General features: G+C 34.0%; 6 protein-coding genes across 6 annotated transcripts; 2 read left to right on the top strand and 4 right to left on the bottom strand.

Annotated features, from left to right (window-relative positions):
• Nucleotides 1-51,511: 51,511 nt before the first annotated feature.
• On the bottom strand, nucleotides 51,512-51,966 carry BDBG_05902 (uncharacterized protein; the record flags this gene model as incomplete). Its single annotated transcript, XM_002623682.1, has 2 exons — nucleotides 51,512-51,799; nucleotides 51,871-51,966. 2 exons carry the CDS (start codon nucleotides 51,964-51,966, stop codon nucleotides 51,512-51,514), a joined length of 384 nt encoding a protein of 127 aa, XP_002623728.1.
• A 2,314-nt stretch (nucleotides 51,967-54,280) lies between these two features.
• BDBG_05901 (mitochondrial 2-oxodicarboxylate carrier protein) lies at nucleotides 54,281-56,846 on the bottom strand. The gene is made up of 5 exons (XM_002623681.2): nucleotides 56,521-56,846; nucleotides 56,445-56,455; nucleotides 56,342-56,371; nucleotides 56,185-56,268; nucleotides 54,281-56,115 (listed from the first exon to the last, which is right to left on the bottom strand). The coding sequence occupies exons 1-5, from the start codon at nucleotides 56,590-56,592 to the stop codon at nucleotides 55,404-55,406; spliced, it is 909 nt and encodes a 302-aa protein (XP_002623727.1). The 5' UTR covers nucleotides 56,593-56,846; the 3' UTR covers nucleotides 54,281-55,403.
• Nucleotides 56,847-57,328: 482 nt separating this feature from the next.
• BDBG_05900 (DNA replication ATP-dependent helicase Dna2) lies at nucleotides 57,329-62,519 on the top strand (the record flags this gene model as incomplete). The annotated part of the gene is made up of 5 exons (XM_031722354.1): nucleotides 57,329-58,855; nucleotides 58,916-59,011; nucleotides 59,066-59,560; nucleotides 59,622-59,883; nucleotides 59,938-62,519. The coding sequence occupies 5 exons, from the start codon at nucleotides 57,329-57,331 to the stop codon at nucleotides 62,517-62,519; spliced, it is 4,962 nt and encodes a 1,653-aa protein (XP_031579225.1).
• Nucleotides 59,130-64,620, bottom strand: BDBG_05899 (uncharacterized protein). Its single transcript, XM_002623679.2, has 7 exons — nucleotides 64,408-64,620; nucleotides 64,170-64,314; nucleotides 64,010-64,072; nucleotides 63,839-63,940; nucleotides 63,631-63,777; nucleotides 63,223-63,556; nucleotides 59,130-63,052 (listed from the first exon to the last, which is right to left on the bottom strand). Exons 1-7 carry the CDS (start codon nucleotides 64,549-64,551, stop codon nucleotides 62,827-62,829), a joined length of 1,161 nt encoding a protein of 386 aa, XP_002623725.1. The 5' UTR covers nucleotides 64,552-64,620; the 3' UTR covers nucleotides 59,130-62,826.
• Nucleotides 64,621-64,724: 104 nt separating this feature from the next.
• BDBG_05898 (WD repeat-containing protein) lies at nucleotides 64,725-67,856 on the top strand. Its single transcript, XM_002623678.2, has 4 exons — nucleotides 64,725-65,043; nucleotides 65,111-65,575; nucleotides 65,654-65,966; nucleotides 66,085-67,856. Exons 2-4 carry the CDS (start codon nucleotides 65,460-65,462, stop codon nucleotides 66,793-66,795), a joined length of 1,140 nt encoding a protein of 379 aa, XP_002623724.1. The 5' UTR covers nucleotides 64,725-65,043; nucleotides 65,111-65,459; the 3' UTR covers nucleotides 66,796-67,856.
• BDBG_05897 (C6 transcription factor Prf) lies at nucleotides 67,019-71,266 on the bottom strand. Its single transcript, XM_002623677.2, has 6 exons — nucleotides 70,436-71,266; nucleotides 70,036-70,342; nucleotides 69,448-69,967; nucleotides 68,885-69,376; nucleotides 68,583-68,831; nucleotides 67,019-68,471 (listed from the first exon to the last, which is right to left on the bottom strand). The coding sequence occupies exons 1-6, from the start codon at nucleotides 70,782-70,784 to the stop codon at nucleotides 67,752-67,754; spliced, it is 2,637 nt and encodes an 878-aa protein (XP_002623723.2). The 5' UTR covers nucleotides 70,785-71,266; the 3' UTR covers nucleotides 67,019-67,751.
• Nucleotides 71,267-72,089: the final 823 nt, after the last annotated feature.

The following is a 72,089-nucleotide window of genomic DNA, read 5'->3' as shown; positions in this document are numbered from 1 at the left end:
TTAGAGTTTAACCATACTTCTAGTTATTTGACATTCAAACTGGGTTTAATCTCTTTATTCAGAAGAGTTAGACTTAGTTCTTTCTTATTAAATCTGAAAAAAAAGTGAATTAACTCAGTTTTATTCATATCAAATTGAATTAGATTGATATCTGCTCTAACAAAGATTTTCTTTACTGCTTTCTCAATCACTTCTAAATTCTCTTTGATTGTCTTTGAACTGTAGAGTAGATCAATATCATCTACATAACTTGAAGATCTCACTATTTTCATCTCTCTATTCTTGAATAAATATGCAGTGTATATTGCAAATAAAACAGATGAGATTGAAGATTCTTGTGATACTTCTATTTTTATCTCAGTTTTATCTTGTTTTCTTCCATCAAAGAATAGTTGTATAATTCTTTTAGACATGAAACAATTAACTCATTTTATTAGAGAAAGTGACAGTTTTAACATCTTCAAAGTTTGAATCATCTTAGACTTTGAAACATGATCAAATGCATCTTTTATGTCAATAAAAACTGCAGTTGAGACCAGGCCTTCATGCTTTGCTACTTGAATATCATGAATAACTGAGAGAACAGTGTCAATTGCAGAACATTGTTTTCTATCTCTCATTTATTCATTAAATAGAAGAGAATCACTAATAGAGCTTATAAAAGATAATCTAGTAGCTATTATCTTTTCTAGAACTTTTCTCAAACAGTTCAACAGAGATATTACTTTATATGACTTAAGAACTGAAGCTTTTCTATTAGGTTTTACAAGGATTACTTCAGTAGCTTCTCTCCAGCATTCAGAATGATAACCATTTCTTAAGAGATTAAAAAAGAGCTCAAAATATTCATTCTTCAAGTAGAAATATATGTTTTGAATAATTAAATGATTAATTGAATCAGGCCCTGCAGCAGTTTTAATTGAACTTGAGAATATTGCTGACTCTAGTTCATCACATGTAAGCTCAGATCATTCCCAGTTACTTTTATCAATATATTCATGAAACAACATATTCTTCTCTTCTAAATGTGATGAGTTTTGAAAGAGAATTCTTATAAAAGCTTGACATTTTTCCTCAAAAGAGTTTGCTGTATACAATTCATTCTGAAATTCATATTCTAAGATTGAAAGCTTTACTACACTTCTTGTTTTAGTATAGTTGAAGGCTTTAAAAACTTCTTTTTCTTGTGCTTCTTCAAGAAATTTGTTTCAGTAATCTGTTTTGACTTTTTTAATATCTGAAAAATATTCATTTTGAATAGCTTTGAACTCTTCATCAGATATTAAGTTATTCTTTCAATCTCTCTTAGCAGTGGCTAATTGCTTTCTTTTAGAAGTGATATTCTCATTCCATCAAGATTTGAAATACTCAGAAGACTTTTTCTTTGGAATATTTTCTTCAATACTTGATAGAAGAATAGATGTAATCAGCTTTACTCTATTCTCAAGCATTTCATTTGAGATATCTTGACTTTGATTTCAATAGAGCTCACTCTGTCTTTCAGATTTCAGCTGTTTTACTCTTTCTTCAACTGCTTTTCAATCAGCTTTTTCAAAGTTATACTGATTAGAGAGAAGAGGATTTTCACTTCTTTAGTCTCAGAGTGATAGATAGTTAATAAATAGTGTATAATCTTGAGAACTTAATAGATTCTTATTCAGAGAGTGCTCACAAATTAACAGTCTCAATCTAATATTATAGATCTCAGCAATTCATGTATTTAATAGAATAAACTCTGTAGAAAGACTTCAGTGACTTATTCAGTATTTATCTTATTACAAGATTTTAATATTATATCTTTACTTAAGTAGTTAATAATAATTAGAATATTCTTATAACTCTTACTCTCAGAGAGATTAACAGTGAAATCAATAACTATATCTTATCAGATTCTATTAGAGATGTTAAGTGATTTTAGTAGATCTTTTCTACAGTTCTTTCATAAGATAATAGAAGAACAACAGTTACAGTTTCAGACAAAATGTCTGATACTGTTTAATATCTCAGATCAGTAGAACTATCAAGAGATTATTTAATACAGTTGTTTATAATCTGAATAACTGATTATATAAGAATCATACATCTCTTGCATTATTCAGATATATAAGAGTTCAGAGTGAGAGACTCAGTGTTATTTACAAAATTATGAAATGTTATTATCATTAATTAAGTATTCTGAGATATCAGTTCTTATACATAGTTCTGAGAGAAATTAAGATACGTCTTAATATACTGCTTCAGTGAGCACTTGAAGAAGTTCATTAGTTGAAGCTGTTATATATCATAATTTATTTAATATAGGTTCAGAAGATATTCTAATCAGTAAAGTATGTATAGTACTATAAGTAATCTCATTATAATGAACTAGTATCTTCAAATTCAAGAGCTGATATTCTTAATTCATTCAGTGAGTGTCTGTTATATTGAATAGTATATCTTACTCTTATTATAAGAGAGTATCTGTCATTGAGTTCTGACTGTCAGAATGATAGTGTATTGTAAAATAAAAATAACTTAAGAACTCAGATTATTATATCTAGACTGACCGTGTGACCGTGTCTGAGACCAGGATCAAACTTTACAGTTGTTATGTTGTCTAAAAGCATTACTTCTGATCATGGTTTATGTTCATCACATTGATCTCAAATCATGTTATTTCAAATATTAAAGATCTCAGATTCACTTTTCAAATAAAAATCTAGTTCTAGATAAAGAATATGTTTAAATTCTTAGTCATATTTTCATTCTGATCTCATTATTGAGAATGATATTAAATGAGATTATGAAATCATTTCTCACTTACATAATATCATAACATAGTGCTCATTTGTTAAAAATTCAATAGAGAGTATTATCAAATATTGTTACTTTTCTGAACACAGATCATAATTCATATAATTTTAATTATAAAAAAAACATAAAATACAAAAAAAAAATAAAAAACAAAAAACAAAACAAACACAAGAAAAAATCACAATAAAAAAAAAAAAAGAAAAGAAAAAGAAAAAAATGAAAAATAAAAATAAAAAAAAATCAAGATTGCAGAGCTACAGTACTCTTAAAATACTCACTTCTCAGAGTCTTTATAATGTTTATTATCAACTGTGTATCTCTCACAGTGAGAGTAACACAGCTATAATAAGTTATTATCTTAACACTATCTAATAAATAATCAGTATATATCTGTATAAATATGAATAATTAGAAAATATACACTTAAAAAGTGTGATCAGGATGAACTCTGCTGTCACTTGAATAGCATCAAGAACAGAACACTGAAATCAATGATTTCTCTTATTGATTTCACAGACAAGGCATGTGAAGATGATCTTGAGAAATATAAGATTCTTCAACTTCTGATAAAAACAGATCTCACAGAGAGACTCTATTTTCATAATATCAGAGACTGAGTATTATTAAAAAGTGTTACTTTCATGCAATGCACATGCACTTACTGCAGTGATTCACTCTCTGCATATATGACTGAGAGTTGTGACTTTCTCACACTGCATGACTCTCTCTGAGATGCTGCTGTCAGTTTACAACTTATACAGTCTCTCAGTTCAGCACACACTGTGTGTATACAGCTCTGCATGCTGAGACTGTGTTGATCATTATAGTTTGATGTGATACTCACTTTTTATGAGTCATGTTTCATTTGAGAAAGGGAAGAGAAAGACATGACTATTATTTTATTAAAGAGAGAATGAATAATTAGTATTATTGAATTAATTTAATTTATCTGTATTTAAAATTTGATTAGTCTATACTCTTTAATTTGAGAGTTTCTATGAGTGTTTTAATAGTTTTCATACCAGCTTGAACTTAGTGATGAGTTGAAGAAGAAGAGAAAAGAGAGAAGAAAGAAATGAGAATAACTTATCTTTATAATATGAAAACAGAGAATCACTGTAATCATTCTTTCTAGTAATAAAGATCTGTTTTCTGCATGTATCTCTTATATGATAAATGCATATAAAGAATATCAATAGTGTATATATTGAATGAAGATAATGTTGCTATGCAATACTGTAGTCATTTCTGTACATCTCTGAAAGCTGTTAATAGTTTCTTTATCTCTTTATGTTTAGTAAGTTAATAATATATTCTGATGCACTCTCTCTTTCATTATTATCATTATCACTATTATTATCATCATCATTATCATCATCATTATTATCATTATCATTATCATTATTATCATATCATTGCCTGTCTTCATTCTCTCTTCAATACTCATTAAAATCAATCATGTTATTCCTCTTCAAATATTCTGCAGTTCTGCGGACTATCAAGGTGTGTGAGTGCTGTCACAGATTGAAGAGAGAGAAGAAGAAGGCATTCAAGTACAGAGAGACAGATTGTAAGACATATTATAATACCTTGAAGAGGCTCTGTAAGAGAGTAGAATGATAACAATTTTAAGTAATACTTCTGATAGATTTAGACTAAACTAAGTATAGAAATAATGCAGATGACACTGTCTGTGAGAGATTGAAAAAGAAGATAGTGAAGAGTCTCATATAGTAGCAGTGAGATCAGGAGAAGTTCTGAGAATGATTTGAGATCAAGATGAAGAGAGAGAGAGAGAAGAAGAGTGTTACTGTAAATAAGTAACAGCAGAAGAAGATTGAGAAGGTATTAAAGCAGAAGATAAAGAAGTTAAAACTGATAAGTTTTTTATTAAGAGATAACAATTTTTAATAACACTTCTGTTCTCTAATTGATTAGCAGAAGCTGATAGAGAAGAGAATTGAGACCTTGTTCAGGTCTTGAATGCACTTCATGATTCAGAATATTGAGAAGACAGCTCTGCTCTCTGAGCATGTCAATCTGCTTACTGCTGAGATGGAACCTAAGACAGCAGATCAGAAAATATGGGATTTTGAGGCACAGATTGACCTGGCTGAGAGAGAGCAGTGAGAACCCTTCTCTGAGAAGGCAGCAGAGAGAGATTTTGAGATGATTATCATCTCAGATGAGAAGAAGAAGAAGAAGAATGAGAATGAGAAGTGAATTATAAAGAATGATAAGAAGAATGAGAAAGAGAAGAAAGATAATAAATAGAAAAAGTTTTTTTTTTTTTATATTAGTTAGTTATAAGTTTATAACTATTAGTTAATAATTAAAATTAATTTTGAGTTTTCAAAAATTATTGTACAAGTTGTAATCAATTATCAATATCAGGAATAATATATATATATATATTCAACTATCATGTCACTATAATATATAAGTATCAACATTTTTTCAACATTGATATTTATAATATTAATATATTTTTAATAATATTATCTGATAACATAATTTAGTAATACTCTCTTTCATAATATTAATATATTTCAAGAAATATAACAGAGATTAATCAAGATTGTTTATTTACTTTTATACATTGATGATATTCAATCTGAGTTAGTACTAAAATTATAACTAAGCTAAGAAAGAAGATTATTTTCTCTTATATTAATTCTTCTTACACATATCAGTGATCAGTTATTGAAAATAAATTATCATCTTTTTTAAATTATTATCATATCTTCTGAATTCACTTCTTTTACTTCTTTTACTTCTATTGAAGATTCACAAACTCTTCAAGAAATCACTGTGAATTACAAAGTCTATGTTATTTACAATTCAATACAGAATGCTCTCTTTCAATTATAATAAATAATCACTTCATTCTTCACATCTGATTTCAGGTCATGAAATTTATGAAAAACTCAACACAAACACTGAGATGAACTATGAAATAATTATCAACAGATTGTATTATAGATTACTGAAGAGTCATCTCTCTGCTACAATCACTGCAACTTCATTCAGAAATATTTATTATAAACTGATCATGACTCTGAAGAAATTTTCTAACATCTGAAGTCATCAGAATATAGATAATAAAAGAAAAATAATCAGAAAATTACTACTGAGCTGATAAGTTACTCTATCAGATAATGATTTTTGATAATACTAACTTTCTAATTTGAAGAAAATCATGTGAAAATGACTATGTATCAGTACTCTGATTTCACAACTCTCATCTGATAACTTTCATGAACAATTACTTTGTATGTGTATATCTCTGAATCTTTCTCTTTAATCAATTGAAAACCCTGAATTCTGAACACTTCTTTAAATACTTAATTTAAATCTTTATATTTCATATTGATTCTGTCTTCAGTTCAATCTCAAGATATACTACAAAGTCAATATACAATATCTAGAATCAGAGTTGAAGAATTATTGAAGAGTGTCTCTCACAGTGAATGTATAAACTAGTACAAACAATCTTACATTTATAAGAGTTATATGTTATTACATTGATGAGAACTGAACTTATTAAGAGATATTAATTGAATTTAAATCATTGATCAGTAGTCATACTGAGAATTATATAGTAGAGATATTAATAACTGTGATTAAAAATAACTATTGAGATATTAGTTTCAGTCTTCTTACAATTACAATGGACAATGCTGTAAATAACTACACTATGATGAACAGCTTGAAGTAAAAATTGGCTTTGTATTTCTGAAATGATAAACAAGATCATATTCTCTGCATTGCTTATATGATTCAACTTATGATACAAACACTGATAAAGAATCTTAACATTGAGATGAAAAATAATGAGATGACTGATTCTTGAGATGAGAATGAGATGAAAGTAATTACTCAAGTAACTTTTACATTCACTTTATAAAAGATAATGTTTTTTGATAACACTTTTTAATATTGCTTTTTGATAATGCTTTTTGATAATACTACTGTTAATTTTGAATAGATTGACTAATAATTTAAATATCACAGATTTGAAACATTGCTAATGCAATTTGTACCTTCTCTAAATAACAACAACAATTTCATGATATTCAATAAATAAACAAATCAGTCACATCACTGAATATGATACAGAATGTTAGAACACAGTGAAGTTCAATATATAAGATAACTGTTTGAGCTCTTCAATTGTGTCAGATGATTGATCATTGAGTGTAACACTCTGATCAGAAAAAGATTCAGACATTGAAACTTTCTGATATAAAGTGAACTCAGTTGAAATATGTGATTGATTTACTGTTTCAGTTTTATAAGACAACAAAGACAGTCTCAATCACTTGTACATCAATGCTGCAGTCAGCCTGATGAGTGTATAACAGTTTATTTACTTATCTTGAGAAGCAGTTGAATCACTTAAAAAGAAATTCAGTCTGAGATAATGCTATAGCACAGGCTATTATTACTGTAAGAAATAAACTGGCATATTACTACAGCAAAACTGAACAATCTTTTACAGAGTACTATGCTGTAGCAGCTCTACTAGATCTCTTTCATCAAGTTAATATCTACACTTCTCAAGATTGAACAGAGGAGAAATGAGACTTATATGTCAAATTAGCCTGAGACTACTACAATGCCAACTATCAGAGATTTGAACAAGCAGATGTTTGAGATATGAAGACAGTGAAATACAATTCCCTAGTAAGTAATAATCTTTGATAATGCTTCATATTCTATAGAACTATAATACTAACTTTGAAACAGAACTTACATACATTGATTGCAACTGAAAATCAGGTAAAACTACATGCTTATAAAACTGAATTTGATCACTATCTTCAAGATGATCTGATGAATTTATGCATCAAATTAATTCTAGAGTTATGAAAAATTGTTGAGAGTATATATTCAACTGTTGCACTGATGATGCATGATATTCTAGTAATTTCATTGACAGAGGTGAGAATGAAGTGAAAGTTCAACTCAAGTTGAGATATTTATCACTATCACTGAGAACAATTACAAGGAGAAACAATCAAGAAACTCATGATTGTAAAACATGAAATTATCAAACAGTTTAATACCTCTGATCACAGTATATTAGAGAAGTGTAGTTTTCATGAGAAAGTGAAGAATAAACTTGCACAAGAATGTATTTAGTTGTTTCATGAGTGTTATCAATAATCATTATCAAATTCTGATTATATAAGCAATCACTGAATGAACTGAATGAGACTGATTTTGATCTTCAGTCTCAGTCTCATTCTGATTTTGAAAGAATGATCATCTTTCACAGTTTATTCTGAGAAATTACTCTCATTTCACTGTTCTTGAAATAAATCTGATCATTTTTCATGTCATTTCTCTCAGAAATGATTCATTTTCAGATTTTTTTAAGGCTTGATCCTGGTGAGACTCACGTCAAGAAATGTATGAAATCAGATCAAATGAGACCAAATGTGAAATTCATGGTTCTGCCGGCCAGTCTAATTATATCTGTTATTTAATAAGATTTCAGATAATTGTGAAATGCTTGAGATTCTTATAATCTGTGATTATCTCAAATTTAGAGACACTTCAGAGTTCAGAGTCTCATTCTTTTAGATAGTATACTATTATGAGAAGCTTCTTATCATAGATCTCATAGTTATATTCAGCAGAACTCAGTTTCTTAGATATAAAGATGCATGATTATAAGACATCTTTATTATTATATTATAATATAGCTCTCTCTGTAATATAGTCAAAGAAGTCAGCTTCAATAACTGTTTTATAATCAGAGTTAAATATTATTAACAGAGAGATATGAATGAACATCTTATTCATTTATATGAATGCAGCTTCAGTGTTCACTGATCACTGAAATACTGAGTTCTTCTTAATAAGTTCTGTAAGTGATCTCATAATATCTGAGAAGTTTTATATAAATTGTTGATAGAAGTTAGTAAATCTGATGAAGCTTTATATATCTTTCACAGTACATGAAGCTTCTCATTCAAGAATGACAGAGATCTTCTCAGAATTCATTTAAATCTTCTTATCAGTTTCTATGATAAAACCTAGATATTTTGTACTCTTGACTTTAAAATTACATTTATTAATATCTATTAATAGTTCTGCTTCTTATAATTATTATAATACTCTTCATACATATTCTTGATATTTTTTTCTGAACTTATTAGTGAAGATGAGAATGTCATTGAGATATACAGATGCTAGTTTATCAAGAAAATCTTGAAGTACTCAGTTAATATACTTTTGAAATATACTGAGAGTGTTAGTCAGTTCAAAGAGTGTAACTACTTATTCAAAGAGATTATAATATATTTAGAATACTGTAAGCTATTCAGTGATACAGATCTTATAAAATGCAGTAATAATATTTAGCTTTATAAGTTATTAAACTTGTTCAATACAAGCTAGAGTTTCATTAATAAGAGATAAAGAATAGCAGTTATTCTTAATTAATCTATTCAATTCTTAATAGTTTATACAGAATTGAAGTTCTTCATCTGATTTCTTTCTAAAGAGAATAGAGACTGCAGTAGAAGAGTTACTAATATATATAAATTTTTATTTAACCGATTAGTGAGTATCTTCTGAAGAAGAAGAAGTTTATCTCAGAATATATTATAAAGAAGCCTTATAATGATTCAGAAGTTCTTATTACCTTTCTTTTTTAACTTAATACTGCGATCAGTTCTGAGCCTGTAAAGAGAGTAGATTTGTAATATTATCTATTAAAAGATATCTAGATATTCATAATATTATTGAGAAAGTTTTGTATAAGAATCTATTATTATAATGTGAGATAACTTTTCTAGAGGTTTTTTAATATCAGTCAGACTAACAGAGTAGATTATTATATAATCTCACTGCTGACTCTGTCAGTGACTTTGTCAGAAGTTCTCTCAGAGTATTTTATAAGCATTAACAGAGATCTGTGTCAGATTCATAGTCTTATAAATATCATCTTTATAAATTCTATTATTATTAGAGAATATCAAGCTTCTGTTTTAAGTATTCAATAAGATATCTTGTTCAGATAGTCAGACAAGTTCTAGTATAAGATTATAATCAAGATTATCAACTTTATATATATAAGTATTTTCATATTAATGTTCTCTGACATCTATATTCAGTTTCACTATATAATGAGTGTAAACATCTTTCAGATTATCAAATTCTGCAAGAAGTTAGAGTTTTAATAAGAGAATACACTGAAGATTGTAATATCTTATAACTGAAGATTTAATCATTATATAGTAGTATAGATTACTATCTATCATAACTTTCATATTATACATATTATTTATCACAGTAGATATAAGAATTATATTCATTATCATTTTCTCTTTAAATTATTATTATCTGATCTCTTCAAGCTTCTGCTTGTGAATTTGAACAGAAGCTAATCTTTTCTCTATTTTATTAAAGTATTCTTATAGTTATTTTCTGAATCTTTCTCTAGTGTAACATAATTGATATAGACAGATACTGATTCATTCTTTGAGTAAGAAGATATATAGACTGATTAGTAGTTAAAAGCAATGTGTTCTGATCAGTTACAGTTGATACATATCTTATATTGACATTCATTAGCAACTTCTCTAGAAGTAATTCTAAGAACTCAGAAACTTGTTCAGATAACAGAGACTTTTATTTATATATAGATATTTAAGTTCACTCAATTCATAGTATCTACATTGTTATTCTTTTACACAGATGTATAAGTGACTAAGATGTAGCATCTTCTGTTACTATTCTATATACTCTTAAGTTTAATAAGATAATTATTCAATGTTCAGAGTTATATATAGAAGTCTTTATAAGTCTGATCTTCATCTATACTTATAGAAGTCTGTAGAAGTTTGAAAGTTAGTGTGTTTTTAAGCATGCTAATTTTCATTCAATTCTCTTAAGATTGATCATCTGCTTCTAGAATCTTGATATCAAAGTCAGGAATAAATGTAGTAAGAGAAGTATTTCTCTGTTAAATACTCTGTAATCAATCTAATACTTTCTGCTGTGTAACAGTATCTCTGAACAGAATATCAAGATATCTGATAATATTATCAGATATATATAAACAGTAACACTGATTTACATGCTTTTATTTATGAATGAAACTTCTGTTTCATATGATCTTTCAATCAATCATTAATATATCAATTCTGATTAATTAATAGACTGATGATATCTTCATCTATACTTAGTTTCACAAGTATTTCCAATCTTTATGATGAATAGAGAGTGAGATTAGAAGTATTAAAATATATAGAAGTATCTAGACATTTCTTTAACACTTATATTATATTTATATCTGATTCAGTCAGTATTGAAATTATCTGTACAGAGATTTCTTATTAAGATAATCATTGAATTTCCTTATATTGATGTTATTAAGTTACATGTATATTAGCTATCTATTGCTGTTGTAATTTTAACATTGCTCAGAGTCACTGTAGCACTGCATCTATACTTGTATTTAAGAGTTCTCTAATATTATTAGTAGATATACTATTTATCACATGTGTGATATCCGCATTTAAGAGTTCTTCAGAATCAGAAGTGTAATCATATGAATATCTTATATATCTAAGATGTCAGAACTCTTGAGTCTTTTACTGACATTCTCTTATTCTCTTCATAAGATCTTGTTCTCTTTATGAGATCTTGTTACAGAGTCAGAGTGACTGATGAGTAAGCTTCTATTTAAAGACTTAATATTCACTTAACTAGTAGTTTATTTCTCTATTTCTTACACATTGTTACACATTTAAATATCTTCTCAATGAGTAATTATTTCTAATGAGAAGATAATGAACTTTTTTCTAGTATAAGAGACCTAGACTGAATAGATCAGTATAATATATATAGATCTTATATAATAAAGAGGAAAATATTAGAGAAGGAAAAGAAAGAGAAAGTGCAGAAATCAGTGATCAGAGTGAATATTTATACATGTATGCAGTGACATACGCAGTGAAGCTTCAGAATAGAAGAATAGAAATTCTGTGAGTTTTTCAGCTGAGAATCAGCAATTAAGAACAATCAAGAATCAGAGCTTTCAGTGAAATCTATAAAGTGTAAAGAAATAGTCTGTATAATTGATCGAGTGTAGCCTGTTATATCTAATATCTGCTTATTCAAATCTCTGATAGTTAGCATTGTAGTAGTCTCAGATAAATTTAATATATAAGTCTCATTTCTTCTCTATTCAATCTTAAGAAGTGTAAATATTAATTTAATGGAAGAAATCTAGTAGAGCTGCTATAGTATAGTACTCTATAAAAGATTATTCAGTTTTACTATAGTAATATATTAGTTTATTTCTTATAGTAATAATAGCCTGCACTATAGTATTATTTCAGACTGAATTTCTTTTTAAGTGATTTAACTGCTTCTTAAGATGAGTAAATAAACTATTATATACTTATCAGACTGACTGCAGCATTAATGTATAAGTGATTGAAACTGTCTTAGTTATCTTATAAAACTAAAACAGTAAATTAATTATATATTTCAACTGAGTTTACTTTATTTTAGAAAGTTTTAATATCTGAATCTTTTTCTGATCAGAGTATTGTACTCAATAATTAAATATCTAATACAATTAAAGAGTCTGAATAATTATCTTATATATTGAACTTCACTATATTTTAATATTCTGTATTATATTCAGTGATGTGACTGATTTATTTATTTATTAAATATTATGAAATTATTATTATTATTTAGAGAAGATATAAATCATATTAACAATGTTTCAAATCTATGATATTTAAATTATTAGTTAATCTATTCAAAATTAACAGTAGTATTATTAAAAAGTATTATTAAAAAGTATTATTAAAAAGTATTATTAAAAAAATATTATCTTTTACAGAGTGAATATAAAAGTTATTTAAGTAATCACTTTTATCTCATTCTCATTCTAAGAATTAGTCATTTTATTATTCTTTATCTTGATATTAAAATTCTTTATCAGTGTTTATATTATAAGTTAAATCATATGAGTAATACAAAGAATATGCTTCAGTGACTGAATAATTATTGCAGCTACTCAGTAGCACCTTGTCATGAAAAACCAAGGCGTGTGAAATTGTGTAAGAATAAGTGCTCGCAGGCGATTATTCAGGTGTTTGCAGCTTGGCGTGATATGTACTATTAACTACTAGAAGTATTCATGATAGAAAGATAAAATGTAGAAATTAAATATGTAATAGCATTCAAGCTAAGTTATGAATAGTATTCATGAACTTCAGTCTATATAGTTGTATGTAGTCAAGAGTCACTAACTCTATTGATTACATGAGAGATAGAAATAGAGATAAAGAATCTGTAAGAAGTAAGATTTCTTACATATTCTTTCCTCTCTAAGACTTCATCTGTGAAGTCTTTCACTGAGTGATTTCATAGAATCAGACTCAGTACTGCAGTGATACTCACTAAAAACTCTTCATATCTATAAAAAAACCTCAGTGAGGAAAAATCTCTTGTTACTATGAAGAAAAAAGAGTCTGTCACTCAGTTTCTTATTCTGTGAGATTCTTTATAATCTGCAGATCTTTCTCTGACTGTTATATAGATTTATCTTGTATCTTTCATACAGAAGAGTTCTGATTAACTCTCAATTATTTCTGTAAGATTCTTGTATAATTATCACACAGATTCATCTCACATCTTCTAATCTGAAGAGTTTCAGTTGACTCTTAATTATTTTTATAAGATTCTTGTATAATTATTACACAGATTCATCTCACAGATGAATCACTCTCTATGAGATTATTTCTATCAAAGAGAAGTATTTACAAGTTGATCTTTCACTCATTCTTATAAATCATCATTCTTTGATACTGTAGAATTGTGAGAAATTTTTCATTCTTTCACTAACTCTGTAGAGTTGTAGAATCAAGATATTCACAGTCTGTAATCACTCTTTATAGTTATATAGAAAGATTCAGATCTGCAATTCACAATCATTCTTTGTTTACTAAAGTGATCTGACTATTTCATAAGATTATTCACAGTGTAAATAAATCTCTCTAAAGTAGTATAAATATCTCAGATCTGTCTGTGAAATCTTATCTTCTTTTTTCTTTTTCTATAACAGCTCTCATTCTTATAAACTGTGAGTATTCTTATTCATCTGTGAAGTGTTTTCACTCAGATAACAGAGAGAGAGTATTTCTGACAATATCTGTATATTAATTCAAGAACTTCTCAAGAATAAAAATTTTTCAATTTCAATATTTTTATAAATAATGTCTGATCACTGCTGAGCTTCTTATGAGTGTTCTTATAACTCTTCTAATTGCTTTTTACTGGCTGATGAAGCAGAGACATCACTGCTTATAATGATATCTTCATTCTTCTTAGCCTTGTCACTGCATCTGATCTTCAGGTCAGCAGTTAACTCTATATCTTTCTCAGATCAGTCTCTGACTTTAAGTAGTACAGTTCTGCTCTTTGCTATAAGTCTTTTTATAAGTAATTTCTTACAGATTATAGCTGACAGTTCTTATAAAGCTTCTGATGTTGTCAGTGTCTTCTACAGCTTTGTAAGTCTACAATCATCTTCTCTCTATCTGCATAATCTCTGATCAGATATATGCAAATATGTCTAGATTCTCTATCAACAGTTCTCATATCGTAGTACATTTCTGTAATTCTATTATCAATGAGAGATGAGTTTCTGAATACCTGCAAAATCTGAGTAATCAAGACAATGTGAATGTTATGAATTTATAATAAGAGTTAATCTGAACAGATGAGCTCTCTCTCTGTATCTTAATTGTTTTCAGACTGAATACTTCAGTATAACTAAGAAAGTGAACACAGCTTTATAAGAAGTATCTGATTACATATATAGATAATCAGCTCTCAAGATTCTGCTTCAACTGTATACACTCTGATATCTGACTTTTCTGAAGTCTGTGCATTTCTGACAGTCTTCATATCAAATGTAATAATTGTCTGTATTACAGATATAATACTCTCTACTTCTTTGAAGAGAGAAATTGATAGTTATAAGAAGATTGAGTGTTACAGATATTAAGAATATAAATATAAGTTTTCTTTATTTTTTCTTTATTAATCTCTAAATTGTGTTCACAGTTCTGTTTTTATTTTCTTTATTTTTTAACTTTAATAAGAATGTGGTTCGGAAGAACGTACGACTGTCGGATAATAACGCAGCCGCTTCCGAACTACTAGCGTACGAATGTAAAGGGGGGGGCCATAGCGGCCACTAATTAATTTAGCATATGATATTACAATATATAAGAAGCCGGCGTACGCCTGTAATCATATGCTGGCTTAAGCAACCTTTGTACCACATCTGATAGCATGTCTAAAAAACTGGTGAGAAGTGCAGGCTTCTTCAGAACATGATAATTCTGCCTATGAAGCAATTTATAGTTATCATACCAGTGTGATTCTAGAATGTCTCAAAAGATAGTGTACAAAGAACAGTGAGTGGAAAAGCATTCAATTAATGCTGCTTTACTTATTAAGAGAAAAGTCCACACTCAGGCAAATGCCACATATGCAAACAGATGAGATGTGAGAAAGGAAATGAGAGTGATGAATGAGATTCAAAGAAGTCTACTCTCTACTCAAAAGAAGAATAAAAGAGAGAGATGATCATCACCAGAGTCATACAATGATAACAGAAATCATATAATGATACAGTGATATAGTGATATAATGATACAGTGATATAGTGATATAACAATACAGTGATAACAATAGACATCATACAATTAATGAGAAAATCACTGAAATGAATACCTTCTCTAGCTAATATAAACAACACTCTTCTCTGCTATCTGAACTGAAAGATATGCAGAACCTCTCAGAGGGTTTACTTGAAGCAGTAAGAAAAGCAGCTGAGATCACTGAACTGAAATCAAAGCTCTGTATGCATACAAGAATTCTAAATGAGATTGAGGCCTTGCATACACAGTGGCAGGCTGAGACAGAAGTTAAACAACAATTAGCATTTGCTGCAGATCAAGCATTTACTATGAAGAGCTTCATTAACACAATTGTCATCATCAATAAGAATAGAGAAAACCAGATCTTAGGCCTGTAGCAGAAGATTGAATATTTACACAGACAGATAACTACACTGAACCTGAAGATCTCATCATAATCATTCACAATCTCTTCAGAAGTGTACACATTATCAGAGATCACTGTGCAGAATGAGAATCTGAGCATGAGATATATCAAGCCAGAAGATCTGCTGAAGTCATCAAGCTTCAATGACAACTGAAAAAATGATGCTGTAATCAGCTGACTAAGTCAGATGCAATCATATTATCAGATTGAATATGAACTCACAGACAGACAGTTAACAGAATTTCAACAAGTCTTAAGATCTGTCACATTTCTATGTGAAAAAGCAAAGTCATTGTGAATAACTGATGAAAAGATAAATCTCACAGATCTAGAGTGATATTCATTCTCATGAATATGAAATAAGTTTTCCAAATGAATCTTGCATAACTTTGAGAAAGTGAATATATGAGATAAGTATTATAAACACTGAGTATAGATAAGTGAGTAATCTTATATTATACTTTACACACTTCAGCTTATACTATCTTATATTGAATGAAGAGCTTTCAACATCTTTCTATTTACAGATCTTCATTCATAATCTTATATCTGAGTTGAGAGCAGAATGAAAATGCTTAACCTTATAATCAGACACAGTGAAAGAAGTATACAATATTCTTATTATACAGAAACAAGTGAGTCAATTGTAATAGAAAATACTGTAATTAAGTATATCTCAGTGAAGAACAGATAATCAGACTTCTACAATACAAGTTACACATCTGAATGTGATGAATCTAGATCTGAATACTATTACTAAAGCACTGAATCCTCTGAAAAAGAAATCCTCTGAGTGAAAATCTTGATATCATAAGTATCAAGCTTGCTTCAACTGCAGATATTAAAATCATGATGCAAAAGATTGCACTCAGCATGTACAGTCAAGAGAAGTAAGAGAGTTAAAAAACTAGCAGAATCAGTGAGCTCAGAGACACTCACTGATATTCTATGAAAAGCCTTCAAAGTGAAAGAGATGCTCACATTAGATGACTCTCTGAATTCTGTGAACATAAAAAGAAAGCAGGCTTCTGACTGAGATGCAGACAAGAAAGTGAACACTCATCTCAATATCTTGAGACCTGAAATGTTAATGTATAAGAGACACTTAAATAAGAATTGAGAGATGACTGTAAAAGTGTTAGCAGACACAGAAGCTTCTACACAATATATTAATAATTATATGATTTGAAGATTGAAAGAAGTCTGTTAAGTGAAGAATTCTCAATACATAAGATTATCTGATAATTAATATTTGATATTATCTGCAAGAGTAAGAGTTTCCTTGCACTTCAGAGAATGATTTTGCTATATTTGAGTGTGAGAGCTGCAGAACATGTAATATAATCTTATTCTCAGACTTAATTGATTTCAAAGATTCAATCTGCAGATTCAATGATGTACATATCATATGCAGTTGACTGATAGAAAGAAAACAGTTCATACAATTCTATTAACTGATATGAGAAGGATATTTCACATCTCTGATATAGAAGAGTTAAATCTGCTTATATATTAATAAGCAAAGAGAATGATTCATAAGACCTCATTTGAAAGTATTCTGTATGTCATATAAGACCTGAAAGCAGAGAAAACTAAGATAAAAGATATGTAGAAGAACAAGTGTATGAAGAAGCTTCTGAAGAAGTATAAAAAGATCTTCTGAACAGATCTTTTACTGAAATTATCACCAGAATGAGAATTTGTATATGAGATTGACACAGGGGACACAAAACCAGTCAATCAGAATGCATATTCTCTGTCACAAACACATCTCAAAGAACAGAAGTGTCAGATCACAGACCTTCTAGAATGTAATCTCATACAACTCTTATCAAGTATGTGAGGCTTTTCAGTTCTATTTATGAAAAAGATGAGTGAAGAGTGACAGATGTGTATTGATTATTAAGCACTCAATAAGCTTATAATCAAGAATGAATATTCACTGTCACAGATTCAACAACAGTTGAATACAGTCAGAAATACTTAATATCTATCAAAGATTAATCTTCTCTCAGAATACTGACAGATCTGTGTAGATAAACTGTCAGTTCTGTAAACCACATTTAATACACAATGAGAGAAGTCTGAATTCCTAGCAATATCATTCAGTCTGACAAATGCATCTATTATCTTTTAAATAATAATGAATACAATTCTTCATAAACAGAATGAAATCTCATATCTCATATATCTCAATGACATTCTAATCTTTTCAAACTCATACAATGAATATCTGAAGCATCTTGATAAAGTGCTTACAACTCTGACAGAGTATAAGCTCTATATTAAATCAATCAAGTGTGTGTTTGAAATGAAAGAGTTAGAGTTCATAGAACATGTAGTAAGTAATGACTGTATATACCTCATCTCAGAGAAATTGAATGTTATAGTGAATTAGCCACAGCTGAGAAATGTACACTATGTACAACAGTTTCTTAAGTTGGTCTTATATTACTGCAGATTCATTAAGAATTTCACATAAATATCTGCATCACTCTCAGATCTCTTAAGAGAAACAGATACAAATCTGTGAAAGAAGAAGTTTCATTCAATCATCTGAAATACTGCATGTGAAGAGGCTTTTCTCACACTGAGAAAATGTATAACAATATTCTCAGTACTTATTCAACCAGATCATGATAAATCTTTCTACATTGAGATGAATGCATCTGAATGAGCTATCAGAGATGCTCTTCTATAGATAAGTAAGAATAGTAAGCTGCACTCAGTGATGTACAATGATAGAAAACTATCAGACACTGAGCTTAATTACTCAGTGTATGAAAAGAAATTGCTAGTGATTAAGCACATACTGATGTTATGAGATAGATATATTGATAACAGACATATAATAACAGTGATTATGAATCATGAAAGCCTCATCTATCTACAATTAATAACAAAACCTTTTAAACACTTAGCACATTGAATCTTGAAGTTTTAAGTGTATAATCTTTATATTAAATACTGAAAGAAATCAGACACTGTGATGCCTGATGCAATCAGTCACAGACTCAATTTCATAAATGAGAGTTCTGTGAACCAGGCACAAGAGACATTCATATTAAACACACTGAGAGAATGCAAGAAATCAGAATGAGTGAATATTATAATCTCTTACTTGAAGAATGACAAGATATCAGATGACAAGTGTCTTATGAAAGTAGTAGAAGAGATGCTTTCAAACTTTAAGCTGAGAAAATTGAAAAATGACATTATGCTTTATCATGATCTAGAATACACAGAAGCTCTCTATCTAGAATCTTCATTTAGACACAACTTAGTGACTCACATGTACAAGGAATTCAGTCACTTAGAAAGCTCTGAACTCATGAGCATACTCAAATCAAGAGTATACTGACCAAGCATGACTGAGAACATTCAGACATACACTCACAAGTGCCTGAATTGTCAGGTCACAAAAGAATCTAAGAAAGGGTTAGAATATGAGAAAGTGTAATATCAGATGAAGTGTACAATACAACTGTTTAAATGATGAGAGATGAATCTCATAGACATATTATCACAGATGTCAAATGAAAATCAATGAATAATCACTGCTATTGATTATACTACTGACTGATCAGTTGTAAAAGCAGTTTCAGAGATGATAGAGAAGATAATGACAAAGTTTCTACATAATAAAATCTATGTCAACTATGAAATGCTGTATGAGATTCTAACTGATAACAGTGCAAATCTCATAGAAGAAGCAGTGAGGCATTTCATAAGCCAGTTATAGATAAGACATTGTAGAACAACATCATATCATTCACAGATGAATAGGAAGATAAAACACTTGAATGAAATCTTGAGCAACATACTGATGAAATATCTAGTGAGTAAGCCTATAAGATTATAAGATGAATATCTTGATCAGGCACTATTAGTCATGCAAATTCAGTAGCATGCAGTTACTAAGTGTTCATTATTCTATCTGTTATATGAATTGCATCCGCGCATTCTGAAGAATGCTTCAGAAAAGATGAGGAAGGAAACAACAGTCACAGACACAGAACCAAGATTGAAAGAGATCAGTCACATATGTGTAAAAGCTAACAAGTTACTCCTGAACTGAGCAATTCAATTGAAAAGAATACAAGACTCACTAGTTAAAGAATCAAATCTCAAGATGAGAATGTGAGTTCTCATACACAATGAGAGTTCTGAGAAGTTTCAATCTAGGTGGTTTGAGTCATATAAAATACTCAAATTACATTCTCTAGAAATGTATGCATTGAAAGAATCAGAGAAACAGATCTTATATAACTTAATAAATGATTCATGACTTATAAAAGCAAAGATACAAGATCTGAGTGAATTATAATCATTCACAGCACTATCATTAGTGTTGAAAAAGAAGAGACTTATAATTAAAAAGCCTCATAAAGTAAGAGAAATCATAGATGTTTATAAATCAGATAATCTCACTTATTCTAATCTTTTCATAATTATAAGAAAAGAATGAAAAGCAATGAAGAAATCAGACAAATGTCATACTTCAATAAGTGATGAGACTGTAGCCAGTTATATGATAATACACTGCAGACAGCAGATGCAACACAGCAAAGAGTAGTCTCAAAGTGACAGACTTACACATGAATCAGATCACAGAAGAAAAAGGAATTCAGAGTTGAATTTAACTGTTTACATCAGTTTAATCACAGAGATCACAGAGGATGAACTATCTGAAACATTCACAGATATATGAGACTAAGTCATCTCAATCTCTGAGAATGCTCAGAGATCAGACAAGGTTAGTTTCAATGAGCTATTCACTGTAGTGATCTGAGTGAGTGAAGAGAGACAGTATAATACACAGAACAGAATCATAAAAGATGAAAGCTACTGAACCTAGTCACTGAATACTGTATTATATAGAGATCATGTAAGAGTAGTGACTAGCAGATAAAGAAAAAGTGTAAGAAAAGAAATAATGAATTGATCATCAACTGTAAGAATCAGCTATAAAAGACAAATATTATCATACATATCTTATTCATTTTCATACATCATATGTTAATCTATTTTCAAAGCCACATCATCTGAAAAACATCAAAAACAAAGGAAATCTCAAAACTCAAGGTCTGCAAGGGATTCAAGAACTGTAAGTCACTCTCACAATAATGTCATGTATATCTTCAATTCCTCTACTGCTCTGTATATGATATTAATGTCATTTATTACAAGATTGACTGAAATGCCAATATAGAAATGCATATGTATATGTGTAGAGAAATTGAAGAAGAGTGCAGAACCTGCAGAACCAGAAGCCAGAGCAGAAAGAATAGAGACAGAAGAAACAGAAGAAGAAGAAGACACAGAACTGAATAAATAACAGCAGAAGTTACTCAGAGCTGAACACTTATAATCTGATATGTACACAACCTTTCTCACAGAAAAGAAAGAGAAAGTGACAGAAGAAGCTTAAGAGTAGAAGAGAGTAGTCTCAGCAGCATTATCATCTTTGATTAGAATGATCTCTGATACTGAAGTAACTAAGAATTATTATTAGTATATGAAAATTGTAAAATCAGAAATGAGAATAGTTACTGAATAAACACTCACTGATCTTAGAGTTATACACATAATTACAACACACACAAGGCTTCTCAGAAAGAGAGAGAGAAATGCAGAGAAATGCAGAAAGTAGAACACAGTATACAAACAGCTCATTTTCATAATAACATCTCAGATAAGACATACAAGTCTCACACTCACAGATATAAAAGAGAACAACATTCATGTTCTCATTTCTGAAAATATAGATATCTTTTGCCTGCATTACAAAGTTAAATAACAGATATCAGAGAATAGACTAATACAGATCTATTATTTTAAAGAAATTTATCAGAGTGAATATCTCTATAATGTTAAACTTTACAGTTGTAAAAAGCTTCTTGATATCTGTGAATATCATAACTTTATACACAGTAAAACCCATAATAATTTCTTCTAAGAACAGAAAAATCAGTATTAGAAAGAAAAGATGAAAAAGAAAAAGACTTACAATCTTAACACTGTTAAGAAAGAGAATGATTCTCTGATATGAATGAATAATTATCTTATCATGAATATTTAAAATAAATGTAATAATCAGTGTCTGTAACTGAGCTTTAGATAGTTATATTATATACAGTCTTTATATAATAAATTGTTCTGAGAGTCAGCAAGAAGAGTGAGAGTATACATACTGAGAGAGATGATTCATTAAGTTTACATAATATCTCCTTGAAACAGGGAGAGCTGATAATAAAAGCAGAGACAGTAAAATCAGAAGCAGCAGAAGTAGAGGTCACAGAAACAGAGATAGCAGAAGCAGGAGAATCAGATACAGGAATAAGTGTAGAAGATTGAGAGAGAGCAGCAGGGAAAGAAGCAGCAGAAGAGGTAAGAAGAGACATAGAAGACTCAGTCATATATGATATAGACAATTTCTTCATTATCATATTCTTCAAGTTCTCAATCAATGATTCAACACTGAGTTCACTATCATCAGTGAATGCAGATCTGTCAACATGTGAAGATTCTATGTGAATAAAAACAACATATCAGTATCTGTGTTCACATAAAATTGTGCCAGAAAATATGATCAGAAACTCACTGAGAAGAAAACAGTTGAGAATGTATAAGAAGATGAAGAAGATGTGTCATTCATGATAGTATATTCTGACAATTGTTAGAAGATAAACAAGTCCTGATCACATTTCATAACACATTATACTTACTGCTAATAAACTGCCCAGTATGAGCACTACAAGAATGCTTGTTATGAAAACAGAGAGTCATCACCAGAAACGCGTACAATATGATAGATGAACAGATGAAAAGAATTGAACAGAAGAAGAGATAGAAATCTTGAATAAGATAATGATATTTGATGATGACAATGATAAAGATGATAATTGAAGAATGAGAAAAGTTAGTAAATGAGTGATGTAATATAGTGAAAGTTTCTTTGTGAGAGCATACACAGAACACTAGCTGAATCAGAGATAGATCACACAATTGTGAAATGCTAGTGATGAGCTAATCCGCATGAGGCTAGAGTGTATAACATGGTCACATGAGTGTGACTGAATCTGGTGAGAGAGGATGTGATTCAGAAGAATGTACAATCATCAGATAATAACGCGGCCGCTTTCAAACTACTAGTGTATGAATGTAAAGAGGGGGGCCATAGCAGCCACTAATTAATTTAGCGTATGATATTACAATATATAAGAAGCCGGTGTACGCCTGTAATCGTACGCTGGCTTAAGCAACCTTTGTATCACAAGAATATGATTTCTTCTTTTCTTTGCATACACTGTGAACTGTTCATCTCAGTAGAAACTTATTATCTTATAGACTAGAGTTTATAAATGACAGTGTTAATATCTTTATTATAATCAGATTCTTAGTGAAGATTACATTATTCTGACTTATCAGAATTTATAGTATAAAAGTTATAACTCAGCTTTTACAGATATCTTATCTATTCAGATAGTTTTTAAATGAACTTATTTATCTTATCAGAATATTCTTATCACTGAATCTTGAATCAGAGCTTGTGATCTCACTTCTCTGAGTTAATAATCTCTTTAATCTGATATTCTCTTTCACTCTCTAGTACTTTATAAATAGAGTGATGAGTTATAGAATTCTCTTCTAAGAATTTCTTATATTCACAGAGTAAAGAGATATGAAAAACATTATATATTTATAACTCAGATAACAGTTTCAATCTATAGAACTGTAAGCTAACTTTCTTCATAATCTTGTAAAACTCTGTCTGTAAGAGATTCAGCTTCTTACTAGATCTTTGTATAATAATATTTTCTAGACTTAGTCAGACTTTATCATCTTTCTTGAAACTCTTTATAATATACTTAAAGTTATAGTATCTCTTCTAATACTCTGAAGTCTTTCTCAAGAATTCACAGACTTTCTCCTGAATATTCTGAATTCTCTCAGTCTATTCACAGGCATTATCACACTCTATAGTGTACTCTCACGAGTTTATCAAGATTATTTGTGAGTGAGTCTTAGTAAGTTATTATTATTATTATTATTCTTCAATTATAAATGTATACAGTCAGAGACTATGACATCTATCTGAGAATCTTTAGTTGTCAGAGTTTTTCCTATATCTATAGAGTCAACTATTATACATTTATCAATTTCAGATATACAAAATCAGAAAATTCCAGCTCAGAATATAAAAACTGTTTATAAATTACAGTATTTTAACACCTTCTGATACTTTAAAATTATTTGAAAATATCATGACAAAGAAAAAGAGAATATAGTCTTAAAAATAAACATATTAAATAGATAGATAGAAAAGAATAGAAAGAAATAAGTACAGTAAAAAGAGATCTACAGAACAAGATCTCTGCAGTTTACATCTTAAGCTATATACATATTTTAACACTCTATATAACTGATCACTGTCTCTGTTCTCTCAGACCTGTTTCAGAGATTATCATTCTCTCTAAAGAGTCATCACTCAGCTAGCTTCTATAACTAGCTTACTTATAAGTGAGGTTCTCACTAAGAATAATATCAGAGCTACTTAATTCTAGTTAAGTCTCTAATCTTTCAGCTGTTAATCTCAGCATTTCAGTCTATCAATTGACTGTCACAGTCTTGCTTACACTAATCACCTATTAAGAATGTCTAGGTCTTATCTCATCTAGGTTCTTACTAGGCCTGGAATATTCTAATCAGATAGTTTTTAAATGTTGATTCTCTGAAAGTGAGTGTCTAGAGTGAGAGAGATGAGATCTGATCAGTTAAGCTTAACAATGATTTACTATTCTGCAGACACTCTAGATCTCAATTACTCTAGTACTGATTTAACTTGAAGTGTCTGAAGAGCTATTAATTCTAAGATTAGTGAGAATTAGTATCTGGAAACTCTCAGAATGAACATCTTAAGCTTGATAATAATTTACTATAGTGCATTCAGAGGCCTCTGATACTGTTTTATAACTTAACAGTGAAAGCTGTGATTAAGATAGCTCTCACAGAGTTCAAACCTGCCCTCTCTTGACATTTATTTCCTGGGGGGAAGGCCGCTAATTAGAGCTTCATGATAGTGTAGTTAATCACTACATCATCAGATCAGTCTTAGTAAGTATCTCAAAGAGAGTTTTATCTGTACTGACATACTTTAAGTTATTATATATAAACTCTGTAAGTGATAATCAATACATTCAGTCATTTTAATTATAATTAACAAAGTACTACAGATACTGTTTTAATATACTTATCAGATGTTCTATCTAATCATCTATCTGTTAATAAAAAGCTATGCTTAGATCTTATGAGATCTTCAGTATAATTATCAGATTAGATTAGAACTTCTCTGCAAAGATTAATTCTTTATCTGAGACAATATTTATAGATAATTTATACAATTAGATTACATTGCAGATAAAGATATAAGTTAAGTTCTTTAACTTTAAGTTTCTATAAGTAAGTATAAAGTATGTTATCTTGATAAAGTGATCTACTATTATCAGCATACTGTCAAAGCAGGTATTATATATGTTCTTGCTTTTAGAGAGACTTATAAGAGTGTTTATTTCTAGCTATTTTCAAGGTTTCTGTGAAATGAGTAGAGAAGTAAGTTCTTTATATAATCTAAACTACACTATCTATGAATTCTGATAAATAGTATAAGAATTTACTATCTTCTTCATAAGTTCTTACATCTTCAGTCAAAAGTATTTTCTTATAAATAACTTATAAGTTCTAGTGTCTATAAAATAATCTGTTAGAGAAGAGTCATGATACCTTTTAATAAGTTCTATATATAGAAACTTATTTACAGATATATAAATTCAGCTCTCTCTTTATAAGAGATTATTTAAGTCTTTTTAATTCTTTGTTTCTGCAGAATTGATCTCTACTGTAAGCAGTTTTCAAATATACTGAGTATATTCATTCTTCAGTTACAGTTCAGACAATCTGAATGTGGTTCGGAAGAACGTACGACTGTCGGATAATAACGCGGCCGCTTCCGAACTTGCTTACGAATGTAAAGAGGCCATAGCGGCCATCAATTAATTTAGTGTACAGTATATAAGAAGCAGGTGTACATCTGTAATCATACACTGACTTAAGAAATCTTTGAATCACATCTGATAGCATGTCTAAAAACTGATGAGAAGTGCAGACTTCTTCAGAATGTGATAATTTCATCTACAAAACAATTCATAGTTATTATATCAGTGTGATTCTAGAATGTCTCAAAAGATAGTGTATAAAGAGCAGTGAGTGAAAGAGCATCTGATTAATACTGCTTTGCTTATTGAGGAAAAACTCCACACTCAGACAAATGCCATGTATGAGACGCGAACAGATGAGATGTGAGAAAGAGAATGAAAGCAGTAAACCAGATTCAAAGAAGTTCACTTCCTACTCAAAAGAAGGATAAAAAGAAGAGAGTGATCATTATCAGAGTTATATGATGATAACAGAAATTATATAATGATATAGTGATATAATAATATAGTAATATAATAATAGACATCATACAATTAACAAGAAACTACTGAAATGAATATCTTCTCTAGTTAATATGAACACTCTTCTCTGCTATCTAAACTGGAAGATATGCAGAACCTCTTAGAGAGTTTACTTAAAGTAGTCAGAAAAGTAGCTGAGACTGCTGCACTGAAATCAAAGCTCTATACATGTACAAGAATTCTAAATGAAATTGAGGCCTTGTATACACAGTGACAGACTGAGATAAAAGTTAAACAACAATTAACATTCACTGCAGATTAAGCATTCACTATGAAGAGCTTCACTGATGCAATTGCTATCATTAATAAAAATAAAGAAAACTAGGTCTTAGATCTGCAGCAGAAAATCAAATATTTATACAGACAGATAACTGTACTGAATCTGAAGATCTTATTACAATCATTTATAATCTCTTCAGAAGTATACACATCATCTGAAATCACTGCATAGAATGAGAATTTAAATATGAAATATATCAAGTCAGAAGATCTGCTGAAGCTATTAAGCTTTAATAATAACTGAAAAAATAATGCTGTAATCAGCTGACTAAGTCAGACGTAATTATATTATTAGATTGACCATGAACTTACAGACAGACAGTTAATGAAATTTCAACAAGTCTTAAGATCTGCTGTGTTTCTATATAAAAAAGTGAAGTTATTATGAATAACTGATAAAAAGATGAATCTCACAGATCTGAAATGATATTCATTCTTATGAATATGAAATGAGTTTTTCAAATAAATCTTACACAACTTTGAGAAAGTGAATATATGAGATAAGTATTATAAACACTGAGTATAGATAAGTGAGTAATCTTATATTATACTTTACACACTTCAGCTTACACTATCTCATATTAAATGAAGAGCTTTCAACATCTTTCTGTTTACAGATTCTCATTCATGATCTTACACTCAAGTTAAGAGTGAAATGAAAATGCTTAATCTCATAATCAGACATAGTGAAAGAAGTATATAATATTCTCATTATACAGAAATAAGTGAGTCAATTATAATAGAAAATACTGTAATTGAGTATATCTTAACAGAGAATAAGTAATCAGACTTCTATGATATAAGTTATACATCTGAATGTGATGAATCTAGATTTGAATATCATTGCTAAAGCACTGAATTCTCTGAAAAAGAGATTCTCTAAGTGAAAATCTTGATATTATGAGTATTGAGCTTGCTTTAACTGTGAATATCAAAATCATGATATAAAAAATTACACACAGTATACACAGTCAAGAAAAGTAAGAGAGTTAAAAAACTAGCAGAATCAGTAAGCTCAGAGACACTTACTGATATTCTATAAAAAGTCTTTAAAGTGAAAGAGATACTTATATTAAATGACTCTCTGAATTCTATGAATACTAAGAGAAAGCAGACTTCTGAATGAGATATAAGTGAGAATGATGAAGTGAATACTTATCTCAATGTCTTAAGACCTGAAATATTAATGTATAAAGAGCACTTAAATAAGAATTGAGAGATAGCTGTAAAAGTATTAACAGATATAGAAGCTTCTATACAATATATTAATAATTATATAATCTAAAGATTGAAAGAAGTCTGCTGAGTGAAGAATCTCTGATATATAAGATTATCTGATAACTGATATTTGATATCATCTGTAAGAGTAAGAGTTTTCTTATACTTTGAAGAATAATCTTACTATATCTGAGCATGAGAGCTGCAGAATGTGAAATATGACTTTATTCTTAAACTTAATTAATTCTAAAGGTTCAATTCACAGATTCAATGATATACATGCTATATACAGTTAACTGATAAGAAGAAAATGATTCATATAATTCTATTAACTGATATAAGAAGAACATTTCATGCTTCTGATATAGAAGAATTAAATCTGCTTATATATTAATAAGCAAAGAGAATGATTTGCAAGATCTTGTCTGAAAGTATTCTGTATATTATACAGAATCTGAAAGTAGAGAAAACTAAGATAAAAAATATACAGAAGAATAAGCATATAAAGAAGCTTCTGAAGAAGTATGAAAAGATCTTTTAAACAGATCTTTCACTGAAATTACTGTCAGAACAGAGATTCATACATGAGATTAACATGAGAGATGTGAAATCAGTCAATCAGAATGCATATTCTCTGTTATAAACACATCTTGAAAAATAGAAGCATCAGATCACAGACCTTCTAAAATGTGATCTCATATAACTCTCATCAAGTGTGTGAGACTTCTCAGTTCTATTTATAAAAAAGATGAGTGAGAAGTGATGAATGTGTATTAATTATCAAGCACTTAATAAGCTTATAATCAAGAATGAATATTCACTATCACAGATTCAACAACAGTTGAATATGATTGAAAATGCCTGATATCTATCAAAGATTGATCTTCTCTCAGAATACTGACAGATTCATATGAATAAACTATCAGTCTCATAAACTGTATTTAATATACAATGAGAGAAGTTTGAATTTCTGATAATATTATTCAGTCTGATAAATGCATCTATTATCTTCTAAACAATGATGAATATAATTCTTTATAAACAGAATGAAACCTCATATCTTATATATCTTGATAACATTCTAGTCTTTTCAAACTTATATAATAAATATCTGAAGCATCTTAATAAAGTGTTTACAACTCTGACAGAGTATAAGCTCTACATCAAATTAACAAAGTATGTGTTTAAAATGAAAGAGTTGAAGTTTATAGAATATATAGTAAGTGATGACTGTATATATCTCATTCTGAAGAAATTGAATATTATAGTGAATTGACTGTGATCAAGAAATGTATATTATATATGATAGTTTCTTGAGTTAATCTTATATTACTGCAGATTTATCAAGAATTTCATATAAATATCTGCATCACTCTCAGATCTCTTAAGAGAAACAGATACAAATCTGTAAAAGAAGAAGTTTTATTCAATCATCTGAAATATCATGTGTGAAGAGACTTTTCTCACACTGAGAGAATATGTAATAACATTCTCAGTACTTATTTAATCAGATCATGATAAACCTTTCTATATTAAGATAAATGTATTTAAATGAGCTATTGAAGGCACTCTTCTACAGATGAGTAAGAATAACAAGCTGCATCTGATAATATATAATAATAGAAAACTATCAGACACTGAGCTCAATTACTCAGTGTATGAAAAGAAATTACTAGTGATTAAGCATATACTGATATTATGAGATAGATATATCAATAACAGATATATAACAATGATGATCACAGATCATGAAAGTCTTATTTATCTACAATTGATAATGAAATCTTTCAAATACTTAGTATATTGAATCTTGAAGTTTCAAGTATACAATCTTAATATTAAATATTGAAAGAGATCAGATGCTGTAATACCTAATATAATCAGTTACAGACTCAATTTCATGAGTGAGAATTCTATAAATCAGATATAAGAAAAGTTCATATTAAACACACTGAGAGAATACAAGAAATCAGAATAAGCAGATACAATGATCTCTCACTTGAAGAATAATAAGATATTGAATGATAAGTATCTTGTGAAAGTAGTAGAAGAGATGCTTTCAAACTTTAAGCTGAGAAAATTGAAAAATGATATTATACTTTATTATAATCTAGAATATGCAGAAGCTCTCTATCTAGAATATTTATTTAGACACAACTTGATAACTCACATGCATAAGGAATTCAGTCACTTAGAAAGCTCTGAACTTATAAGTGTACTTAAATCAAGAGTGTACTGATCAAGCATGACTGAGAATATTCAGATATACACTCATGAGTGTCTGAATTATCAGATTACAAAAGAATCTAAGAAAGGATTAGAATATGAAAAAGTGCAATATCAGATAAAGTGTATAATATATAGACTGACCGTGTGACCGTGTCTGAGACCAGGACCAGATTTTTTGATAGTCTCATTACCAATTCAACTGATCTCATTACACAGTTTTAACATTAAATAGTAGTTTCATACTGTCTCAGTGAAACTTACTGTCTACTCTTGTCACATTCTTCAAATGAAACCATGATTTCCACTTCTCAATTTAAATTATTTTTATTGCTTTAAATGACTTTAAATCTCATTTGAGTGTTACCAAAAAGTGTTACTTTTTAAAAAATTAAAAAATGTCTAAAAAAAACCTTAAAATGTCTAAAAATAGTAACTTTATGCCAAGAATGGGACTAAATGGGACCAAATGGAATCACTTTCTCATTTTTTTCAAGTCATGATTTCATTTTAAGATCTGATATATAGTCACTTTACATGTTTTTTTGATAGCCAGTCCCAGCAGGATTCACGCCAAGAAATGTATGAGACCAGACCAAATGAAACCAAATGTGAAATTCATGGTCCCGGCGGCCAGTCTAATAATATAACTGTTCAAACAATAAGAAGTGAATCTCATAGATATATTATCACAAATATCAAATGAAAATTATTGAATAATTACTGCTATTGACTATGCTACTGACTGATCAGTTATAAAAGCAGTTTCAGAGATGATAGAGAAGATGATAATGAAGTTTCTATATAATGAGATCTATGTTAACTATAAAATGTCATGTGAGATTCTAACTGATAATGATACAAATCTCATAGAAGAAGTAGTGAGATATTTTATAAGTCAGTTACAGACAAGACATTGTAGAACAACACTATATCATCTGTGAATAAACAGAAAGATGAAACACTTGAATGAAATCTTGAGTAACATGCTGATAAAATATCTAGTGAGCAAGTCTACAAGACTATGAGATGAATATCTCAGACAGGTACTATTAGTCACACAGATTCAACAGTATACAGTCTTCAAGTATTCATCATTCTACCTGTTGTATGAATTGCATCCGCGCATTCTGAAGAATGCTTCAGAAAAGATGAGAGAGAAAATAGTAGTTATGAACACATCAGTTGTGAATGTAGCAGAAACAGTAATTGCAGACACATCAGTTGCAGATACAGTAGAAACAGCAGTTGCAAACACAACAGTTACAGACATAGAATCAAGATTGAAAGAGATCAGTCACACACATGTAAAAGCTAATAAGTTACTCCTGAACTGAGCAATTCAATTGAAAAGAATAGAAGACTCACTAGTTAAGAAATCAAGTCTCAAGATGAGAATATAAGTTCTTATACATAATGAGAGTTCTGAGAAGTTTCAATTTAGATGATTTAAGTTATATAAAATACTCAAATCACATTCTCTGAGAACATACACATTGAAAGAATTAGAGAAATGAGTCTTATACAACTTAATAAGTAATTCATGACTTATGAAAGTAAAGATGCAAGATCTGAGCAGATTATAATTATTCACAGCACTATTATCAGTATTGAAAAAGAAGAGACTTATAATTGAAAAGTCTTATAAAGTAAGAGAAATCATAGATATTTATAAATCAGATGATCTTACTTATTCTGATCTTTTCATAATTATAAGAAAAGAATGAGAAGCAATGAAGAAATCAGATAAATATTATACTTTAATAAGTGATAAGACTTTAGCTGATTATACAATAACACATCACAGACAGTGAATATAACACAGTAAAGAGTAGTCTTAAAGTGACAGACTTGTATATAAGTCAGATCACAGAAGAAAAAGAGATTCAGAGTTGAATTCAACTGTTTATATCAGTTTAATTACAGAGATTACAGAGGATGAATCATCTGAAACATTTACAGATGTATGAAATAAAGTCATCTCAATCTCTGAAGACACTCAGAGATTGAGTAATATTAGTTTCAATAAGCTGTTCACTGTAGTGATCTGAGTGAGTGAAGAGAGACAGTATAATATATGAGACAGAATCATAAAACATGAAAGCTGCTGAATCTAGTCACTGAATACTGTATTATATGAAGATTGTATAAGAGTAGTAACTAGCAGACAAAGAAAAAGTATAAGAAAGAAAAGAGATAATGAATTGATCATCAACTGTAAAAGTCAGCTATAAAAAGATAAATGTTATTATACACATCTTATTCATTTTCATACATCACATATTTAATCTATTTTCAATATCACATCATCTGAAAAATGTTAAAAACTAAGAAAATCTCAAAACTTGAGATCTGTAAGAAATTCAAGAGCTGTAAGTCACTCTTGTAATAATGCTATATATATCTCTGATTTCTCTACTACTCTGTGTACAACATTAATATTGTTTATCACAAGATTAACTGAAATACTAATATAGAAATATGTACATGTGTGTGTAGAAAAATTAAAGAAGAGCACAGAATTCACAGAATCAGAAGTCAAGACAGAGAGAATGAAGATGAAAGAAATAAAAGAAGAAGAGAGTGTAGAACTGAATAAATAACAGCAGAAGTTATTCAGAGCTGAATACTTATAATCTAATATATACACAATCTTCTCTGCAGAAGAGAGAGAGAAAGTGATAGAAGAAGCTTAAGAGCAGAAGAGAATAGTCTTAATAGTGTAGTCATCTTTGATTAGAATGATCTCTGATGTCAGAGCAACTAAGAATCATTATTAGTATATAAAAATTATAAAATCAGAGATGAGAATAGTTACTGAATGAACACCTGCTGACCTTAGAGTTATACATGTAATTACAACACATACAAGACTTCTCAGAAAGAGAGAGAAGAACACAGAGAAATGCAGAAAGTAGAATACAGTGTACAAACAGCTCATTTCTATGATAATATCTTAGATAAGATGTATAAGCCTCATATCTATAAGTATAAAAGAGTATGATATTCACATTCTCATTTTTAAAAACATGAATATCTTTTGTCTGCATCATAAAGTCAGATAATAGATGTTAGAGAATAGACTGATACAGATCTATTATTTTAAAAGAATTCATTAGAGCAGATATCTCTGTAATATTGAATTTTACAGTTATAAAAAGTTTCTTGATATCTGTGAATATTATGACTTTATATATAATAAAACTCATAACAATTTTCTCTAAGAACAGAAAAATAAGTATCAGAAAGAGAAGATGAAAAAAGAAAGACTTACAATCTTGACACTGTTAAAGAGAGAGATGATTCTTTAGTATAAATGAATAATTATCTTATCATGAATATTTAAAATGAATGTAATAATTGATGTCTGTGACTGAGCTTCAGATAGTTGTGTTATACACAGTCTTTATATAATAAATTATTCTAGAGATCAGTAAGAAGAGTGAGAGTGTACATACTGAGAAACATGATTTATTAAGTCTATACAACATCTTCTTGAAACAGAGAGAGCTGATAATGAAAGCAGAGATAATAAAAGCAGGGAAAGCAGAAGTAGTAAAAGTAGAGATTGCAGGAACAGAGGTAGCAGAAGCGGGAGAATCAGACACAGAGATAGATGTAGAAGATTGAGAGAAAGTAGCAGAGAAAGAGACAGAGAGAGATATAAGAGACTCAGTTATATATAGTACAGACAATTTCTTCATTATCATATTCTTCAAGTTTTCAATTAACAATTCAACATTGAGGTGTTCACTATCATTAGCAGATATAAATCTGTTAATATGTGAAGATTCTATGTAAATAAAAACAAATATATCAGCATCTGTATTTATATAAAATTATGTCAGAGAACATGATCAGAAGCTCACTGAGAAGAAAAATAATTAAGAGTGTATAAAAAAATGAAGAAGATATGCTATTCATGATAGTATATTCTGATAACTGTTAGAAGATAAATAAGTTCTGATCATATTTCACAATGTGTTATATTTACTGCTAATGAACTGTCTGATATAAGTACTATGATAATACTTGTTATAAGAATAAGAGGCCATCATCAGAAATATGTATAATGTAATAGATAAATGAATAGAAGATATTAAACAGAAGAAGAGACAGAAATCTTGAAGAAGATAATAATATTCAATAATAATAATAATGAAGAAGATGATTGAAGAATGAGAAAAGTTAGTGAATGAGTAGTATAATATAGTGAAAGTTTCTTTATAAGAGTGTATATGAGACACTAGCTGAATCAGAGATAGATTATATAATCATAAATACTAGTGACATGTTAATCCACATGAAGCTAGAACAGATGTTATGATTATATGAGTGTGACTGAATCTGATGAGAGAGAATGTAGTTCAGAAGAATGTACAACTGTTAGATAATAACACAGCCGCTTCTGAACTTGCTTACAAATGTAAAGAGGTCATAGCGGTCACCAATTAATTTAGTATACAGTATATAAGAAGCCGGCGTACGCCTGTAATTGTACACTGGCTCAAGGAACCTTTGAATCACATAAATAGAAGATTTTATAAAGACTTATACTCTGTTTCTTCTTACATCAGGTCTTTCACAGTGCTTCTCAAAGTCTGCAAACTCTTCAGATTATAGATACTCTCTTCAAGAATTCTCACAGAGATTCTCAGAGTGTTAACTCTCAGTATTATAGAGAGTAGTTATACAGACTTCTTTTCTCTCTCTTCTCTCTTCTCTTACAGAGAATTAAAAGACTCTTCAGTTAATCTCTTTATAACACTCAGTCTGAGCATTCTGTGAAGCTTTTCTATCTTCTCTAGCTTCTCTATGTCTATTGCTCTGATCTTCTTAATATAGTCAGATCTGTAAGAGAGTCTGTCTGCTGAGTTCTTAGTTCTCTTGATATACTCTATCTTGAATCAGAACTTACTCAGTCTCTGAGCTTAGTAAATCTATTACTGTAAGAGTTTCTTGATTGAAGTAAACTGTTATAAGCTATTATAATCAGTTCTAATAGTAATCACTGTTATAAGGTTCTTGAAGTAGTAACATCAGTGACAGAAGAATTTCACTATTATAAAAAGCTTCTAATTATGAATGTCATAGTTAATCTTCACAGATTGTATCTTCTATGAGAAAAAGATCATTAAAACTCAGTTCTCATTTAACTGTAGTTATGAGACTATTTCTGAAATTATAAAGAAGAAGATATCTGTCTTTAATCTAATTAAGAGTAAGAAATTAAAGTGAAATAGTATTACTGTGTCTATGAATATCTGTTTTAATTTTATAAAGATCTTATAAGCTTCTAAGATAAGAAAGTTCTTACTATTCTCTCTTCTTAATAATCTTTTTATTCTTTATTTATAAGATGACTTCTTTTTATTTTCACTCTTCAGTATGTCTGTAAGAGTTAAGAAGATTCTTATAAATATAAAGATAAACTGTCTATAAAAATTCACAAAGCTTAGAAAGATCTGAATCTTATAAATACTAGTAAGCTCTGATTATAATAGAATAGTCTCAATCTGTGAAGATTTTATCTGAATACTATCTACAGTGATTATATATTCTAGAAAATTAATTTAATAGACACTGAAGTTACACTTTATAAGCTTAATATACAGTTCTATCTCATCTAAGATCTTCAATATACTTTGTATATACTCAGTGTGTTCTTTCTTCTTTATAAAGTACATTATTATATTATTCAGATATATTATCACAAAGACATTCAGATATACTCAAAGTGTTTTATTAATAAAAGACTGAAATGCTGCAGAGATATTAGTTAAATTAAAAGACATTACTAGATATTCAAATAATCTCAGTACAGTTCTAAAGACAGTCTTTTATTCATTCTCAGACTGTATTTATAGCTGTGTATATATATTGATTATATTCAGTTGTATGAATATGATAGCTCTTGTAAGACAGTTGATTATATTCTTAATCAGAGACAGAGAATAGTAACTCTTTATAATCTTGAAGTTCTGATTATGATAGTTTATATATAATCTGAGATCTTTATTCTTCTTCTTTATAAATATTACAGAGACTCTTATGAAGATCTGTGAAAATTAGATAAAGTCATTCTTCAGATTCTTCTTTATATAAGTCTATAAAATCTCTGTCTTATAATAAGAGAGCTTATAGATTAATTCTCAGAAGAGTTTCTATTCTTCTATTAAATTTATTATCAGATTCTTCTTATAGTGAGATGAAAGCTCAGCTATTTTTACTAAGCTGAATATCTCTATAAGATCTTGATATTTCTCTGATATCTGAAGCTCAGTTTTCATAATCACAAAGTTCTCAGATATTTATAAAGTTATTATATAAATGAGCTTATCTTCTTTAATTAACTCTACAGTATTAACTAATTCTATCTCTGTAAGTAAGTCTGTCAACACTGATCAGAAGTATAAATCTGACTTATAGACAGCTATGTATGAATTATGTCTTTGAAGTTATACAAGTCTCAAGTACATGTTATCTGTGATATTTATAATAATTACAGTTTCTGTAAATCTTCTTCAGATTTCAGAGAGATCTTGTAATTCAAAGATAATTCTTATAAGTCTCTCAGTTCTCAGATCTGAGTTCTCACACTCTGCTTATTATAAGAGCAGATTTTCAGTTTTTATCATTCAGCTCATTTACTCTGTGAGTTTTAGAAACACTACAGTGATCTGAGATTCTGAGTTCATCAATACTTCTTATACTTATAAGACAGTAGTACTGCAGTATAGTCTCTCTCTATAAGCATGTATTTTCATTGAGAGAGTAACAGATTTAGATATCAGTTTTAAGACTCTTAAGAAGACTGTTACTGACTCTATTCATAACTTCTTAAATTTCTATTTTAATTTGTTCAGACAGTTTATGTAAAGATGTTCTGATTTAGAATAGATGAAACAGAGACTCTTTTTCTTAATCTCTCTGTTATATACTCTGTTTATAGAAGCTTATGAGGCCCGGTGACGTAGTGATTAACTACGCTACCATGAAGCCTCAATTAGCGGCCTTCCCCCCGGGAAATGAATGTCAAGAGAGGGCAGATTCAAACCCTGCAAGAGTTATCTTAATCACAGCTTTCACTGTTAAGTTATAAAACAGTACTGGAGGCCCCCGGGTGCACTATAGCAAATCATTGTCAAGCTTAAGATGTTCATCTCAGAGATTCTCAGACACTAATTCTCACTGATCTTAGAGTTAACAGCTCTCTGAGTGCTTCAAGTTAGATCAGTACTAGAGTGATTGAGGTCTAGAGTGTCTGCAGAATAGTAAATTATTATCAAGCTTAACTGATCAGATCTCATTTCTCTCACTCTAGACACTCACTTTCAGAGAATAAGATTTAAAAACTATCTGATTAGAATACTCTGAGTCTAGCAAGAATCTAGATGAGACAAGACCTAGGCACTCTTAATAGATGATTAGTGCAAGCAAGACTGTGACAGTCAATTGATAGACTGAAATGCTGAGATTGACAGCTGAAAGATTAGAGACTTAACTAGAATTAAGTAGCTCTGATATTATTCTTAGTGAGAATCTCACTTATGAGTAAGCTAGTTACAGAAGCTAGCTGAGTGACAGCTCTTTAGAGAGAATAATAACCTCTGAAGCAGGCCTGAGAGAACAGAGACAGTGATCAGTTATATAGAATATTAAAATATGTATATAGATTAAGATGTAAACTGCAGAGATCTTGTTCTGTAGCTCTCTTTACTATACTTATTTCTTTCTGTTCTTTTCTATCTATCTATTTAATATGTCTATCTTTAAGACTATGTTCTCTTTTCCTTTGTCATGATATTTTCAAATGATTTCAAAGTATTAATAGATGTTGAAATACTGTAATTTATAAACAGTTTTTATATTCTGAGCTGAAATTTTCTGATTTTATATATCTGAAATTGATAAGTGTATAGTAGTTGACTCTATAGATATAGGAAAAACTCTGAGAACTAAAGATTCTCAGATAGATATCATAGTCTCTGACTACATACATCTATAATTGAAGAATAATAATAATAATAATAGAAGCTTATAAAGCTCTCTCTCTCTACTCAGCAGTCAGATACAAATCTCTCTATATCTTATTATCTTTTTTCAGTAAATCTGTTCTCTATTATTCTAACTCTCACAGAGCTGATCAGTGATTCACTCTTCATAAATCTATGACTCTCACAGTGATTTATAAGTAATGAATAAGAGTCATCTGTTTCTTCAGAGTTAAGAGCTTAGAGTCTTACTCAATGAGCTTGTTCTGTATATCTTTATTCAGTCTCTTTATAAATATTATCATTCAGATCTTGTTTCAGAGCTCTGTTTCTGCAGATCTTAATTTATATCATAATTTTATAAAGTATTATAAGTAGTCTTTATCAGATTTCTCATCTCTTTTTCTAATATTAATAATTGTAACTCAGATATTCTCTATCTAACTCACAGAGTCTCTCAACTTATTCTCTAGATAGATTTTGAGAACAGATCAGCAGAATCTCTTATAATTATTCTCTAGATAATTCAGTCAGTTCTTGACTTCAGTGTAGTAGAGATCTGTTATTACGTAGATAATAGCTTCTTCATCTTTTATATTACACAGTCAGGCTTGTGAGTCAATTTTAAACTCATTTCTATACAAGATCAGCAGATTACTCTTTTATAGTAGTAAAACACTGCTGAGATATCACTTCAGCTATTCTTACTCATAGAATAGAAGAAGAGTATTTACTCATTATTTATATAGAATAGTTAGATACTGACTTCTCATTAAAGAAGTCAGTGATTCATTTTTCTACTGATAATATATACAAGAGTTACTACATTTCTTATACAATCTTCTTAGTATACTAAGTACTATATCTATAATATTCTTGTAATAACTCTGTAGCTCATGAGCTTACTATTTAAGTAAGATAGTTAAGCTCACTTATATAGCTTCTTAAATAACTATTTATATAATATCACTAATTAGTCATGCTTCAGTTTTATTATATTACAATTTAAATCACTTAATCTGATTACAAGTTTGAATCAGTCAAGCTCTATTAGCAGACTGATATAATTTTATATATTTATACTGAGACTGATCTAATCTTACTCTCTGAGAAAAACTTCATATTATTCTCTAGAGTATGTACATCTCTATCTAGACTGACCGTGTGACCGTGTCTGAGACCAGGATCAAACTTTACAGTTATCATGTTGCCTAAAAGCATTACTTCTGATCATGGTTTGTGTTCATCACATTGATTTCAAATCATGTTATTTCAAATATTAAAGATCTCAGATTCACTTTTCAAATAAAAATCTAGTTTTAGATAAAGAATATGTTTGAATTCTTAGTCACATTTTCATTCTGATCTCATTATTGAGAATGACATTAAATGAGATTATGAAATCATTTCTCACTTACATAATATCATAACATAGTGCTCATTTGTTGAAAATTCAACAGAGAGTGTTATCAAATATTATTACTTTTCTGAACACAGATCATAATTCATATAATTTTAATTATGAAAAAAACATAAAATATAAAAAAAAATAAAAAACAAAAAACAAAACAAATATAAGAAAAAATCATAATAAAAAAAAAATAAAAGAAAAAGAAAAAAATAAAAAATAAAAATAAAAAAAAATCAAGATTGCAGAGCTGCAGCACTCTTAAAATACTCACTTCTCAGAGTCTTTATAATGTTTATTATTAACTGTGTATCTCTCACAGTGAGAGTAACACAGTTATAATAAGTCATTATCTTAATACTATCTAATAAATAATCAGTATATATCTGTATAAATATGAATAATTAGAAAATATACACTTAAAAAGTGTGATCAGGATGAACTCTGCTGTCACTTGAATAGCATCAAGAACAGAATACTGAAATCAATGATTTCTCTCATTGATTTCACAGACAAGATGTGTGAAGATAATCTTAAGAAATATAAGATTCTTCAACTTCTGATAAAAACAGATCTTACAGAGAGACTCTATTTTCATGATATCAGAGACTGAGTATTATTAAAAAGTGTTACTTTCATACAATGTACATGCACTTACTGTAGTAATTCACTCTCTGTATATATGACTGAGAATTGTGACTTTCTCACACTGCATGACTCTCTCTGAGATGCTGCTGTCAGTTTACAACTCACACAGTCTCTCAGTTCAGCATACACTGTGTGTATACAGCTCTGCATACTGAGGCTGTGTTAGTTATTATGGCCTGACATGATACTCACTTTTCATGAGTCATGTTTCATTTGAGAAAGAGGGGGGAAAGACATGACTGTTATTTTATTAAAGAGAGAATGAATAATTAGTATTATTGAATTAATTTAATTCATCTGTATTTAAAATTTAATTAGTCTATACTCTTTAATTTGAGGGTTTCTATGAGTGTTTTAATAGTTTTCATATCAGCTTGAACTTAGTGATGAGTTGAAGAAGAAGAGAAAAGAGAGAAGAAAGAAATGAGAATAACTTATCTTTATAATATGAAAATAGAGAATTACTGTAATCATTCTTTCTAGTAACAAAGATCTGTTTTCTGCATGTATCTCTTATATGATAAATGCATACAAAGAATATTAATAGTGTATACATTGAATGAAGATAATATTGCTATGCAATACTGTAGTCATTTCTGTACATCTCTGAAAGCTGTTAATAGTTTCTTTATCTCTTTATATTTGATAAGTTAATAATATATTCTGATGCACTCTCTCTTCTATCATTATCATCATCACTATCATCATTATCATCATCATTATCATCATTATTATTATTATCATCATTATTATCATTATATCATTGCCTGTCTTCACTCTCTCTTCAACATTCATTAAAATCAATCATGTTATCTCTCTTCAAATATTCTGCAGTTCTGCAGATCATCAAGGCGTGTGAGTGCTGTCACAGATTGAAGGAAGAGAAGAAGAAGGTATTCAAGTGCAGAGAGACAGATTGTAAGACACATTATAATGCCTTGAAGAGACTCTGTAAGAGAGTAGAATGATAATAATTTTAAGTAACACTTCTGATAGATTTAGACTGAACTAAGTATAGGAATAATACAGATGACACTGTCTGTGAGAGATTGAAAAAGATGATAGTGAAGAGTCTTATACAGTAGCAGTGAGATCAGAAGAAGTTCTGAGAATGATTTAAGATCAAGATAAAGAGAGAGAGAGAGAAGAAGAGTGTTACTGTAAATAAGTAACAGTAGAAGAAGATTGAGAAGATATTAAAATAGAAGACAAAGAAGTCAAAACTGATAAGTTTTTTATTGAGAGATAATAATTTTTGATAATACTTCTGTTCTCTAATTGATTAGCAGGAGCTGATAGAGAAGAGAATTGAGATCTTGTTCAGATCTTGAATACACTTCATGATTCAGAACATTGAGAAGGCAGCCCTGCTCTCTGAGCATGTTAATCTGCTTATCACTGAGGTGGAACCCGAGGCAGCAGACCAGGAAATGCAGGATTTTGAGGCACAGATTGACCTGACTGAAGAGAAGCAGTGAGAACCCTTCTCTGAGAAGGCAGCAGAGAGAGATTTTGAGATGATTATCATCTCAGATAAGAAGAAGAAGAAGAAGAATAAGAATGAGAAGTGAATTATAAAGAATGATGAGAAGAATGAGAAAGAGAAGAAAGATAATAAGTAGAAAAAGTTTTTTTCTTTTTATATTAATTAGTTATAAGTTTGTAACTATTAGTTAATAATTGAAATTAATTTTAAGTTTTCAAAAATTATTGTATAAGTTATAATCAATTATCAATATCAGGAATAATATATATGTATATATTCAACTATTATATCACTATAATATATAAGTATCAATATTTTTTCAACATTGATATTCATAATATTAATATATTTTTAATAATATCATCTGATAATATAATGTGATAATACTCTCTTTCATAATATTAATATATTTCAAGAAATATGACAGAGATTAATCAAGATTGTTTATTTACTTTTATATATTAATGATATTCAATCTGAGTTAGTATTAAAATTATAACTAAGTTAAGAAAGAAGATTATTTTCTCTTATATTAATTCTTCTTACACACATCAGTGATTAGTTATTGAAAATAAATTATTATCTTTCTCAAATTATTATTATATCTTCTGAATTCACTTCTTTCACTTCTTTTACTTCTATTGAAGATTCATAAACTCTTCAAGAAATCACTGTGAATCACAAAGTCTATGTTATTTACAATTCAACACAGAATACTCTCTTTCAATTATGATGAATAATCACTTCATTCTTCATATCTGATTTCAGGTCATGAAATTTATGAAAAACTCAATACAAATACTGAGATAAACTATGAAATAATTATTAACAGATTGTATTGTAGATTACTGAAGAGTTATCTCTCTGCTACAATTACTGTAACTTTATTCAGAAACATTCATCATAAACTAATCATGACTCTGAAGAAATTTTCTGACACCTGAAGTCATCAGAATGCAGATAATAAAAGAAAAATAATCAGAAAATTACTACTGAGCTGATAAGTTACTCTATCAGATAATGATTTTTGATAATACTAACTTTCTAATTTGAAGAAAATTATGTGAAAATAATTATATATTAGTACTCTGATTTCATAACTCTTATCTGATAACTTCTGTGAATAATTACTTCACATGTATATATCTCTGAATCTTTCTCTTCAATTAATTGAAAACTCTGAATTCTGAACACTGCTTCAAATGCTTAATTCAAATCTTCATATTTCACATCAATTCTGTCTTTGATTCAATCTCAAGATATACTACAAAGTTAATATACAATATCTAAAATCAGAGTTGAAGAATCATTGAAGAGTGTCTCTCATAGTAAATGCATGAACTAGTATAAATAATCTTACATTTATAAGAGTTATATGTTATTATATTGATGAGAACTGAACTTATTAAGAGACATTAATTGAATTTGAATCATTGATCAGTAGTCATACTGAAGATTATATAGCAGAGATATTAATAACTGTGATTAAAAATGACTATTGAGATATTAGTCTCAGTCTTCTTACAATTACAACTGATAATGCTGTGAATAACTACACTATAATAAACAGCTTGAAGCAAAAATTGGCTTTATATTTCTGAAATAATAAACAAGGTCATATTCTCTGCATTGCTTATGTGATTCAACTTGTGATGTAAACACTGATAAAGAATCTTAATATTAAGACAAAGAATAATAAGATGACTGATTCTTGAGATGAGAATGAGATGAAAGTAATTACTTAAGTAACTTTTATATTCACTTTGTAAAAGATAATGTTTTTTGATAATACTTTTTAATATTGCTTTTTGATAACACTTTTTAATAACACTACTGTTAATTTTGAATAGATTGACTAATAATTTAAATATCATAGATTTAAAACATTGTTAATATGATTTGTACCTTCTCTAAATAATAATAACAATTTCATGATATTCAATAAATAAATAAATCAGTTACATCACTGAATATGATACAGAATGTTAGAACACAGTGAAGTTCAATATATAAGATAACTGTTCAGACTCTTCAATTGTGTTAGATGATTGATCATTGAGTGCAATACTCTGATTAGAAAAAGATTCAGACATTGAAACTTTCTGATATGAAGTGAACTCAGTTAAAATATGTGATTGATTTACTGTTTCAGTTTTATAAGATAATAAAGACAGTCTCAATCACTTATATATCAATGCTGCAGTCAGTCTGATGAGTGTATAACAGTTTATTTACTCATCTTGAGAAGCAGTTGAATCACTTAAAAAGAAATTCAGTCTGGGATAATGCTATAGTGCAGGCTATTATTACTGTAAGAAATAAACTGGCATATTACTACAGTAAAACTGAACAATCTTTTACAGAGTACTATACTGTAGTAGCTCTACTAGATCTCTCTCATCAAGTTAATATCTACACTTCTCAAGATTGAACAGAGAAGAAATGAGACTTATATATTAAATTAGCCTGAGACTACTACAATATCAACTATCAGAGATTTGAATAAGCAGATGTTTGAGATGTGAAGACAGTGAAATACAATTCTCTGATAAGTAATAATCTTTGATAACACTTCATATCTCATAGAACTATAATACTAACTTTGAAACAGAACTTGCATATATTGATTATAACTGAAAATCAGGTAAAACTACATGCTTGTAAAACTGAATTTAATTACTATCTTTAAGATAATCTGATGAATTTATATACTAAATCAATTCTAGAGTTATGAAAAATTATTAAGAGTATATATTCAACTGTTGCACTGATAGTATATGATATTCTGACAATTTCATTGACAGAGGTGAAAATGAAGTGAAAGTTCAACTCAAGTTAAGATATTTATTACTATCACTGAGAACAATTACAAGAAGAAATAATCAAGAAACTCATGATTGTAAAACATAGAATTATCAGACAGTTTAATATCTCTGATCATAGTATATCAGAGAAGTGTAGTTTTTATAAGAAAGTGAAGAATAAACTTACACAAGAATGTATTTAGTTGTTTCATAAGTGTTATCAATAATCATTACCAAATTCTGATTATATAAGCAATCACTGAATGAACTGAATAAGACTAATTTTAATCTTCAGTCTCAGTCTCATTCTGATTTTGAAAGAATGATCATCTTTCACAGTTTATTCTGAGAAATTACTCTCATTTCACTGTTCTTGAATTAAATCTGGTCATTTTTCACATCATTTCTCTCAGAAATGATTCATTTTCAGATTTTTTTGAGGCTTGGTTCTGATGGGACTCACGCCAAGAAATGTATGAAACCAGACCAAATGGAATCAAATGTGAAATTCATAGTCCCGCCGGCCAGTCTATCTCTATCTTAGCAGAAATCTGAGATTTTTAAATCTGCTACATACTTTGATATAAACTCTTTAATTACTCTATTACTATTACAGCTTCTATATTTCTACATCTATTATAGTAATAGAGAGATTAAGATTAAAAATTCTTTGAATTATAAAAGAAATATATTATCTGAATTTCACAACTTTATCTGCATTCTTGAATGAAAATTTCATCTTAATTTAAGTAAGTTTAATACTTATAAGATATAAGTAATATATGCTACTAATCTTCTTAAAGATATCTCTATAACTACTTGAATTATTAAGAAGAGAAAGCTTAAGTATATTAATACTATTATAACTTGAGAAGAATTCAAAGACTTTCTACTGAATCAGATTAAAGATCACTGTATTATTATTATTATTATTCTTTCATTATACTCATATGCAAGCGGAGCTTATAATGAGTCCTTGCATGATGTTAAATACAGGTCAAGTGTTGATTATACAGGAGAAAATACAGATGTTAAGATCATGTCAAGATAACAAGAACATAGAAAAATACAAAGAAGTGACAATTAGATGCATATAATAATAACTTCTCAGCTCAGAAACATAGAGTAATTCATTGAAGCAATTTATACACCTCTGTATTTATTAGAAATCTGAGATGCTTGAGTTTCAGATTTAATGTATTCTCTGCGGGTTTCAAACTCATGTGTCTTGATTTCCCACATCAAGATGCTACCAGGTGGCCGCATTAATCATTCAGTCACTGAGGTCAAAGATCACTGTAACTACAGCTTTATAGTAGTACAGCAGTTCAACTTATTATATTAATAAAATAATAAGAATTCTTTCAATTTCAATATAAGATTTGAAGAAAATTAAGAGAAATTAACTGATAATTTAAATTAATTAAAGATACAGCTTTATCTTATAAAGTTAACTTATAAGATGTAAATAATAATATCACAGTATTAGAGTTTATTAATTAATTATACTGAGCTTATTAACTTGACTTTCTGAATCTATTTAAATAATTAATACTCTGAGAAAAAGATTAATAAGATCTCTTCTAAGTAATTAATAATAAGATCTAAATAATACTGTGACAGCTTTAGTGTAGATAATATAAAGAAGAATTCTACATATTTTAATTCTTTACTTACTGTAAAGAAATATTAAAAAAGATTTAATAAAGATCTCTACTTTAACTGTGAAGTTGATAATTACTATACTAGTAATTATAAGAAGCTGAAGAAGAGAAGAAACTGAGAAAATATCTTTTTAAAGTTAACTCTTCTTCTAGTAAATGTATCTGCAGAAGATAAAGAAGAGAAAGAAATAAAAAATTAATAATTCTTATATCTTTAAGATTATAACAAATACTCTGAATTAGACTGACTACTGAGATTATAAATTTCATATTCAATCTCATTTAATCTGATCTTATACATTTCTTGATGTGAATTTCACTGAAACTAATTATTAAAAAAACATGCAAAGTGACTATATATCAGATCTCAAAATGAAATTATGACTTAGAAAAAATATGAAAATAATCTTATTTAATCTCATTTAATCTCATTCTTAGTATAAAGTTACTATTTTTAGATATTTTAAGTTTTTTTTTAGACTATTTTTAATTTTTTAAAAAGTAACACTTTTTAATAATGCTTAAATGAGATTTAAAGTCATTTAAAGTAATAAAAATAATTTAAATTGAGAAGTGAAAATCATGATCTTATTTAGAAAATGTAATAAGAGTAGACAGTAAGTCTTACTGAGATAGTATGAGACTACTATCTAATCTTAAAACAGTGTAATGAGATTAGTTAAATTAATAATAAGACTATTAAATATTCTTATTCTGATCTCAGATATAATTATATAATTAGTCTACTCTGAAGAAGAAGATACTAGTAAGATGCTTAATTAACTTTAAGATAAATACTAACTTCATATTCTATTTCTTTTCTTTAATAAAGAATTGAAAGAAGATAGATCTGTCAGATTATATGAAATTTACTAATACAATAAAACTAATGAAATGAAATATTATCATTTTAATATAATTCAAGTAAAGTATGTAATCACAGACTTAAAAGAAATTTTCAAGAAAAGCAGTCTGCTTCTTTATACTGTTAATATTATAGATAAGAATGTCATTCTAGATCTTCTATAATTAAGAGAAAACAATTCTCTCATTAACTGAGTTATCTAGATATTGTGGTTCGGAAGAACGTACGACCGCCGGATAATAACGCGGCCGCTTCCGAACATGCTTACGAATGTAAAAGGGGCCATAGCGGCCACTAATTAATTTAGTATAACGTATATAAGAAGCCGGCGTACGCCTGTAATCATATGCGGGCTCAAGCAACCTTTGAATTACAACAGTTACACAGTTAGTCTAGTAATATCTTCTACATTAATCTGTTTTATAATAGTATTTACATTCTATTCAACAGCTCACTGATATTTTATAATGTAATAAATAATCTGATATATAAAGTAGTAATATATATATAGCTATTCTGAAATCAAAGACAATTTCAATAGATTACAATCTATTATTATTATTATTATTCTTTCATTATACTCATATACAAGCGGAGCTTATGATGAGTTCTTGTGTGATGTTAAATACAGGTCAAGTGTTAATTATACAGGAGGAAATACAGGTGTTGAGACCGTGCCAAGATAACAAGAACATAGAAAAATACAAAGAAGTGATAATTAGATACATGCGATAATAACTTCTCAGCCCAGGAACATAGAGCAATTTATTGAAGCGATTTGTACATCTCTGTATTTATTAGAAATCTAAGGTGCAATAGATTACAATCTGAATACAGAGTCTTTGAGACTCTTCAGCTGTAATAAGATTAAACAGTTAATTAACTTTAAGAATTCAGATACTAATTTCTTTATAATCTTATTATTATCTTAAATATCTGCAGTTCTTCTAAAGTAGCTTTTAATATATAAGTAATATTATTAACTTAATTATATCAGTGAAAATAATATATTGAAAATAATCAGAGATCTGTGATTTAATATTATTATTATTAATCTGAAAAAATTATTATTCTGTGCTATATGTGTTAAGACTAAATAGAAATATATATTATATAAGAATTTCATATCACATTATATTATCTGCAAGACCTTGAAGATTTAAGTGAATATTTTCAGTGATAATGAGATTCTTGAAACTGATAATAATATATCATCTTACACTGATAAGAAGCTTATAATAATAATTACAGATAATATTATCTATATGAGATAAATATTTCTATTAAAATATAAGAATGAGATATTGAGATATCTAGACTGACTACTGAGATTATAAATTTCATGTTTAATCTCATTTAATCTAATCTTATACATTTCTTAATATGAATTCTACTGAGACTAGTCATTAAAAAAACATGCAAAGTGACTATATATAAAATCTTAAAATAGAATTATGTCTTGAAAAAAATGAGAAAGTGATTTCATTTAATCTCATTTAGTCTCATTCTTAATATAAAGTTACTATTTTTAGACATTTTAAGGTTTTTTTTAGACTATTTTTAATTTTTTAAAAAGTAACACTTTTTGATAACACTTAAATAAGATTTAGAGTCATTTAAAGCAATAAAAATAATTTAAATTAAGAAGTGAAAATCATGATCTCATTTAAAAAATGTGATAAGAGTAGACAGTAAGTTTCACTGAAACAGTATAAAACTACTATCTAATGTTAAAACTGTGTAATGAAATCAGTTGAATTGATAATAAAATCATTAAAAAATCTGGTCCTGGTCTCAGACACAGTCACACGGTCAGTCTAGAGATATCTACAGATTTTCAATTAATTCATCAAGAATCTGCTTAGCTGTGACATCACAATTATTCATTTGAATTGTGAAGAATTGAATTCAAATGCAGTCACAGTATATATACTCAGTGAAGAAATAAAATGAAAGATAACTCTCTCTTATACTTCATAGTAAAATAAAGAATCTGAATAATTGATCAGACTGATTATTGAGAAGTTCTGATCACTATTAATAGACTCTTCTGCTTCTGAAAAGATGTGAAGAGAGGCAGTTATTACAGTCACAGAGCTGCTTAATCTTATATCAACCTCAATCATATTGTATAAGAGCTCTGAAAATACAAAGCTGATTACACTGTATGAGACCTGGCTTGAAGCTCTATCTTCTGCACATGGCATTCACTGATGGGGTTGCAAAGCATTCTTGAAGATAGTCTTCAAGCTCATCAATAAGATGATCTCCCACTCCAAGGAATTGATTTTTGTGGGATATGATGGTTTTACTAATTATAGATTGGTTGACCCCTCCAATGAGTGTCTATACATATCAAAAGACGTCATCTTCCAGGAGGACCTCCATCTTGCCGATCCATCGATACCGACTACACACAACCTGAAGGTCCTACTCAATGTGGCCTGTAAAGCGGCTGCGGTGATTCCTTCGGCGACACCAGGCCTACCCGCTGCAGCAATTCCTGCAGTGATTCCTTCAGAGATTCCTTCAGTGACTCCCGACTCATCAACTGATGATCTGTTCATTGATGAGGAAATCCAACCTGAGTGTCCATTATTTCTCGTACCCACTAATAATTGGTGGATTGATTATGAAATTTCCGCGAGAATATCTACTTTTTTGGTGCAGAATACACTGAATTCCCCGGAACTCACAGTTGAATCTGATGACCCTCCGACATCTACAAGGGATATCACTATAGTGGGGGAATCTACAATGGGGGAATATACAGTGGGGGAATCTTCAGTGGGGGACAGTCATGAAGACCTATCTTCTGATCCCGAGATTGCTGCACTTCCGATCCCGAAGAACCTCACGCGCGCCAGAGCTTCCATGGAATGGAAATATTATTACAAGGCCTGCGTTAAAGAGGTCAACTGTTTGAAACAGAAGGGGGTCAATTACTCAAGGACCTTTGCACCTGTTGTCTCTGCATCCACCTCCCGAGCTCTCATGGCGATCTCGGCATCCCGGGGCTGGTACATCCTGCAGATTGATATGGTGACCGCATTCAAATGTACACTCCGATATCTACAGGGTTCAATCAATGAGGGTATAACCTATCACAGGGATGCCGATATTGAACCTGTGGCATACGCAGACGCCGATTGGGCCGGTAGGGATCCAGGATCCCGTTCAACCACCGGTTATATCATCTATATGGCAGGTGGCCCCGTTGCATGGCGGAGCTGCCGTCAAACTGGGGTCTCCAAATCATCAACAGAGGCCGAATATATTGCATCCTCCAAGGCCGCATATGAGCTTGTCTGTCTCCGCGAGCTTCTAGAAGACGCTGGATTCATTCCATCCCGTCTCAATAATCTGGATGCCGATGATCACCCCATCCCCACCACAGCCAATGGTCTCGCTTATACAATCCATGCCGATAATAAGTCCGCCATAGAGCTATCCTCTTCCGAATCAATTCCGCGCCGCTCGAAGCATATAGAGGTCCGTTTCCACATCCTTCGGGATCTCGTCCGCAAGAACAAGATATCTATCCAATACATTCCATCTGCCGAGAACGCGGCGGATGGGCTTACTAAACCACTTGGAACGATGAAATATACGCGTTGGAAGGAGAATATTAAGATAAAAGAGATTGAAGGCGAATTTTGTATGTAGCATCGTGTATAGTTACTCTGGTGAGTGGGTGTGTCAGGTTACGTGATCTGGCTTACTAATCCTTCCACCATATAACTTCCCACAAGCTAGCAACCTTTCAATCAAGCAAGCTTTACAACCTTCCACAGTTATGTGTATGAGACTTGGCATTGATGTTTTGGAACATCAAAAATAGACAGGGTTTTCACAGAGATTATGCTTCAAATATCTCCACAATCAGTGGTTGGGAATCTTCCAAAATCAAGAGGATTGGTGCATAGAGCTAGGTCTCCTCACCTTACAATTTGTATGGCAATTTGACCCAGGGTTGTGGCGTGGTAGGGGTACACAGAGGCTTCCAACCACGTTTGGTTGCATAACTCCACCACCACACAGGGTATGAGGTTGGTATTGGGGTCAAAATGCTCGTAGGATCGAGGGCTATTCGGTGGATCTATCGCCGGTTTCTTATTCGAAGAATTGAGCGAGTTCGTGGTGGAGCGCTGTATGTTTTGTCACTGGAGCTCTATCCAGAGGTCTCTATACCTGAGGGGTCTCTATACTTGAGGGGACTCTATACTTGAGAGTACTCTATACCTGGTGAGACTCTATACCTGAAGAGGCTCTATACACCTGAGGAGATTCTACTCATTTATTACTATAGACTGTCATATCAACTGTAACTTTATTTTTCTCAATAGACTGTCATATCAACTCTATCTATCTTCATTTTTCTCACAATGCTCTCAAGAAAGTAGAAAAGAAAAAAGAACAGAAACAAAAGAAAAACAAAGTAAGAGAAAAAATCTCACAACAATAGCAACAACTTGAATAATAGATCAACATCACTCTCAGATACAATGACCAAGACCTCCTGGGTTAGAAGTGAAATGGCAAAATGTACATCCAAGGAACTTGCATTCACTATCTTTGTAGCAAGTGTGCTTTTTGCATTCTGAGGGTGGGAGTTTTAATGGACCCCTGCGAATGAAGGACTTGCCCAGCGGGTCCCACCGCTTCTGCCCTGGGTTGTGCAGCTCATCATGATCAGGGTTGTTAGGATTACTGGGTTTACCCGCAGGATCCGAGAGACCCGGGGGTTGAGACTCAGGATCGGTATCGTTGCTGGCCTTCTTACTCTATTATATCAGATCATGGTTTTCGGAAGTTTTAAGACTTTCTAGATAGTAAAGAAGTGGTATCAACTCACCTTCACACTTCTATTCATCATCACTGCAGCACCGCTTGCAACAGCTGCAAGATGAAAGCTCAGCATCAAGTTAAACAAAAAGTATACGATTCTCATATTGAAGATCTTATTCTCAAATCTTTTTCAATTCTTAATTCTGATCTTGGTGCATTGCAGAGGTTAACAACTGTGTGATTAATGTGCTCATTTGACAGATGTAAAGAGAGATCTATCTAATGATATATATATGTATATGTATATAACTATAATGATTGCTGGTAGCTGATAGTTTATTTATAGTTTTTATTACTTACTTCAATCAAAGTTTTTGCTGTTATTTGCTTCTCTCATTCTTTTTCTAGTCATATGATTAAAGATTTTTATTAATATAATATTTGAATCTTTTTCTCTCTTTTATATTTTCAGTCTCTTATCTATGTTCTTATGTATACTGTTTATTTCATGATGTATTAATCTTCTTTTTTCTGTGATATTTTATTCTGCTTTGTCTAACTGTGATTCATGGCTCTTTGTAACAGTAGGCACTGGGATGTTTGTTAATTAGATGCGACTGTTTAGTCTCTCGCAAGTAATAAATTTAATCGGGTCGGGCCGCCGGAGCGGGTAAGGTACCACAATATAAGAATAGGAGCACGCGGCTAGCCTGCCAGCGTCTTATACTCTTTTTGATCTAACTAAGATCTTGAACCCGGCAGCTTCTATATACACAGTAACATCCTCTAATTGTTGTGCCCGTGCCTCACTCACTGCTTGTTTCTTCTGACAGGCTGAGGAACAGCGACGGGTGAGACACTGACACAATTATTATCTTTGATATTTTGAGTCTCAATATTCTTTGAGAGCTTTCATTTTCAGAGATTAAATCTTCTGTTCTCTAATTTTAAGAAAATACTATCTTGTATTAATGAGATTTTAAAGGAAATTTCTATTTCTACTATGTAGTTAATAATATTCAATAATTATTTTTATACCCAGATGAGAAAAATAGTATAAAAATATTTAAATAAAAATTAAATAAAATAAAAATAGAAGGCTTAGAAGTGTTGCCACTAAAGTCGCTCCAATATCACGTGATTCACAATGCGATCGATCGGTCAGTCCATGAAGTAGCTTCTCCAAGATTAAATAAACTTAACCATCCGGTCCATTCCACATATGACCCGGCCGACGTGTTTTCGTATATTTTTAAAAGAACTGCACTGCCAACACGTTTGAATAGGCTCAATTATTATCTTTTTATTGTTAATAGCTGCTCTAAGAACACCTGTTGCTTCTATGAGATGTAGGTGGATCATGTGCGGGGGAGGTGAAAGCCCCGTGGCGACAAGGTCATCTGAGCCAGGGCTCTGTGCGGAGTACGAGTACTCCGTAGATTGTATTCAATTAATCTAAGTTAGTTAACTAACTCCACGCCGCTTATCTCAGCATGCTCAGCCTCTCCGCTGGATATTTTCAAATTAGCGCGACCAACTAAACTCCTTTCGAACTTTCGTCAAGTTCACGTGCTCGCAACCACATACTGCGTATTCACTTGTAGGGAGAGTTTTCCCGGTGATGTCTCATTTAGGTTTAGTGTCTGCCCGGGGGATTCGGCTCAGATGTTTAGCAGGACTTGGCAGAAGGTGTCAATAATTCGGATCGGGTTAGCTCGGAGTGGAGTGGCTAAGTTTACCGAGATAAGGCTGAGCCACACTGGCGTGGATATTACATACAAAATTTGGATTTCATCACTCTCTATTCTACAATATTCTGCTATTATAGCCTAAAAACACAGAAATCTCATAAGTCCAGGCTCTGACACTAGCTCTGACTCTAGCTCCCAGTCTTAGTTGATTATCTTTCAAAGAATTGATTGAATTCTTATTTATATAGAGAATAGGTGTCGGGAAATAAGAGGTCATACACTGATGAACGCCACCAACATCGTATTACTACTATTTTTCTGATCATCAGCTTACTACAAAACTCGTCTAATACTTGCTAATGCTAGCTCTCTTGGCTCGCACATTTGTTTTACTATAAATAGCTCTATCTTTTGTATGGAATTAGATATAATAATAATAGATAGTGTACGGATAATATAAGAAGCAGATCTTGATACACATAAGATTCATATGTTTCCGACATATTCATCCGAGATACCCATTCCGACAGTTATAATCCCGGAATCCCGACAATAGGCCTTAGGCATTTAGTAGAGTGAATTGCTCGACTGTGGTTGAAGGGTGAAGCTGATTTGATTGTGTATGAAAAAGATTGACTATATTATGCCTTAAACTTTTGTTGATCTTTAAATATGAATTCTAGTCATTTGCTAGTCATTCTGTCAAGTTCTTATCATTGTTCACTCTTGTAGAAGACTCATGAAACTAATCTCTAGGTTTTAATGAAAGCATGTAGTTGATGGCGCAGAACACAGTCAAGAGCTCATAATCTGATGAAGGTGGAAGGTTGATTGATTGTATAGCCACATTTCATGTTCTCGGAGTTAAATATGTACACTCAGTTAAGCATGTAGATAGAGATTGATCTATGTTATTGAATGAGATTGATCTATGTTATTGAATAAGAATTCATATAAAATCTATAAATCAGTAATACTGAAGAGTCTACAAATAATATCTCTGTAAAGTGAAGTAGAAGATGTTTTCCGGCATTTGAGCTTGTAGAAGAATCAACATTGTTACTATTAATAGTTAATTAACATAATCAATCACTCAACACTTATTTACAATGCCTGCTCAAATCTTCATTCTTCATTCATCTTTAAACACTCACAACATGTTTTCCCCTGCTTTTGCAACAGGATTTGTATCGGTATCTCTCGGAGAAGTTGATGCACGCGCAGATAAATCAGAATGCCTCGAAGTAGAAGTAAGACGGCAAACGAAATAGCACTCTATATCTATGAAGGCAACAAGATGAAGGGATTTGGCTGAGAACGAATTTCTCGTATGTATGAAGAATCTGGTGCTGGTGACACGCCGTAGAACACTCCAAAACGACCGCACTGGGGTGTTTTTTCAAGCCCAAAAACAAAATTGAGGAATATAATGGTGATTGGGCCGTATGGGGATGAAAAGCTAACCCAGTTGACAAGATGACAACGTGCAAGAAGAGGAAGAGGAAGACGGGGAAGATGAGAAAGAGATATAGGAGAAATGAAAAGTCTATATGACGGATGATTGAAGCAGTACCAATATCACTATGTGGGAACTGAATGGTATATGGAAAGGTATCGGGGTGGTTGTTTGTTTGTTGTGGTCGTTTCTCGGGAAGTCGGGTCTGATTGAGGGTGGAGCCAAGGAGACAACTGGTAATGGAGGTGAAATCGACATGGAAGTCTAAACTGCATTCGTATGTCCCTCGTAGGTGACCTCGCTCCGCGCCTCCTGTTCTATATCTGTGGCAAAGAAAAGTATTCTTAAAACATGAACACGCTGGAACGGCTTCTATTACGGTAAAATTCCAAAAACGCCCGCGGAAATCGGTGGTCACGGTACAAGAGAAATGGGAAACTTTTGCGATATATTTTACTCCCCTCTAAGCTGCCGGAAGAAATCAGTGACAGTGGTGAATACCACCAGTAGAATTCCTCCGCCGGGACCCAGTCTGAGCACCTTGGGCGTGAATCCTTTATAAAGGGCGCCGAAGCCCTCTTCCTTCATAATGGTGCCTAGAGCTGGCCATGCCCAGTTGTACTTCGGAACAGATCCCGCGACCTTCGGGCTATTTTGGATGCGGGACTTGACAACATCCATGGGAGTATTCAAAAGAGTTCCAGCAGTTCCACCAATCGAACCTGCAATCAAGTCATTTCGCATCTGCTGAGTCTTGTTTCCTGGTTCTGGCTGTGGTAACTGGGCGCGGATCTGGAAAATACAACCAAAGTATCCAGCGTTCCAAAGAATATGGCGCCAAAGCGTGGATTCAAGGCCATTGTATAGCGCGAGAGGACCTTCATACTTCACAATCTTTCTCACTACGTCGAGCATTCCGCTGTATTTACCAGCGGAGGCTTTATCTTGCAGACGAATCTTGACAAGCTCGAAGGGAACGACGACGAAGGATTCCGTGGCACCAGCGGTGGCGCCAGTGAGGACTGCGAGAGGCTGGTTGGTCTTTTCCATGCCGAAAAGGTTTCGATAAAAGGAGCCCCAACTGTCGTTGGCGGCGAATTTGGTTGCTCGCTTAGGGGCTTCCATAAGAATAGGGGCCGTGATGCCGCGATATAGGCGGGAGAAACTGTATAGAGTCATAGTTTATCAGTTTGTGTAAAACATTTTACACAGGGTAGACAGAGATCAACCCTACCCTTCATTTTTAATAATTTTGCGGAAGCAGTCCACCATTCCCTTGTATGCTTCTTCGCCAGCGCCTGCGCCTTGTTGGAGTTGACTACAGAATTATTATTTCAACATCAGTTTTGAGAGAGCCACGAGCGAGAAGGTCTCAACAGGCCAATGCTTACACTCTTGTTTTCACAACATCCAAAGGATACCTAATGCGATTCTCTTGTTAGCATACGCTATTTTGTAGCTGGTGGTACCGTCATCCGACCAGGGACTACGCACATTACAAGAATCTAGAATGAGCAGTGTAGCCGTTAGTCAATTGGCCTTATAAATTTCAGGAATGGGGGAAACTGACTTCAGATATACCAGCCACTGCTCCCGCAGCGAACTGGTATACGAACGGCAGAGGCTGCTGCTCTTGTGACATTTTGACGTCGCGGTTTTAAACGGGAGCATATACTAGTGTGCGAAAAATTTTGCGCAACCAACCAAAACGGGGCTGGGCAAAATAAAACTTGAAAGCACAGCTGGCGAAGAGGAGAAGGGATAGATAGGGAACGCTGACGTCTGCGAGAGAAGGGAACAAAGGAGAATGGTAACTGTGGAGGAGGAGGGGAGCAAAAGGTTGCCAAAACGGCGCGTTCCAACGCTTTTGCCGAGATTTCGGTGAAGCGGGCAAAGAATCTCCATTCGGGTCCGCCTAAGCGCGCAGATTTTTCTGCGCGGCTATTTCTAGCGCGGATTGCGGCAGAGTGGCCCGAAATTCTAATTGGTCATTACATAATGCAGACGCGCCTGCACGCTCTTAACTATTTACGCGTCTGGTATGTGACGGCGGCATCAATTTCCTTCCGCTGCCCCTCAACGACCGATCGTTTCTTAACAAATCAACAGCCTCACTGCCCCTCAGTTATACTGCGCAGCACCTTTTCAACTACTTGTTTATACAACGTTCCAACCGCGAGTAACTTTGAATGGCGTCTATCTCCCGTTAGATAGCCTGTCTTCCCTTCAAGGGAGACAACGCGCCCAACAAACCCCGTTTCGAGAACCGAGCAAATGCCTCTATAATGCCTAGCGATGCTTTCGTGATATCATCAAAATCAAGAATAAAGTTAAATACGTTTCGTTATGCCCCAGCTGTACCACAGTATTCTCACAACATGCCAACGGTCGACCAAAATTGCGACGATTCCGGTTCGATGGATAAGGAAAATGCGGAGATGAAAGCTCGTATGGGAGAAGGCGACATACCAGTGCCTACTCCACAGTCGAGTGGAACGAAATGCCGAGAGGTTCAGCCGGAGAAGAAATCGCCTCAAACACCGGCACATAGAATTCCCCTAGCTGATCTGATTAGCAATACAGAGGACGCTTTCAGCAGAGCCCCGGGAAGGGTTATCAGTCCCGAAGACCATGTGTTTTGGAAGCATGAGCCGTGCAACACAGATCCTAGAGACGCCTCAGGCTCACCCATTACAAGAGGCCAAAAGCGCTATCGAAGCGCATCACCGACCAGCTCCCCTCTAGGAGCAGATTCGAAACACATTATGTCGAGCCCCCAGCCCTTACCGAAGTTCGTGAGAACGCCCCAGCACGATATTGCCGCGGACCTCTGGAGTAAATACATCGGGAAAAGCACAGGAAACCCCGGTGGTGATGCTCCAAAACCTCAGTTCGCTCATCTCGTCTCATCCTCACCACGAACCCCCACGGCCGCTCGAGCGGGTAGAGATTTGTCGACGCTTCGCAGATCAAACAGTTGTAATGTCTACTGGCCGACATCTAATACTAAAAGAAGAAGAGTTGACAATGAACAGCAGGCTGTAAAGAGAGTTCGGGACATTTTTGCTGGATCGCGAAGCTCGCTTCTTGGTGATGGCACCTCAAAGTCCTCTAAAATCAGCCTCTTGGTGGGGAAAATACAAGAAACCCTCTTGAAATCGCCGAGGGGAGAAATATCAGGCCCGTCTAGCTCCACTCCTTTGCCGGAACGGCCTGATAATATAGCGGAATTCTCTGGCTCACCGCCAAAACCTAGGAACGAGAATGAAAACAATCCAATTGATACCCCTTCTAAGTGCTCAAGAAGAGTGATGGCCAATGATGCCGTTTACAATGACACTATGTACACCATACAAGACTTGAATGCAACGTTGTCCGAGTTTGACGATGATGGACTAGATGATGATTTCCTTGAATTTGCTGGAAAGGCTGACAATCAACATAAACCCATATATTCCGAAGTTGGTCCGCTTCCTGACGCTGTACAGGAGGAAAGGCTTACGGGAGTTTTATATACGGCGCACGCCAAACCTGATCGTCCTAGGACCGGTTCCATCAACAAGAACGATAAACAACCCACGCTGCCAACTTCACACGCCCATACAAATTCCGAAGAGGTTGATGAATTTAATGACAGCGATGACGAATTTCCTGAAGCAATGGAAGAAGTTCTAGCCCGTTATGACTTGAAAGAACAGACGAACGCAGGCAAAAAACCAAACGCTATTTTAGCAGAACCGCCCGCCCCTTCCTTCGGAATAGCAGCCGTAAGGAAGACTGAACCAAAGACCCCTTCTTTGGACGGAGCGATATCTTCCTCCGGTGATGAATTCGATGAGGACATCGATTTGGAGTCCATTGAAGCAGCAATGCAAAAGGTTGCTGGTATCAACGGTTCGAGTCATGTTGGTCATCCTGTGTTCTCGATTAGCATCTCTTAAATTCCTATACTAAGTGATTTAAAGAACCGTAAATCAAGACAGACTATTGAACGGCATCTTATTATAGACTCGGCAGAAAATACGTATCTAAATTCCAAAGGCCAATCAAAGCCTCAAAAAGTATGACTATGATGTCTCGTATATTACATTTGAGATGTGCTAACATCACTATAGGTACTATTTGTGCAAGAGGAGAAAACGAATAACAATCGAACTATCACTTTACGGGAGTCATGGTATGATACGCCATGCTCAAAGGGATCTTATATCCACCTCATCGGAAGCTTCGATCATATGGGACGATGCGTGGTGGACAATTCTGACAATATGATAATCCTTCACCCAGACCATCTAATCTCTGCAACGGTGGTGGCGGACTCGTTTACCTGCCCCCGCCGTGCTGTTCTCCAAGACCGCGTTAAGGCTACTAGCGAAGCCAACAAACCTCAAGTGTATGGTCATATCCTTCACGAAATATTCCAAGCAGCCGCGAGCGCAAATCGCTGGGATCAAAGCTGGCTGCGTGAAATTATTTCGCGCACATTAGAGCACTATGTGGAGAGTTTGTATGAGATCCAAGTCGAAGTTTCTGAAGCTACTGAGTATTTAATGAGCAAAATACCTGCTCTAAGCTCGTGGGCGGACATCTTCATGCGATCACGCCCTACGGTATGAATGAGGCCCTTTACTTCTAGCTTTGACATTTATATATATGCTGATAAGCATGCAGATCGAGTCAATTACGGAAGACAGGAGTGGCACTACTTCGTGTCTAAGCATCAACAAGCTTCTTGAAGTTGAGGAGCATATCTGGTCTCCTATGTACGGATTGAAAGGCAATGTCGATGCGACTGTGCAAGTGGCCGTCCAGGAAGGGACAGAGAAAAAGACGCTAACTGTCCCATTCGAGTTGAAAACGGGACGGAACAATTCCAATGAGGCTCACAGGGCGCAAACGGCATTGTACACCTTGCTTGTTTCCGATCGATATGGTATGTTCTTTCCACGCAAGTGGGGATACTCATTCGCTAACTAGTCGTATTCAGATATCGATGTGACCTTTGGAATACTCTTCTATCTCGAAGCAACCAAAACTTTCCGAGTTCGAGCTATCCGAAGCGAAATCCGCCAAATGATACAGCAGCGTAACCGTCTCGCTGAGTTCATATGTAAAAAATCAGACTTACCTCCAATGCTTAAAAAGGCACGGATATGCAACCAGTGCTACGCCAAAGATGCATGTTTCATCTACCACAAAGTCATGGATGACGGAGATGATGAGAGCAGCGGAATGGGAACTAGTTTCATTGAGATTGTCGGACATCTTACACCCTCCCACCAAAACTTCTTCAAGAAATGGGACGCTCTTTTGACTATGGAAGAGCGAGATATCCTTAAATTCCGACGGGAATTGTGGACCATGTTGAGTAACGAACGCGAGGGTGTTGGCCGCTGCTTCGGTAACGTTATGGTCGAACCGGGGTCCGCTTATGAAGAGACCGGTGTACCGAAAATTAATCGATTTAGGTATACATTTTTCAAACACCAACCACCTTCAAACTTCTCCTTTGGGGACTCACAGCTTAGTGTTGGAGAACCCATCGTTGTCTCTGACGAAAAGGGTCATTTCGCACTCGCCAACGGCTATGTCACCCATATTAGTCGTACGCGAATCTCGGTCGCAGTTGACCGGCGGCTCCATAATGCCCGAACGAGATGTTCGAACTTTGATGCAGATCGACATCAATCCTTTACAGGTGTTATGGAAATTGTTGAAACTGGCGGATCTGAATCTACCGTTTTTCCTGAAAAGGCCGAAGACACGACTCTTTACCGCCTAGACAAGGACGAATTCAGCAATGGCATGGCGACTGTCCGAAACAATCTTGTTTGTATGATGGATAGAAACACCTTCCAAGCTAGGCGGCTCAGGGATTTGATTATTGATGGCCACATTCCTTTATTCAAGCCGCCCTCTTCATCAGCCATACCATGCCTCCCTGAGACAGAGCTAAATATCGACCAAGAGCAAGCTATCAAGAAAGTGATGAGTGCAAATGATTACGCTCTGATCTTGGGGATGCCAGGAACTGGAAAAACAACCACCATAGCCCATATTATACGGGCTCTTATCTCTCAAGGGAAAAGCGTCCTTCTAACATCTTACACTCATACCGCTGTCGACAATATTTTGCTCAAAGTGAAGGACGACAATATTCGAACGCTAAGGCTGGGTGCCACAACCAAAATCCATCCAGATGTCCAAAAGTTTGCTGATTTGGCAGCAACTCCCAAAAAGACCATAGAGGAGTTACGGGATATTTATGAAAATTCACGGATCGTGGCAACCACATGCTTGGGCATTAACCACCCTATTTTTAATAGCCGCACCTTCGACTACTGTATTGTTGATGAGGCGTCCCAAATAACTCTCCCGGTCTGTCTAGGTCCCATTCGTATGGCGAAAACGTTCATCCTCGTTGGAGACCACTATCAGCTACCTCCACTCGTTCAAGATAAGGAAGCCCGGGAAAGTGGATTGGATGTAAGCTTATTTAAGCTTCTCTGCGATTTGCAACCGGCCTCAGTTGTCAACTTAGAGCACCAATATCGAATGTGTGAAGATATAATGCTCCTTTCAAACACCCTCATCTACTCGGGACATCTCAAGTGCGGAACCCCAGAAGTTGCTCAAAGTTACCTCAAAATCCCGAATCTCGGTAGGCTGAAACAACACCATGTCGACTCATTATCGTTACCCCCCAACGTCAGAAATTCCTGCCTGGGCTCCCGATATGGCCGCTGCTGGATCCGCGATCTGCTCGACCCTGTCGCTAGGACCCGACTTGTCAACACTGACCCCTTAGAGCCACAGGCGACTGAGTCATCCAAGGGTTCCCGAATCATAAATCCCATCGAAGCTACGATTTGCGCGCAACTCGTTGAATCGTTCATTTCTGTAGGTATCCCAGCCGGGGATATCGGCGTCGTAACCCTCTACCGAAGCCAGTTATCCCTCCTAAAACAAAACCTCCGCCACCACCCGGACCTAGAGATGCACACAGCAGACCGCTTCCAGGGCCGTGATAAAGAAATCATCATCATGAGTTGCGTCCGCAGCAACTCAGAGCGGAATGTTGGTGAACTACTCCGGGATTGGAGACGCGTGAACGTCGCGTTTACTCGGGCGAGAACCAAACTGCTTATAGTTGGGAGCAAGAATACGCTTCGTGATGGCAATGAACTACTAGGAAATTTTGTCCAGCTTATGGATGCGAAAGCATGGACATATGATTTGCCGCGTACCGCTGTTGAGCAACATGTTTTTGAAAATGCGGAGAATGGGCTAACACAGTTGAGCCCGCGGAAGGGCATGGAAGTGATGCGATCGAATTCACTGAGTCCTAAGAAGAGGAGCCCGACAAAGAAGATCCCAAAAAAGAGAGTCACATTTCATGATCAGAGTCCTTTGAAGGATAAACAACGGATCGCTTTGAGCCCAGTCAAGAATAGACAGCCATCCGCTGGCCAGAGGAGGCCGGAGAAAATAGGAGGGAAACTCCTAGACGGTGCAAGGATTGTAGCGACGAGACCGGTATTGATGGATGTGCTGAATGATTTGATGTAGTGTTTGCTTCCGGTTTATTTACATTTTTGGGTTGTGATCAGTTTCTTTTTTGGTATTATCACCCTAAATTTTGGGATAAGTATTATCGGTACTTTGGATGATGAGTTCAGCTCGGAGTTAATTCTTCGCTGTTATTGCTTTCCATGCCACTCTGCCAAGGCACTTTTACATAGAGGAACTTCCATTTCCACTCTATAAATCATTACAATGTATCATTCATGCCATATAGTAGACCACACTACAATTTTGACGGATGTCTTTTTCTTCACCATTTTGACTATCAAGTCTGATCTCAACTTTAGCTCAATCAGCTATGCGACGAGCCTCCCGCATATTCCCAGCAAATAAACTGGTGCTGGGGCCGCTCTCTGGCCGTGGAAGTCTCTGATGGTTGGTTTTTAGTAGGCACTTTGTTCAACGGCTGGAACAATATCGTGTATCCGTCTTTGCTTTCGACCGCTTCCCTGCCTAGTGCGAAAGACGTAAGAGCAAACCAGCCATCAGGTTTCGAAGGACCAGGCGCGAATTGCCGCCTATTGATCGCCATTGATTGTTAGTAAGTTTCTTAAGAAAGATGTTTTCGTGATAAAATGAAAATGTTCAGTAACCCGTTTCGGAGGCGAAGGCGGTCTGCCAGGACTTCAGACCTGCAACGTGATCGACTACAAAATGAACAGGTGGCAGAATGATGAAATAAACCCACAAAGTGACTGCAAATAGCTGCGTTATCCACGCAGAAGGAAGCAATCCTTTCCAGAAGATCTTAACCAGCTCGACAGGCTGGCACTCATCTTGGTTAGGAGGTGCGTAGCGGCTCAAATATGGGTCAATGGTATCGTTGACATGCACGCGTGGAGAATCGAGGACAACCAGGCCGAGCCATTCCTGAACCTCGTCGCAAGTCTCGTGAAGGAATTCCTTTCCAGTGTCTGTTTCGAGACCTGGTAAATGTAGCGGTGGAACCATGATTGTCCCAAGAACATTCACGTCCGGTGCACATTGTATAATCTGGGGATAGTGCTTTTTAATCGGAGCGTCTGCAAGAGGATTGTCAGGATAAAGTTAACAAGGTAAAAAGGTAAAAAGTAAGGAAGGGGAGGGAATGTTTTACCTTCTTCTGAGTAAGTTGGAGATGGGGTTAAGTCGCAGAACAACCAAGTTACAGATGTCGTTAATACGTTCTTGAAAGCCCATACGATCCGCTCGAAGCCCTTTTTCCCGTGGAGCATTGATGGGAGTCGAAGATTGATTGCCACGGCTAGATGTGTAAAAGCATTAGCCGATAGTTTCCGGTTGAATAAAAGAAATAAATAAATTACCGTATCTTTCCTTTACGTGTTTTCTCCCACCACTCCGGATTGGTTTTCCATCAAGTCCGGCTCGCTCAAATGAGTTCTTATCCAACTCTAATCGAAGAACTCCTGGAGAAATATGTTAGTATGGCTAGTGCATTGTGACTACATAGCTATAAGAGAGGGACAATGACGTACCATCTTTGAGGGTATAAACATTATCCACGCCGCTCCTACCTTCTGAAATCAAGAGGATATCACCTATACACTGGCATTAGATAACAAAGCTCTGGTCTGCAGGTTGATATTAAATTCAAATAAAGTCTACATGATGAAAAGGACGTGAATTATCGAATACCAATTTTAATATAAGCGTTGAAAAAGTCATGCTCCAACAAAGCCGACAATGGCATAATCACTTTGGCATATTGACGGGTTTGTATTCGGTTAGATATGGAATCCCAAACCGAGTCGTAAATTTCTTTTGGTAAGATGAGCGCTGTCTTTAACGTTATTTTAGAATTAGCATCCCCATAAATTCTTTCCTGCACGTATTGAGAGACAAGTCAATGAACGAGTTAAGCAAGCCTACTTACAGAATGCACAAACGAGTGCTTCGAGATGGTGGAGAAAGGTGATTTTTTAATTGGCGGTTGCTGGGGATCGACGAAGGGAGGTAGCTTCCCAATTGTAGTGTAACATTTCTCCTTTTGTAAATCAGGGTCGTCTATTTCATACATCCTGTTGCCTTTGTATTTTCGTCAACTGTCAGGGCTTTGAAATGTGTTATTGCGAGCTTAGGATTGGTTTCAGAAGATGAGGTCAAAATTAGCTTGGCGAAGAATAAGCTTAAATTTAAAACTCCACAATGCCGCTCGCTCTCATTCCATAGTTACACCAGCACCTCCACTTCTTAATTTTCATTTTCTTCTTCTATACGGAGTACTCCGTACACATAAATCGAAGATATAGTATAATCCTTTCCAATACAAATCCGGGCCAGTTTTACATATTCAGCTTAAGTTGTTTCAAGCGTACTCTCCACCATTCGGCTGGTTTCAAAGCTGACCCCCGATTTCAAAACCTTTCTACTTCATTCTTTGATATGCATTATGCATTCAGTCTTTACCAGGTCTAGATAAATTAAAATGGTGCCTGCTTTGCAAACCGCTATTGGTCAAACATCAAGACATCAATTGTGCATATGATGCAATAGGTTCTACCAGAGGAATGTGAGTCGCTCTGCTTCGCTAAAAAGACTCCAAAGAACGATGAAGCATTAAACGTGTCACCTACCAGGGTACGGACATATCTGACCAGCTGATGGAGTTGGATAATACTTCATCATTTCCTTCGTTTGTGCTCGTTAACTCCATCCCGAATTTGGACCAGCCCAACAAGCGATAAGCGCAAGCGCCAGGGCCAAGCCAGCCGGATTCGGGCAGACTCTAGCGACAATACCCGCAGAAACTCGCAACTACTTCGCGACCTTGAACGATGCAGAATCACTAAACCCTGATGCCAAACGAGATAACGCCCTGCGGCATTTTTTGTAACCATGAGCATTTCATAAGGAAACTTGCGAAACTAACGCAATTTTTGTCCACTTTATTGTCTCAAAGGGCATGGGCTTCGGCCACCTACCATCATGCCTCCAGCGCCATCTCGACGGATGGTCCCAAAGGACCGCTTTGGCCAATGGTTTGGCAGTTTGAAAGTTCAGAGCTATTATGATCCCGCGGCACGGGGTCCAGGCTCTCATACGTATGGATCATTAATACTTCCCTTTCTTTTGGTGTCTGCTCTTTACAATTGATAAGCTGACTTTACGCCTGCATTTAGCATTCGCACCCTTGCATGGAATCCGACAGGCAGCTTGATCGCAACCGGCTCCGTGGATCGCACCCTCCGCATCTGGAACCCCGAGCGCACACATGTAAAATACTCGACGGAATTACGTGGACATTCCTCTGGTATAGAAAAAGTTGCCTTTAACCCCGTCAAAGAATCGGAATTGGCAAGCTGCTCGAGTGATGGGACGGTCCGATTCTGGGATGTGCGGTCCAAAACGTGTATCAGCCGCGTTGATGTAGGAGGCGAGGCATTTACGATGACATGGGCTGCTGATGGGAGCGTAATACTCGTCGGTAGGAAGGTTCGTTCCGAAGGTCACCATCTTGACGTCCTTCCCTCACTTACTCAGCATCAATGGGGACGTAAAGGGAGCGGTTGATCACGTCCAATTAGCTTATATGTCTTTATTTTACTTGAAGGATGACACCCTAATACCCATTTCAGTCGAATCTCCATCTACTCCCACCCTCCAAATACCTGCTGGAACCACCGCCCCGGCGAACACCTTCAAAGCCCTCGGCCCACACCCACAAGCTATCCAAACCAACGCCACCACATTTTCACACTCTTTTAATACTTCCGATCTAGACCTCTTTCTCACAACTGGCGACGGCACCGTAAAAGTCGTCTCATATCCGTCGTTCAACCCACTCCACACAATCCATGCCCACACCTCGGCATGCCTTTCAATTGCGCTCAGTCCGACGTCCCGCTACCTAGCCGTTGGCGGAAGCGATGCTCTAATATCCCTCTGGGACACTACAGATTGGATCTGCAAACGCACCGTATCAAGTGCCAACGGCGGCGCCGTGCGGGGCGTCAGCTGGAGTTGGGACGGTCGGTTTATCGTGGGGGCTTGCGACGAACCCGGTTGTGGCGGTTCCGGGCTTGAGATTTTCCACGCTGAAACAGGAGAAAGCGTATGTACCATTCCTACAGGAGGAATGAGCTCCGCAGCCAACGGGATGGCTGGAATCGGAAGCGGCCCTGGAACTTCTGTGGGCGTGCCGGCTGTCGCTTGGCACCCATCTCGATACTGGCTTGCTTATTCTGTCACTGCTGATGGGATGGGGAGCAGTAGTGGTGGTGGACTAAGGATTGTTGGGGCTGGGAGTAGCGGACCCTTTTGACGTTCCTGGTGTCGACAGATAGGAGACTTAGAGCAGCATGTTAGTGGGGCGGTCAGTCCCTCAACATGTACTCTAGTAGAACAGGAAGGAAAGAAACAGTAAAGGCATCGGACCAGATAAGTTGCAACTTGCGTTTGAAACGTCCTCCCCAATCCAAATGGACGAATCTAAATAGATTTCAGTTGAAAGACCTTGTGGCCTTTGCATCTTTGCATGGCTTTGGAGAGAATTTACATTTGAAACTTCCTGTTCTGAATTCTGAGCGTTAAAAGGTTATTATGACTTCACATCGTAAAGTAATGCCTGAGTAGACAAGCCATCCCCCCCGAAAAATATCAAAGAGTCATAGCTAAATAAAATTATGAGAAAACAATAGTCACGGAATGCGTTTTACGATCCTACTTTCCCATATGAACAATTGGAGGATCCAACCTGCCGTCAGTTTACAAAACCAGCAAACACGGGAACAGACGAGCTTAGGAGTTGATAGAGATGACCAATTTCTCCGGAACCGACATCGTAATTCGTCACTTATTTCATTAAGGCCACTATAGAAGTAATAAACAAAGCCCAGCCAAAGAGAAGGCAAAAAAAAAAAAAAGAAAAAAAAGGAAAAAAAAACGAGAATGCCGTAAATTCCTACACCTTTCCGTCTCAAAGAGTCCTCCCAAATCTCCAAGATGAAAATATGATTCCAAGCTCATACTTCTTTTCCAATTCTTGTCCTGGCATCCATATAAATTGATATAACAAGTGAAAGTTTGGTGTGATAAAAAGCGAGTAGACCATTGAAAGTCAAATGGGTCGAAATTATAGGGTTAGTATTATACAACAGTTGTCAGCAGAAAGGGGCAGTGTCTGTTCTTCTTTCAAAAATAAAAAAAATAAAGAAGAGGATTTGGAAGTAAATGGAAGCGAAAAAAACACAAAATGGTCAAGATGCTCCAGTGAATTGGCTACTGAAAATTCTCCCATGCGAGTGTATCTACGCCGCCTGGCCAGGTGATATTGTCGAGGTTTGGTATTTGGTCAACGAGCCCTGCTGAAGTAGTTGTTGAGGATGGTTCCCTTGGTTGGGTACGAGGAGGGTTCCACCCAACGGGAAATGCGAATAGGTTTCCAAATCCAGGGGTGGTTTGTGGTGGATTACCAGGCGTAAAGTAGTTTGCGTAAGTAGTTTGAGTGTTGTTGTCAAGGTTGGGTTCAAATTGGGAAGTAGGGAGGTCGGTGACATATATATTGGGATTTGATCCCTGGGCTTGTTGACGGTGGTGTTGTTGAACGGGGGGGGATGGTTGATCTATTGTACGGGGTGAAATTGAACTGCTCGATGATGGATTTGTGCCTGGGGTCGGATGATCAGAGGACAGGTACTGGCGATCACTTGTGGTGCTTGCCTCCGACAAGTCCATTTCCATAACCATCGATTTTATGAAGTTTGTATCCGTGGGAAGCGTAAACTGTCCGATGTCCGCTACGTGGGCGTGGTTATCATTCCCGCTAGTTGACGCCGATCCAACTGAGGGTTTGGACCGATTCGGCAGTGAGGACAAAGCTGGAGGGATCGTAGTCTGTTCATATGACGACGACCCAGGAATGCTGTCCGGCGGCTGGTGGGTATTGTCCTGAAAGAATGATTTCAAGGACGGGCAATAGTCGTTCGTCTGTGAAGAGTTCTGAAGTGGTGAATGGTTAGGTACTAAGTGCGCAATTACATCTTTTGCCGGGCGGATGAAGGGGGGGATTTCGGATCGCCAGAATAGTTCGCTAGCACAGACCGGACTTACCTCGCCATACCGTGTACCGAAAGAAAACTTTGATGTGTCAACTTTACTGCCAAGACCGGTCCCTTCAAGGTCTGCATCGAGCTGCATAAGAAATGATTCTGTGAGAGGGTTTTTATGCTTGAGGACATTCATAGCAGCCAGTAAGAATTGAAGAGATGAATGAACTGATCCATCGTCTGGTCGACACTTCAGATACTGCAAGAATACTCGGCACGAGACATATACACAGAACGCAACGAAAGGATTCATCTAAAACGGGTTAACACAGACATGTGAAAAAAAATGCCAGCCGAGGAACTCACTAGGGTCAAATCAGTATGGCTGGCCATTTTCATGATACTTGTTATCTGATCCGCAGCAACTATGCTTCGCCGCTTACCCTCTGCTGCGATTTGGCTAGGCATGTCATTTTTCTCCGCTTTGAATATAGCCGCTTGATGCAGGCAGATGGTTGAAGAATGGATGCAAAGATTGAGGAAAAGGACGCTCGAATCATTGATACCTTCTGGTAATCGTAGATGGCTAGGTAACGCAAGAGATGTGTTGAGGATGATGTTATCCAAGGCGCGATGCCTTTTCCAAAATCCGCCATTCAAATCGCGAGCATTATCATCTAGTGCTACCCGGTGTAGATGATGGAGATTGCGGCCAAAAATGCAAGCGATTAATACGAGACCCGCAAGAGCTGACAGCGTTGAAATATTTTCGCCAGCCATAACACTCGACAAGGTGTAAGTTCGTTGCATTGTAGAGTTGACAAATGCTTCATCAGACGCAGGAAGATTGGTTAAAATCTAGCGTGCTCACTGGTTAGAAAGGCGTTTCTTTCGCAGAGGCCAAGACGGGGCAGGTAGGTATCCCTTACATCTCGCTCGTCCACCATCATGGGCCATCCCGTGCCCACGCTGGCATACCTATCTTGGCAAAAGGCTACCCAAAAGGTCCTTCTCCGTTCTTCCTGCTCAGTCCAGTCTCGAGAAGGCGCAATGCACATCTTTACCGCAGGACCACTACCATCTAGACGATGTAATCCTAGCATCAGAGCCAATCTCATCGCAAGGCCTGTGCTCATCCATGCGCGAGGAAAGAACATCATCCTGAACTCATAAGAAGACATTAAAATCCAAGTTTGGGCGTGAGTAACGGTGGCCATGGACTCGCCAAGGCCTCTCATCTGGTCCAACTCTGCATATTTTCGTGCACGTTGATAGAAATGCGGATGCAATGTTCGATACTTATTCGTAACAGAACTAGCCAAAGCCCACATTATATATCGTAAACATACAGGGGGCCGCATGTTAGGCGCAAGATTCATTGCAGCATAGTATCGCGGTTGGTGTAAGATTGGCATTGATGGGTGAATTTTCTGGAAATATATCTCATTTCTAGACACCATCCGTTAGGTCATATCTTATGTCGTATGTTACGCTGAGAAGCTAAGAATTACACGTACAGCTCATCAATAACATCCTGTGCCGGAAGGGGTTCTTCCAAACCCAGACCAATCATCTCCCATGAAAAGTCACCCCCAGAAGTGATGTTACTGTCCGGGAGGTTGATCTGAGTGGAATTTAGGTCACCAAGCAGGTCAAGGGAAACTGGATGCGCATTCCCTGTTGTGTTCGGGCATGCGAACGTATAAGGCGCGTCATTAGGAAAACCGGTAGATGTAGGAGGTTGAGGTGTGCTGTCTGTGGGTGCGGGCGACTTCCGCAAGACATCCCCGGAGTCTTGAGATTTGAGTAAAGTCTCGACTTGGGCTAGAAGTAGGAAGGAAACAATCCATCAGCAATGCTCTACAGTTATCTGGATACAAATCCAGTGGACGCATGAGCTCCGTAATATGGTTATACCTAATCTTGCTTCTAACTGCTTCACATATCCCCTCTTTGGACCGCTCTTTTTTCTCACTTCATCGTAGGAACAATCATGCCCCAAGCGGGAACATGTACCACAGCTCGGTTTGTTTCCATCACATCGCAGCTTTCTTTTCCGACATATAACACAGGCTATCCGTTTGGGGCGAGGTACATAAGAAGTTTGGTTTGTGCCATTGGTTCGTGGCTCCGGGTTGCTATCGTTTCCCATCTGTGATCCCGATTGATGAATCGCGCTATCTCGGCCAGAGGACAGGGTCTGCGATGGTTGTCCTAATCGAGCATCGAGCACTTCAGTGGAATGTGGATTGGCGCCCTCCATCATGCCACGATGTTGAGTCCAGCGTTGGCACCAACTTGTGCGCGGGGGGAAAAGTAATCAGCGAGCAGATGAAGCTGAGATGCCTGAGCAGGCAAGATTTGAGTGCGAGAAAGGTTGCTTATCCAAGCTCTCATCGCACTTATAAGGATGGTATGTTTCGCAGGACCTGGCTTCCAACTTCCAACAGATTCGTCAAGAACAGTGCTGCCTTGCCCGCCCCAAGATCTTCTTCAAGCGCATATTTTAGCATATTTTAGTGGCAGCCCTCGTATCGGCAACAACATCCCCGACACTACCAAGACCCCAAGCGCGCTAAATTTGCCTCCATAAATCTCAAAGAACGTCATCGTACAAACACAGGTAATTCTGCGGCACGAGGACGGCTATCCCTTACATATTTTGCGGATGAAAAGTCTTCATGATCCCATCTATGTCAATAGCATGTCATGTCTACAGAGTACTCGAGGCCAAAACGGACGATGTTGTTTACACCAACCAATTAGAGTTTGCTGACTAATCATATACACTCACCACTGCACTGCGTAGTGTTTTTTCTGGAATAAAGCAATGCGATTAAATATTATGTCTTCGTGTCGACGAGGTTTTGCCTCCTGAATGATGGAAGACTATTGGCGTCTGGATCATTTGAATTGAATTCCTCCGTACACGGCGTATAAATACCTGCTTGTTCTATTGACTGATCAACAAATATGTTCATGTGCTGAGCTCCCTCACCATCAACCCAGAGCTGTAGTGACCAAACAATCCCCAGATGCACAGGAATATATAGGCTCATTCATCCATGGTATTGATTAACAAAGTGACGTGCTCCGTACAGCTTGAGAAACCTCCTCAGAGCCCCGATTAACAGATTGGGGGACGGGAGTTCAAGAAATTGTCGAGACAAACTAAATAAAAATCTCCAGCTCAACGGGGTAAAAAACCGCTTGCAAAGTCTCTACTCGTGAATCACACTTTCGAGTTGTTGAGTTCACGTTTTGGGGTTGCACTCATACGTCACCACGATCCCTGGCAGGTTAAATGGAAAATCCTTCACCAACTAACCCCACACACTCCAATTCATGCCTGCTACTCGAAGACTAGTTTACACCATCGGTGTCCTAACCAGGCGTGTTTGGACAGAGGTTGTGAAGAGGGGACCTACTTTACAGCAGATCGGCTGTCTCAGACGACGTTAACTATCCAGCAGCCACATATGGTAACAGGCGGTTATTTATATGCCATCAGCTCCCGATCTTATGAAAGCGTCACTGAAAATCGACTCGGCGTCAAGACTGCTGGTTGAAG

This window comes from Blastomyces gilchristii, assembly GCF_000003855.2.
Source record: "Blastomyces gilchristii SLH14081 genomic scaffold supercont1.12, whole genome shotgun sequence".
Lineage (NCBI taxonomy): Eukaryota > Fungi > Ascomycota > Eurotiomycetes > Onygenales > Ajellomycetaceae > Blastomyces > Blastomyces gilchristii.
The sequence above is the reverse complement of the archived record's forward strand: the minus strand, read 5'-3'. Positions and strand labels throughout refer to the sequence as shown.

Bases quoted from the DNA above. Each gene is read 5' to 3' on its own strand.
- BDBG_05901 (XM_002623681.2), bottom strand. From the start codon at position 56,592: ATGTCACAAGAGCAGCAGCCTCTGCCGTTCGTATACCAGTTCGCTGCG. The intron at 56,269-56,341 runs GTAAGCATTGGC...ATAATTCTGTAG, and splicing joins GATGTTGTGAAAACAAGAGT to TCAACTCCAACAAGGCGCAG. The intron at 56,116-56,184 runs GTAGGGTTGATC...GACTCTATACAG, and splicing joins AAAATTATTAAAAATGAAGG to TTTCTCCCGCCTATATCGCG.
- BDBG_05899 (XM_002623679.2), bottom strand. From the start codon at position 64,551: ATGTATGAAATAGACGACCCTGATTTACAAAAGGAGAAATGTTACACT. The intron at 63,941-64,009 runs GTACGTCATTGT...ATATTTCTCCAG, and splicing joins TGTTTATACCCTCAAAGATG to GAGTTCTTCGATTAGAGTTG. The intron at 63,557-63,630 runs GTAAAACATTCC...ATCCTCTTGCAG, and splicing joins TCCAACTTACTCAGAAGAAG to ACGCTCCGATTAAAAAGCAC.
- BDBG_05898 (XM_002623678.2), top strand. From the start codon at position 65,460: ATGCCTCCAGCGCCATCTCGACGGATGGTCCCAAAGGACCGCTTTGGC. The intron at 65,576-65,653 runs GTATGGATCATT...GCCTGCATTTAG, and splicing joins CGGGGTCCAGGCTCTCATAC to CATTCGCACCCTTGCATGGA. The intron at 65,967-66,084 runs GTTCGTTCCGAA...TTTTACTTGAAG, and splicing joins TAATACTCGTCGGTAGGAAG to GATGACACCCTAATACCCAT.
- BDBG_05897 (XM_002623677.2), bottom strand. From the start codon at position 70,784: ATGATGGAGGGCGCCAATCCACATTCCACTGAAGTGCTCGATGCTCGA. The intron at 69,377-69,447 runs GTAAGGGATACC...TGAGCACGCTAG, and splicing joins TGATGGTGGACGAGCGAGAT to ATTTTAACCAATCTTCCTGC. The intron at 68,472-68,582 runs GTAAGTCCGGTC...TCACCACTTCAG, and splicing joins TCGGTACACGGTATGGCGAG to AACTCTTCACAGACGAACGA.